The sequence below is a fragment of the Erinaceus europaeus genome, chromosome 16 (genome assembly GCF_950295315.1).
Source record: "Erinaceus europaeus chromosome 16, mEriEur2.1, whole genome shotgun sequence".
Classification (NCBI taxonomy): domain Eukaryota; kingdom Metazoa; phylum Chordata; class Mammalia; order Eulipotyphla; family Erinaceidae; genus Erinaceus; species Erinaceus europaeus.
In genome coordinates this window covers 48435555-48506079 of record NC_080177.1, presented here as the reverse complement: position 1 = coordinate 48506079, position 70525 = coordinate 48435555, and the positions used below count along the sequence as shown (strand labels likewise).

The 70525-nt window shown below is 45.6% G+C and overlaps 2 protein-coding genes across 4 annotated transcripts; both read left to right on the top strand.

The window, feature by feature from the left end:
* The first annotated feature begins 4988 nt into the window (after positions 1-4988).
* Positions 4989-21785, top strand: DISP2 (dispatched RND transporter family member 2). Of its 2 annotated transcripts, XM_007538062.3 has the most exons (8): positions 4989-5247; positions 12583-12909; positions 14371-14400; positions 14519-14642; positions 14816-14931; positions 15552-15679; positions 16007-16104; positions 17588-21785. In XM_007538062.3, exons 1-8 carry the CDS (start codon positions 5141-5143, stop codon positions 20876-20878), a joined length of 4221 nt encoding a protein of 1406 aa, XP_007538124.1. In that variant the 5' UTR covers positions 4989-5140; the 3' UTR covers positions 20879-21785. The 2 variants fall into 2 exon arrangements, with proteins under 2 accessions (XP_007538124.1, XP_016050244.1); XM_016194758.2 differs by lacking the exon at positions 14371-14400.
* An 11666-nt stretch (positions 21786-33451) lies between these two features.
* On the top strand, positions 33452-69540 carry KNSTRN (kinetochore localized astrin (SPAG5) binding protein). 2 transcript variants are annotated; one of them, XM_060175097.1, is made up of 10 exons: positions 33454-33617; positions 43757-44039; positions 44127-44218; positions 48180-48312; positions 54934-54981; positions 59424-59529; positions 59678-59771; positions 61707-61768; positions 67836-67910; positions 68489-69540. In XM_060175097.1, exons 3-10 carry the CDS (start codon positions 44152-44154, stop codon positions 68618-68620), a joined length of 717 nt encoding a protein of 238 aa, XP_060031080.1. In that variant the 5' UTR covers positions 33454-33617; positions 43757-44039; positions 44127-44151; the 3' UTR covers positions 68621-69540. The 2 variants fall into 2 exon arrangements, with proteins under 2 accessions (XP_060031081.1, XP_060031080.1); XM_060175098.1 differs by lacking the exon at positions 54934-54981 and having other exon boundaries at positions 33452-33617.
* Positions 69541-70525: the final 985 nt, after the last annotated feature.

Sequence of the window (70525 nt, the reverse complement as noted above, 5' to 3'; positions counted from 1 at the left end):
AAAAGACACAAAGAAGTGGAAAGATATTCCATGTTCATGGGTTGGAAGAATTAACATCATCAAAATGAATATATTACCCAGAGCCATCTACAAATTTAATGCTATCCCCATCAAGATCCCAAGCACATTTTTTAGGAGAATAGAACAAATGCTACAAATGATTATCTGGAACCAGAAAAGACCTAGAATTGCCAAAACAATCTTGAGAAAAAAGAACAGAACCGGAGGCATCACACTCCCAGATCTCAAACTATATTATAGGGCCATTATCATCAAAACTGCTTGGTACTGGAACATGAACAGACACACTGACCAGTGGAATAGAATTGAGAGCCCAGAAATGATGCCCCACGCGTATGGACATCTAATCTTTGACAAAGGGTCCCAGACTATTACATGGGGAAAGCAGAGTCTCTTCAACAAATGGTGTTGGAAACAATGGGTTGAAACATGCAGAAGAATGAAACTGAATCACTGTATTTCACCAAATACAAAAGTAAATTCCAAGTGGATCAAGGACTTGGATGTTAGACCAGAAACTATCAGATACTTAAAGGAAAATATTGGCAGAACTCTTTTCCACATAAATTTTAAAGACATTTTCAATGAAACGAATCCAATTACAAGGAAGACTAAGGCAAGTATAAACCTATGGGACTACATCAAATTAAACAGCTTCTTCACAGCAAAAGAAACCACTACCCAAATCAAGAGACCCCTCACAGAATGGGAGAAGATCTTTACATGCCATACATCAGATAAGAGTTTAATAACCAACATATATAAAGAGCTTGCCAGACTCAACAACAAGACAACAAATAACCCCATCCAAAAATGGGGGGAGGAATTGGACAGAATATTCACCACAGAAGAGATCCAAAAGGCCGAGAAACACATGAAAAAATGCTCCAAGTCTCTGATTGTCAGAGAAATGCAAATCAAGACAACAATGAGATATCACTTCACTCCTGTGAGAATGTCATACATCAGAAAAGGTAACAGCAGCAAATGCTGGAGAGGGTATGTGTGGGGTCAAAGGAACCCTCCTGCACTGCTGGTGGGAATGTCAATTGGTCCAACCTCTGTGGAGAACAGTCTGGAGAACTCTCAGAAGGCTAGAAATGGACCTACCCTATGACCCTGCAATTCCCCTCCTGGGGATATATCCTAAGGAATCCAACACATCCATCCAAAAAGATCTGTGTACACATATGTTCTTGGCAGCACAATTTGTAATAGCCAAAACCTGGAAGCAACCCAGGTGTCCAACAACAGATGAGTGGCTGAGCAAGTTGTGGTATATATACACAATGGAATACTACTCAGCTGTAAAAAATGGTGACTTCACCGTTTTCAGCCGATCTTGGATGGACCTTGAAAAAATCATGTTGAGTGAAATAAGTCAGAAACAGAAGGATGAATATGGGATGATCTCACTCTCAGGCCGAAGTTGAAAAACAAGATTAGAAAAGAAAACACAAGTTGAACCTGAAATGGAATTGGAGTATTACACCAAAGTAAAAGACTCTGGGGTGGGTGGGTGGGTGGGTGGGGAGAAAAAAAAAACAATTGTGTAAGCAAGTGTCTTAGAAGAAACCATGGGCTTTGCTGGCCTAGGCGCAGGATTCAAAGTTCTTCTGTTATATAACCCTAGGCAAATATGCCTCCTCTCCACTCATATCAAACTCTTTAAATTTTATTTCTCTAATTGATCATTTATTTGTTTATTCATGAGATGAGAGAGAGCTAGAGGACCACAGTATCACTTTGGCGCATGTGATGCCAGGGACTGAATTCAGAATCCCTTGATTGAGAATCCAACACCTATCCACTGAGTCATCTTGGAGTAAACCTGGCACCTTGGGAGCCTCAGGCATAAAATTCTTTTTCCCAACCACTATCATCAGGCTCAGGAAGCACTGGCTTCTGGCTAACATTGTTCACATAGCTTTCCACAGGAAAGGATCACGCTCTCCAGCCATGGAGACTCCCCTTCAGGTCATTGCAGGCACCTCCTGGCCATAGTCCAAGCATTCCTGAGTTGTGAGAAGTCACATTCAGGGCCTTTAGGCACCCTTTCCCACATCGCTGTGAAAGCAGAAGAAAAAAAGGGAGAACAGGGAACTTGAGCAGTTTACCCTGTTGACCTGGTACCAGGTGGAAACTGGAAACTTCTTTTCCTGATAAACAGTGTTGTATGCTTTACATTGGGTTCTAGTTCTCCCCCGCCAAGAAAATTGGATCAGTCCAGTTAGTTTTGCGGGCCGCTTGGCCCCGCCCCTAGGAACCCTGCCAGAGTTCCAGGGTTCCAGAGTTCCAGAGTTGGAGAGTTGCAGAGAGAGAGTGCTTGCACCGCGGCAAAGAGGCAGCAGAGTTCTGTTTGGTGATTAGTTTGGTTTAGTTTATGAATCGTTGTTCCTGAATAAAGAAATACAGCTTCCCTGCCCAGCCGTATGTCTCTGGTTGTCTCTGTTACCTGCCCGTGAAGCTAGCCCGGCCAGCTAGAGCCCTATGAATTTTTAACAACAAAACAGTTCCCTAGATGTCAGATTCTGCTTGTAAAAGAGCCCATCTCCCTTCACATCCACTGTGGCACTCAAGAGACCTGCTGGCCTCAGAGTTCTTCAATGGTGAGAAAGGGGCAACTTCTGTGGCAGAACAGTGGATATAATATCAGTCTCTCAAGCATGAGGTCCTGAGTTCAGTCCCTGACATCACATGTGCCAGAATGATGCTCTTGGTCTCTCACACTTACTAATAAATAAAACGTATTTTTAAAGCTGGGGAGACAACCTAATAGTTATGCGAAAGACTTTGTTGCCTGAAGCTTTCAGGTCCCAGGTTCAATCCCTAGCACTACCATAAGCCAGAAGTGAACAGCACAGTGTTCTATCTCTCATTAAAATAAAATAAATGTCAAACAATGTTTTTTTAAAAAGGGGGGAGGAAAATAAGGGGTTGGGGAGATAACATAATGTTTATGTAAAAATACTTTCATACCTGAGACTTTGAGATTCCAGGTTTAACCTCCAGCACCACCATAAGCCAGAACTGAGCAGTGGAAACAAAAGAAGAAAGTGGCCCAATCTCTCAAATCCTCAGTCTCCTGTAAAGTCAAGTGCCAGCATGGAGTACTTCCCTCCTTCTTGCTGGGAGATGATGCCTAGCAAGAAAAATTAGTATGTGGACACTGACCATAAAGCCTGACTCCTGAGAAGCCTGTGGCACCAGTACCAACTGCAAGAAATCTAATGTATTCATTTCTTCATTTACTGATGTCATCACCAGGGCTTCACCATTCCAGGCCATTGAAACAATGACTAAGAGACAGAGTGTGTTTGGGGGTGAGGGGAGGTAGAACTGAAGATTCCCCAAGTGTTGTGGGGTCCAGACTTTAACCTGGATTGTGTATAAGTGTGGTGAGGACTGGGCTCAAACACAGGTCCTATGCATGGCAAAGCAGGCTGCCTTCAAGGTGTTATCTCCCTACCCCTTAATTTTTTAACAAAGTACTGCTCAGTTTATGGTGGCATGGGGGATTGAATGCTGAGCCTTGACATAAAAGTCTGTCACATTACCACTGAGCTATCTTCCTTTATCCCACCCCCTATACACCAGCTGCAGGATCCTTAAAGAGCTGGATCCTCCACTTAATAATAGCCCTTTGGTTAATATCACACCATCTCATCATCTGAGGCCAAAGTTAGGGAGAACCCTTGGATTCCCACACAAATATGATGGGCTTATCTCTCTAATGGATCCTTCTCTGCACCACCACTGGTCACTTCTATCAGGAACGTCATCACAAGCCCTCTTGTGGGCCTTCCTTGCCCTCACCATATAGCAGCTATGGTAAGGACTGCTCTGAAGGGAGGCTGGGGTATCTCACCCTGCCTCTCAGGAAGACTGGTCCTAAAATGAGTGCAGACTACAATATTTCCATCTGTGATCATGAGCTGTGAGCTCAGATCAATATGGACTCAGAGGCTATACAGGCTCTGGTGTTAAATATAAACATACATATGGGCCCTGGGTCAGGTGGATAGAGGCAAATAGTTAATTCTATCCACAGAATATTTTCAAGAATGGGAGCTACTCTCTGTCCTAATCCAACGTTATAGCTCTTTTCTCTACTCTGACACCATTTTCTCAGACAATGTTTTTATCCAACTTCATGCTAGCTATCAAACACAAGCAAAAACTCCCATAGATGTGGGCCCGTATAAACATGCCTAAAATGGACTTCCTAGCTTTCTTCCATCCTAAGATCCCTAATCTTCTCTGTTCCTACTTTTTGGTTCCTGTTCATTAAAGACTTTGTCTCACTTTATTTCCTGCCACCTTCCAAACACTAAGCTGCAGACGCTATCATGATTCCACCTTGACTTCTCTGGGCAGACGAACCCCACCAATGTGTCCTGGAACCTCGCCTCTCCAGAGCTCTAGCCCACTAGGGAAAGATAGAGACAGGCTGGGGGTATGTATGGATCAACCTGCCAACACCCAGGTCCAGTAGAGAAGCAATTACAGAATCCAGAACTCCTATCTTCTGCACCCCAAAAAACAAATTTGATCCATATTCCCAGTGGGAGAGAAGTGATAGGAGGAAGAGGATAAGAGGGCTCTGAACTCCAGCTTCATCAGGTTGCAGAGAAAGAGGATGAAAAGGGGAGCGATATTTCAATGTAGTAATAGGGTTATGTGTGGCTTGGAAGAGAGGACTGGACCTGGAAGAAAAATGGGGCAATTATGTACAAATGTAGACAGATAGCTGTAGACATGATGGTTAAGCCATGTCTGCAGCCTTGGGAGAACCGTGGTGGACTGCAATGGAGGGATCGGAGATTCAGAAATCTGGTGTTGGGAACGGTGTGGAATTGTACCCCTGTTGACAAGTAATTTTGTAAACCAATATTGAATTACTAAAAAATAATAATAATAATAATAATAATAATAATAATAATAATAATAATAATAAATAAAGAGCTGGAGCCTCCAGGGCGGTGCCTTGAGAAGGGTCTGCTCCGCCCACCACAGCCGCGCCCATTGGCTGGGCTCCTCACAGCCTGCTCTGCTGGCTCATGCGCAGAGCTCCCACCACTTCAGCACCAGGGCCCGGACAGCGGTGCCGCCCACGGGCATGGACAACACCCGCAGCAGCGGCGGGCCGGCTCCCAGCCAGGGTAGGGAAGGAGAGCAGAGGCCGGAGAGGGAGCCTTCGGCCCCAGACAGGAGCTCTCCAGACAGGTAAGGCGAACCGCCCGGCAGACCCAGCTCCTAGACCCTCCCAGCACCCTCAGCCAGGGCGCCCCAGGAGCAGCCCAGTCTCCCCATTCATTCTCAGCTCCTCCCTGGGCCCTCCGGGGCTGCGCGCTCTGGGCTCTCCGGCCACGCCCCATGCTGCCCCCAGGGTGCTTCTCCAGCAGCGCCCTGGCACCTTCGACCATCCCACCCACTGCTCCCCCCCCAAGGCCCTTGTCCCACCCCGCCCCGCCCTCCAGGGAGTCTTACAGGTTGGGCGGCGACCTGCTTCCAGGCCCCCTCTACCCTTCCCAAAACCCTGATCTTGCAGCGAACCTCGAGGGGTCCCAGCCTCTCCACGTGCCCCGGGGTGCTCCTCCTGAGCGCGTGCCCTGGGGTGGAGTGGACAAGCCTAGAGCAGCCACGTAGAAACTGCCTTTGTCCAGCCCGTCGCCTGACTGCCTCCTGGGGCGCACATGTGGGCTCAGTGTCCCCACTTGTGGCAACCACCTGCCACCTGCGCCATCTGGGAATGTCCGGTATACAGGCTGGACAGGACGGGACAGGACAGGACAGGACAGGACAGGAGGAACACCTTCCTGCTGAAAGCCAGCGCTCTCTCTCTCTCCACTGTGGGGGGAGGGGGGAATAGCGCAGCTAGGTAGCTGCAATATGGCGCAATTCCTGTGCCCTGCCTGGCTCACCACCTCTAGATTCCCTCCCCTGACATGATAAAGCCCTGTTTACCCCTGCTTGGACTGAAGAAGTGGTGGGGGCAGGGTGGACACAGTGCTGCAGACTGCCCCTGGTTAAAGGCCAAGGCATGGGAGAAGTCCCCACAAGTGGAAAAGCCTATTTCCTTCCCTTTATGATGAACTCATGAGAGCCATCTTTCAATCTGAAAGGGACTGAGCTTTCTTCAAAGGGCTGAGACAAAGAAGAATGTTTTTGCTCTCTGGCCCAGGAAGTGGACACAGCAGGGACAGTAACAGTGACAGGACAGGAAGAAGTCAGAAGCATCCTTAGAAAAGGCTGGAGAGTCAGTTACTGCTTTGTATGTTTTACTTAGGATCATCTCTGCCTGGTCTGCTCACTTTCACCATATGTGGGGGGTTACTCTTAGGCATGGACCACTTGCTCTTTTCCGGGTACACCTGGGTCGCTCTCTGCTCTCTTTCCAGAAGCCCTGGCAAAGGAACTCTGTTCAGTCCAGTCCAAAGAATATAGATAAGCTCTTTCTGAGTTCAGCAGCACTTTGGGAGGTAGACATACCATGAATAAAATAATAAAATAGTACACACACACTGTGTGTGTGTGTGTGTGTGTGTGTGTGTGTGTGTGTGTGTGTGTTAAATTGCCTTTTCACTTTCCTAGTGGCATGAAAGGCCATCTGTTCTGGCCACTCTGTGATCACAAGGCTGTCCATGTGCTGGGAGGTTGGCTGTCCATGTGCTTGGGTTGTGGCTAATACATGTGTAAACTGGTCCCCAAATGAGCCTGTTCCTGAAGCCCTGCCAGTGCTGTCTTTGGCCTCTAATGAAACCTGCATCACCACTTTCCAGTTAGTTGGTTAACAGGCCTACAAGCACCTGCAGGTGGTCCAAGAAGCTACTCATCCCGGGCTGAGCTGAGAAACTGGAACCAAGAGCATGAGAATTAAGGCCCTCCAAGGCCAGGTGGAGCTCTTAGGACCAAGAGGTCTCCAGGGAGCCCTGGGAGGGAAAGGCAGGGAACTGAGTGCACAGCAGTTTGAGAGAGGAATGTTTCAGATCCTGCCACACTGATGCACATAATCAAGAATGGCAAAACTTGAGAACAGCTGACCCTTGGGTCAAGCAGTTCCCCAGTCAAAGCAAATGAATGGGAAACAAACTAGGGGGTTTGGGGGACAAAGCAGGTGGATCACCTGGTAGAGTGTACATGTGATCATTCACAATGACCTGGGTTCAATCCCTGGGTCATCACATGGAAGCATTTGAAGCAGAGGAAGCGTCACAAGAGGTAGAATGGTGCTATAATGTGTCTCCTTCTATCTCTCTTTTTTTTTTAAGATTTACTTATTTATTTATGAGAAAGATAGGTGGAGAGAGAAAGAATCAGATATCACTCTGGTAATGTGCTGCTAGGGATTGAATTCAGACTTCATGCTTGAGATTCCAATGTTTTATTCACTGTGCCACCTCTCAGACCACTGTCTCCTTCTATCTCTGTCTCTCCCCCTCAAAAACAAATAAGTGGGGAGTTGGGCAGTAGCGCATCAGATTAAGCACATGTGGCGTGAAGTGCAAGGACCGCATAAGAATCCCGACTTAGCCCCTGGCTCCCCACCTGCAGGGGAGTTGCTTCACAAGCGGTGAAGCAGGTCTGCCAGGTTTCTATCTTTCTCTCCCCTTCTCTCTCTTTCCCTCCTCTCTACATTTCTCTCTATCTACAACAATGACATCAATAACAACAATAAAAAAACAAGAGCAACAAAAGGGAAAATAAATATGAAAAATAAGTAAATAAGTGAAGCTGGCACTGGCATCTGCCTTGAAGCAGAGCGAGTTTAGGAGTAAGTGAGTTCCTGAGGTCTGGCAGACTGGCTAAGGCAGAGTGCTTCGGTGACACTCCCATAAGAACCCTCTGGAATTCAGGCTTCTTTCAGTGAAAAGAAATTGGTATTATTTCCAAGTGGAAAGCTGGCTTCTAAGATAAGTCCAGTGCTGCCTTCTCAGAACACGGACTACTTGGGGCAGGTAGCCTCCTCACCCTCCTCACCTTCCTGGCCCTGCAAGACAGGCTGTACCCTAAAGAGGACCATCAAGGCAACTGGGTCATCACCATACTTTCAAAATCAGAATCCAATCCAAGCACAGTGTCAGAAAAAAAAAAAGAGAGAGAGAGAGAGAGACGTGTAGAATAAAAATCTCAAAGAAGCGGCCTGGGAAGGGGCACAATGGCTAGAGTGTTAGACTCTCAGGCATGTTGTCTTAAGTTCAATTCCTAGCATTACATGTACCAGAATGAGAGAGGTTCTCCCTCTCTCATAAATAAATAAATAAATAATTTTTAAAAATTTTAAAAGTAGGGGCCAGGCGGTGGCGCACCTGGTTAAGTGCACATGCTGCAGTGCGTAAGGACCTGTGTTCAAGCCCCTGGTCCCCACCTACAAGGGGAAAGCTTCACAAGTGGTGGCAGGGTTGCAGGTGTCTCTGTCTCTCTCCATCTCTATCTCCCCTGCCCCTCAATTTCTCTCTGTCTTTGTCCAATAATAAATAAATAAAGTTAAAAAATCTTAAAAGTAGATATTCACACTTGCATGCATAAGCCCAAGTCACTTGTCCAACTTCCCTTCCACCCACGGTCTAGGCCCTCTCAATCTTTGCTGTTTTGTTTTGTGTGGTTCCATTAACAGGACTCAGGAACTTATTCATGCACTACATTTTCTTTAAAGATAAGAGACACAGGGAGTCGGGCAGTAGCGCAGCGGGTTAAGCGCAGGTGGTGCAAAGCACAAGGACCGCCATAAGGATCCCAGTTCGAACCCCGGCTCCCCACCTGCAGGGGAGTCGCTTCACAGGCAGTGAAGCAGGTCTGCAGGTGTCTGTCTTTCTCTCCCCCCTCTGTCTTCCCCTCCTCTCTCCATTTCTCTCTGTCCTATCCAACAACAACAACAACAATAATAACTACAACAATAAAACAACAAGGGCAACAAAAGGGAATAAATAAAATAAATATTTTATTTTATTTTATTTTATTTAAGAAAGGATTAATTAACAAAAACATAGGGTAGGAGGGGTACAACTCCACACAATTCCCACCGCCCATTCTCTATATCCCACCCCCTCCCCAGTAGCTTTCCCATTCTCTATCCCTCTGGGAGCATGGACCCAGGGTCATTGTGGGATGCAGAAGGTAGAGGGTCTGGCTTCTGTAATTGCTTCCCCGCTGAACATGGGCGTTGACTGGTCGGTCCATACTCAAAATAAATATTTAAAAAAAAAAAAAAGATAAGAGACACCATAGCACTGCTCCACCATCCATGAAGTTCCCACTGTGCTATCCACAGTGCTCCTATGTAGTGCTGGGGCTCATACCCAGGGCCTTGGACATAATGACTTGTCCTTTACCAGTTAAGCTAGTTCCCAGCCCCCATGAGATCTTATTTTCTTTCTTTTCTTTATTCCATAAGATCTTTTTTTGCTGTTGTCACCACTTCAGACTGACTTTTTTTCAACTAGAAAGATAAAGACAGAGATAGATAGTTTTACTGACTGACAGATTTAAAAAAAAAAAACAAAAACACCACAGGGACAGGGGTAGATAACATAATGGTTATGTGAAGAGACTCTCATGCCTGAGCTCTTAAGTCCCAGGTTCAATCCCCTGCACCACCATAAGCCAGAGCTGAGCAATGCTCTCGTCTTTCCCTCTGTATCTTTCCCCTTCTCTCTCTCTCCCCTCTCTCTCCATCTCTCTCAAAAATAAAAATAAATAAAATATTTTTAAAAGAATGTTTAAAAAAAAAGAATAAAAACACCACAGCACCAAAGTTTCCTTCAGTGCAGTAGAGGGTCAGGCTCAAACCTGGTTTGGGCCCATGATAAAACAAGCTCACCTATCGAAGTGAGATATTTTGCTCCTCCCCCCACCACCCATAAGCTGTTTATGCGCTAGGACAGTGATGTCATCAACTGTGGTCATCTGAGGTCTTGCTCTAAAACAACTAGAGTCATATTTTTGTTTTCCTAAAGGTTGGATGGAACTATCTATCAGTGATTGAACAAGATCAAATGTAGCTGAGGTAGCTGTTGAATAATCTAAAGAAAAGTATCATAATTATATATGTAGTGAGATTCTCAAGGTGTGAGAAGAAGTACTAAAATGGAAACAGATTATTGGAGGCCTAAAGGGGTCAGGTCGTAAACATAAATGTACTTTTTTTTTACCATGCAGGTTATTTCTAGGGTTGGTGCCTACAAAACTCCACTGCTCTAGGAGGCCATTATTAATTTTTTAAATCATTTTACTGATTTAGGTTATTTTAATGGTTTACAGTGCAGTTGTTGGGGAATAGCTACAGTTCCTCTTCTCCCTGCAGTAGCTGAATACAGAGCACTCTCAGCTCCAACGTGGGTCCTTTTCCACTATCATGCACCATGACCCCAAGGCCATTATATTTTTTTAAATAGAAAACAAGAGATACTGCGAGGTGAAACACCTACAGCTCCATGCTCATGAAGCTTCTCTCTTGTAGGTAGGGACTGGGACTTGAACCTGGTCCTCGAGTGTGATAATGTGTGCACTCCACTGGCACACATCCCTGTGGCACTGCATGGGGGAAAGGCCAGGAGAGCAAGTGTCTTTACAGGCAAAGCTTATCCACTAGGTAACTCATGTCACAATCATATCAGCTACTTCTTGTACCAAACCCAAGAGGCATGACCCCCACACCCTCACTCTGCATATAACATACTAAGTATAAGATATGTTACCCTAGGGCCCCAGACCTAAAGGGTGACTTAGCCAGGAAGCTGTTCCACACTGCCAGCACCCTCTAATTTAACCTCCACATGAACCCCATTCCCTCCAGCTCACTGTACCTGCTGGGGTGGGGGAGGCGAGGAAGAGCTCCCTGTCCTGTCCAGTTGCTCCATGGCAGTGTCCCCTCACCATCTTCACAGGCATTCTGGTCCACAATCCCTTCAGTGGTGCAAGAGGCAGAACCAGAAGCCAAGGCAGCTAGCCAGAAGCCTGGCTTTTTCTCAGGAGCCATGCCAGCTCAGATGGGCAACTGAACCTAATGGACAGGGGTGAGGAGATAAGGCTGCCCAGCCCAAGGTCCCTCAGCCTCCCACCTCCCCATCCCCTAGTCAGGGCCCTCAGACATTCTTCTCCTTCCTGTATCTGGCAATTCTGTCATTAGAGTGGGGAGTCTGTCTATCTACCACTCACACCCTCCCCCCAGAAATCCAGAGTGAGGTTGAGCTCACTCTTTGAGTGAGACTTCTCAAAGTCTACCCTTGTCCTTTCTATTTATTTTTTAATTATTTTTTTAAATTAACTAACAAGAGAGAAGCATAGAGAGAACCAGAGCATCTTTGGCACATGCTATGTTAGAGACCGAACTCAACCTCAAGCTTGAAAGCCCAGAACCTTATCCACTGTGCCACTTTCCTGGATTGTTTTCTCATAATTCTCAAAGAGAACTGGTTGTTAATTCCTCCCAACAAGTTCCTTGGAGTGGGTCAGGGGTGGAAGGGTGTCCCCCAACTCTCTCCCCTCTGTGCACACCCTCACAAAGCAGGCAGGCCCTCTGCCTTGTGGTTCAAGGGCAGTGGGAAGGCTACAAGGGCTCTGCAAACTCCCCAGGGCCTATTCCCAGCCCTATCCAAGTTGGATTGTCCTCTGTGCTGTCCTCTCTCCCAGTGCACTGTCCTCTCCCTATGTCCAATCTCCTATAGTGCGCTGAGCCTCACCTTTTAAGTTCGTAAAACAAAGGAAATGCTTCCATCATTTCTCTTCTTCTCCTTCTTTTTTTTATTTGTTTAATAAGAAAGGGAGACAGAGAGGGAGAGATAGGAGGTGGCACAGTGAACAAAACATTGGACTCTCAAGCAGGAGGTCCTGAATTCAATCCCCAGCAACACATGTACCAGAGTGATACCTAGTTCTTTCTCTCTCCCTATATTTCTCATTAATAAATAAATAAAATCTTTAAAAAAATTCAGTCCCCAGCAGCACATGTACCAGAGTGATGTTTGGTTCTTTCTCTCTCTCCTCCTATCATTTCTCATGAATAAATAAATAAAGTATAAAAGAGAGACAGAGCCCACATGTAAAAGCATACTGGACACATCTAGAAGCAGTTGATGATGGCTCCTGAGAGCAGGAACAGATGAATAAAGAAACAGTGGACCCAAGAGGTAGACTAGGGGTGCAGATGTGAGCTCCCATATACATCTACCCTGGGACTTCTTATTTATTTATTTTCCCTTTTGTTGCCCTTGTTTTTTATTGTTGTTGTTGTTGTTATTGATGTTGGATAGGACAAAGAGAAATGAAGAGAGATGGGAAAGACAGAGAGGGAGAGAAGAAGACAGACACCTACAGACCTGCTTCACCTCCTGTGAAGTGGCTCCCCTGAAGGTGGGGAGCTGGGGGCTCGAACTGGGATCCTTATGCCTGTCCTTGCACTTTGTGCCACGTGCACTTAACTCACTGCACTACCGCCCAACTCCCCTACCCTGGAATTCTAATGAAGCCTCCCCAAGGTTCCCACTCCTTGTTCTGCCTTATTGAGCAGTGCTAGTGTGACAGCTACCCCCACTTCATCTCCCCTGTGTCCTCTCTCCCCAGGCCCCCCAGCAAGGCTGTGGCCCCACAGGCCAGCCTGGACAGGAATGGTTCCCTCCACAGCAATGGTGAAGAGCCATGCAGTGCCACGGGGACCCCACCAGCAGCCAACACCTTCCAGTCTGTGGGTGTGTCCAGCCCCTTGGCCCCTGTCCACTTCACCTATCCCCGAGCACCACATGAATACCGAGGGGGCAGTTCCTTGCCAGGGCTGGGGGACCGGGCAGCTCTCTGCTCCCACAGCTCCAGCATCAGCCCCTCCCCAGTCCCCTCACAACGCGATGGAGCCTGGAAGTCGCCAGCTGTGCAACACCATGTGGTCAGCATCAGGTAAGAAGTGCTCCAGCAACCTACCTCTGGAAGATGGGTAGGGCTCAAAGGGGAGCAAGCAGCCAGAGAGGTGGTGCAGTGGCTAGAACACTAGACTTAAAAGCAAGGGAGCATGAGATCCAGAGTTTGATCCACAGCACTGCATGTGTCAAAGTGATACTCTCACTACCGAATACATGCTCTTCCCCTCCCCCAACTTACCCCTCCCCATTGACAAATAGGAAGGAAGGAAGGAAGGAAGGAAGGAAGGAAGGAAGGAAGGAAGGGAACCACTTGGACTAGCAGGTGTCTCGCCCAGCAGAGCTCACATTACCACGAGTGAAGAACCAGGTTCAGGCCCCTGGCACATGGAAGTGCCAGCAGGCATGATGAATCATGAGTGGTTGAGTGCTACTACTGTATGTCCTCTCTCTCACCTTCTATCTAGAGGAAAGAAAAACTGACCAGCAGGGGCAATGGAGCTAGGCAGGCACCAAGCCCCAGCAAAGGCCCTGGTGGCAAAAAAAAAAAAACAGAAAGTGGTACAGTGGACTTGGAAGTGTAAAGTCCTAAGTTTGATCCTTGGCATTGTCATGTTCCAGAGTGATGCTCTGGTGTGCACACTCTCTCATGTTAATAAATTAACCTTACTTTATTTTATGTTATTTTAATGATAGATATATAGAAAAATGATAGAGAGAGAGATAGCGTACATGGCTCAGTTCTTGCTTATAGTGGTGTTGGGGATTGACCCTGGGACCTTGGAGTCTCAGGCATGAAAGTACTTTGCATAACTATTATGCTATCTCCCCAGCTCTTTTTTTTTTTAAGTGAGTTATGCCCAAAACTCTAGACTTCTTGGTTAAGAGGAAGCCCAAGGCACTGCCTGCCTCTGAAGGGTGAGAAAGTATTGGTTCAAGCTTAAAAGTAAAAAAAAAAACAAAAAAAACCTTGACCTAGGAGGTGGAGTGGTGGATAAAGTGTCAGATTCAGACTTTCAAGCATGAAGTTCTGAGTTTGACCCCTGGCATCACATGTGTCAGATACTCTGGTTCTCTCTTGCTCCATCTATCCCTAATATATATATCCAGGATTATTATTGGGATTCTGTGCCTACACTAGGACTTCATTGCTCCCAGGGGCCCTTTTTATCTTTTTTTTTCCTTGACAGAGGGTGAGAGAGACAAAGAAATATATAGAGGATGAGAGAGAGAGAGGAAGAGAGAGAAAGAGGCACCTGCAGCATCACTCCACCACTCATGAAACTTCCCCCTGAAGTTGGGGACCAGGGGTTTAATCTCAGATCTTCTTGCATGGTGGCATATGCACTCAACAGGGTGTGTCACTGTCCAGCCCCTATTAATAAATCTTAAAAAAAAACAAAACAGACAGAGTCTAAGAGAATCAATTCCACCTTCTTCCGATGCCAAACCCATCCCACTCCTGGGGACTCTGACAAGTGTCTCATATTCTCTTTCCCAGGCAGGAACGGGCCTTTCGGGTGCCAAAGAGGTAGGTATGCCCTGCATCCCAAAGTCAAGCACCCTGTCTAGTGGCTGCTCTGCTGGCTCCCTTCACTCCCTGCTGCCACCCCAGCCCCACATCAGGCGGCTTCTTTTCCTCTCCCCAGCTACTCTCAGCTGATCGCCGAGTGGCCAGTGGCCATGCTGCTGCTGTGCCTGGCCGTCATCCTTCTCTGTGGCCTGGCTGGGCTGCTGGGGGGCCTGCTGCCTGACTTCTCCACGCCCTTACTGGTGAGGGGTAGTGGGGAGGGTGGGGGTCAAAACTGAAGTGGCCCAACTGGGAGGGGGTGGTGATGGTGGGCCCATGACCTCTGGAGAGAGGAGGTAGATGGCACAGAGGCAGGCCCAAGAAGGAAAAGTGAAAAGGGCCAAATGGGGCTCCTCCTACTCTTGCCTCTCTGCAGGGGTTCGAGCCTCGGGACACAGACCTTGGGCGAAGACTGATGGTCTGGAGGGCCCTGCAGACCCTCACAGGCCCTGGAAAGCTGTTGACCCTATCCCCAGATCTGGAGCTCAACAGGTAATCAGATCCCATCTCGACACTTATGGAAGAATGGGAAGAATATGGCTTCTTGTGAGGGTCTGGGGTTAAGAGGCTGCTCAGAGGGGTTTACCAGGGCCCCCTGGAACATGAATGCCTCCTCTGAGTGAGCCCACCTCCTGACTTATTTTCCCCCAGGGGCTAGGAAGATAGAATAGTGGTTATGCAAAAAAAAAAAAAAAAAATTAAGCAAAAATGCTTGAGGCACCACAGGTCCCAAGTTCAATCTGCAGCACCACCATAAGTCAGAGTTGAGCAATGTTAAGACAAAACAAAACAAACTATTATCTATTTATTTATTTATTTATTTAGGGGGTGCAGCCAGAGAATTACTCTGGCTCACATTATGGCAGGAATCAAACTTGGGCCTCATCCACTTGGGCCTCATCTTTCCAAGCCCAATGCTTCATCCACTGCACCATGTCCCAGGCCACTCTTTAGAAACAAAATTATCAATGAGAGAGGAGAGCAAGAACAGGAGAATCACTTGGCATAGGTAATGTCAGGGATTGAACTCAGGACCACACTCCTGATAGTCCAACCCCTTACCCACTGTACCATCTCCCAAGCCACTGAGACAGCCTCTTTCTCTACCTTAGTTCAAGCTCTCATGTCCCCCTGAGCCCCACACCCTGGAGCAGTGCCCAAGAGGGGGTGGCCCAGCCCCGGAGAATGGTGGAGCCCCCAGAAGACAGAGGGCAGGAGAGCTTCTTCTGTGGCCCCCCTGGTAAGCCACTGCCTGTGGGGCCTGGTGTGAATAGCAATCCCTGTGCCCCTAGTGAAGCAGCAAGACCTGAAGAAGGAGGTCCAGGGAGTTGGACAGACAGAAAGGATGTGACTGGCTGGTTATGTTCCAGCCTAGGGAGCTGGATGGCAGTGGGAGTGTGGGACAGATCTCTAGTGCTCAGGGACAGCCTTTGGGGGGTGGGGGAAAGGCAGGACACATATGATACAGCTTCCCAAGACACTAAGCCTCACAGAGGCCTGGGTTAGCATCTTCCCTTTGGTGGGTCCAAATCCCAGGGTAGAAGGGCTAATTTTGGGTGTGTTGCAGAAAAGAGCTACGCCCAGCTGGTGTTCATGTCAACCTCGGCCGGCAGTCTATGGAACCTGCACGCCATCCACTCTATGTGCCGCATGGAGCAGGACCAGGTGAACTGGCAGAGGGGTGCTGGGGTCAGGGGAGAGCCAGGGACCCACCGCGGAGAGCCAAGGGCCAGCTGCAGGAACCCAGGAATGCAGTGGGCCTGGACTTCCAGGGTGGACTGGGGGGAGTGCTCTCTGTGGAGGGAAGGGTCCCAATACTGCAGAGGAAGCCTGGGGTGAGGTGGGGTGGGGAAGAAGAGTCAACTGTTTTCTCTCCTTTTTAAAAAAATTTTAATTCCTTTACTAATAAGAAAGAGAGAGAGAGAGAACCAGAGCATCACTCTGGCACATGAGATGCTGGGGATCAAACTGAGGAGCTAATGTCTGAGAGTCCAGTGCCTTATCCACTGTGTCATCTCCTAAACCAGCAGTCAGCTATTCCTAGAAGAGCCAAGACACAGGTACTGGATGAAGAGTCATGCAGGCCAGGGGCTGTTAGGAGTAGTAAGCCCAGTCTATGCACCCATCCACCATCAATCCAAGCAACTCCAATGCAGCCATGCTAATTGGAGACATACTATGGCATCTAAAGAAAGGTTTACTGTCAGAATGAGGCTAGACACCACCAAGTAGATCCAGCCACTTTACTGAACACAAAAGCATTTAAAGTACTGAAGTATCTCTGTTTTTGTTTTGTGTTGTTTTTTCCACCAGGGTTACCTATCACTGGGGCTCAGTGCCTGTATGGTTCCACTGTTCCTAGTAGTTTTATTGTTTGTTTTGTTTTATAGAGGGTGATAGATTGAGGAAGAAGGAGGCAGAGAGAGAAGGAGGGACATCTGCATCACTGTTCCACCACTCCTGAAGTCCCCTCTGCAGATGGAGGCTAAGGACTTGAACCTAGGTCCTCACATATAGCACACTCCTGAGTGTGCTACCACCTGACCCCTCAACTCCCTGTTTCTATCTGATTGAAAGGAAAAGGAGTGAAGTCTGCAGGGAATGGTGGGATTGTGCAGGTGCAAAGACCCAACAAAATCTTGGCAGCAAAAATAAAATAAAATAAAAATGGGGAGAGTTACAATGACACCCTTCTCATAGAGATAAGACAAACAATGCAGAATTTGAAGGGAAAAAAAAACATCATGCTGGTGATAGTCAACACTTCATAAATGGCACCACAATCTCAGATTCAAGACTGGGCAGCCAATTGGGGGCAAGACCAGGTGATTCCTGTGTCAGCACTGTCTTTGCCACCCCACTGTGCAAAGATGTCCAGCAGTGCCCTCAGCCTGGGAATGGCTGGTTTACTGTCACCTCTACTCCTGCTCCTGGTCTGTGTGTGTAGCCAAAGCTCTCTGATGGGTCAGCATATAGCTACTGGCACCTGTGCCAGGAGTCAAATGCAGTCCTGATACCAACCATTTCTGTCTGGCTGTCAATACCATCCATCTCTATGCTGCCACACAAGGGGAGGCGAGGGTCTGGGCAGGCTGTAGCCAGGGCCCTTGGGCAGCCATTGAATTCTCCCTTACTGTGTGCCCCCCAGATCCGCTCCCATGCCCACTTTGAGGCTCTATGCCAGCGCACGACTGCCAATGAGTGCTGCCCCAGCTGGTCCCTTGGCAACTATGTGGCAGTGCTGTCCAACCGCTCCTCCTGCCTGGACACCACCCCGGCTGACGCAGCCCGCACGCTGGCCCTGCTGCGCACCTGCGCCCTCCACTACCACCAAGGCACCCTGGTGCCGGCTTGCCTGGGCCCTGGGCACGACAAGCCCCTGCTTTGCGCCCAGGTGCCTGCCAAGTGCTCCCGGACCAGTGCTGTCTACCAGCTCCTGCACTTCCTGCTGGACAGGGACTTTCTGAGCCCCCAGACAGCTGACTATCAGGTGCCCTCTCTCAAGTACAGCTTGCTCTTTCTGCCCACCCCCAAGGGTACCTCCATGATGGGCATCTACCTGGACCGCCTGGCCACACCCTGGGGGCTGTCTGACAACTACACATCCATCACAGGCATGGATCTGGGCCTCAAGCAGGAGCTGCTCAGGCACTACCTGGCCCAGGACACGGTGTACCCCCTGCTGGCCCTGGCCGCCCTTTTCCTCAGCCTGGCACTCTACCTGCGCTCGCTCTTCCTCATGCTCATGGTGCTGCTGGGCGTGCTGGGCTCGCTGCTGGTGGCCTTCTTCCTCTACCGCGTGGCTTTCCGCGTGGCTTACTTCCCCTTCGTCAACCTGGCAGCCCTGGTCCTGCTCAGCAGCGTCTGTGCCAACCACTCCCTTGTCTTCTTCGACCTCTGGCGCCTGAGCAAGAACCAGCTGCCATCGGGAGGGCTGGAGCCGCGTGTGGCCCGCACCATGCACCACTTCGGCTACCTGCTGCTGGTCTCAGGCCTCACGACGGGCGCCGCCTTCTACGCCAGCTACCTGAGCCACCTGCCTGCCGTGCGCTGCTTCGCCCTGTACATGGGCACCGCTGTGCTGTCACACCTGGCTCTAGCCCTGGCCTGGCTGCCCGCCTCTGCTGTGCTGCATGAGCGCTACTTGGCGCGGGGAGCCTGCGGGGGCTGCGCAGGGCCGCAGGGCTCTGCCGGTGGCGGTTCTCCCCGGGTTCTGGGCCCCTGCGGGTGCTGCTGCGCGCCCCGGCGGCTGGCGCTGGCACTGGCCCGACGGCTCCGGGCTCTCCGCAGGGCAGCCACCAGCACGTCGCGCCTGCTCTTCCAGCGCCTGCTGCCCTGCGGCGTCATCAAGTTCCGCTACATCTGGATCTGCTGGTTCACCGCGCTGGCGGCTGGGGGCGCCTACATCGCTGGTGTCAGCCCCCGCCTGCGCCTGCCCACCCTGCCGCCGCCTCGCGGCCAAGTCTTCCGACCCAGCCACCCGTTCGAGCGCTTCGACGCCGAGTACCGCCAGCAATTCCTGTTCGAGCGCCTGCGCCAGGGAGAGGGCAGCCACATGCCAGTAGTGCTGGTGTGGGGCGTCCTGCCCGTGGACACGGGAGACCCTCTGGACCCGCGCAGCAACACCTCCCTGGTGAGCGACCCCACCTTCTCGGCCAGCGGGCCGGAGGCGCAGCGCTGGCTGCTGGCGTTGTGCCGCGGGGCGCGCAACCAGAGCTTTTTCGGGGCCCAGCCGGAAGGTGGGCCCACGCTCTGCCTAGTGGAGGCGCTGCAGCGCTGGATGCACAGCCCCAGCTGTGCACGCCTGGGGCCTGGCATCTGCTGTGGCCATCCGGACTTCCCCTGGGCTCCCCAGCTCTTCCTGCACTGCCTGAAAATGATGGCTCTGGAGCAGGGCCCCCGCGGTACTCGGGACTTGGGGGCCCGCTTCAGTCCCCAGGGTGAACTGGCCGCCCTGGTGCTGCAGTTCCAGACCAGCTTCCTGTACAGTGCCGACTACAACCAGGCGCACCGCTTCCACTCGGAGCTCAGCGGCTGGCTGGTAGGTGAGTTGGGCCGGGCGCCGCCAGGCCTGCGCAGGGGCTGGCTCACCAGCGAGCTGGGGCTGTACAGCCTGCAGCACAGCCTGAGCACTGAGCCCGCCGTGGTGCTGGGCCTGGCGCTAGCCCTGGCCTTCACCACCCTGCTGCTAGGCACCTGGAACGTCCCTCTCAGCCTATTCTCCGTGGCTGCTGTGGCCGGCACAGTGCTGCTGACTGTGGGCCTCCTGGTTCTGCTGGAGTGGCAGCTCAACACTGCCGAGGTCCTCTTCCTCTCTGCCTCCGTGGGGCTCTCCGTGGATTTCACTGTCAACTACTGCATCTCCTACCACCTGTGCCCACACCCCGACCGCCTGAGCCGCGTGGCCTTCTCACTGCGCCAGACCAGCTGTGCCACGGCGGTGGGGGCAGCCACACTGTTCGCAGCGGGGGTGCTCATGCTTCCCGCCACTGTGCTCCTCTACCGCAAGCTGGGCATAGTCCTCATGATGGTCAAGTGCGTCAGTTGCGGCTTTGCCAGCTTCTTCTTTCAGTCGCTCTGCTGCTTCTTTGGGCCTGAGAAGAACTGTGGGCAGATCCTCTGGCCCTGCGCACACCTGCCCTGGGACACTGGGGACCCAGGTGCGGAGAAGGCAGGTCGTGGAGCAGGGCCGGCTGGAGAGCCTCCCAGGGCCTGCTCAGAGCAGTATGAGCTCCAGCCTCTGGCCCGGCGCCGGAGCCCCAGCTTCGACAACAGTACGGCTACCAGCAAGTTGTCCCACCGCCCCTCCGTGCTCTCCGAGGACCTGCAGCTGCAGGACGGCCCTTGCTGCAACCGGCCCCCTGTAGCCCCCGTCTCACCTCGGGAGCTGTTCCTGCACCACCAGGCTGTCTTCAGTCAATGCCCAGCTCTGCAGACATCATCCCCCTACAAGCAGGCTGGCCTCCAGCCCCAGGCCAAGCAGCAACCCCAAGGGCAGAGGGCTGAGCCTGGGCATGTCTCTCCAGAAGCCCAGGTCCCTTCACCCAAGCCCAGGGCTGCAGAGCCCCCAGATTGCCTCAGCTCCTCAGCCAGCACCCTGGAGGGCCTCAGTGTCTCTGACGAGACCTGCCTGAGCACCTCAGAACCCAGTGCCCGAGTGGCCGACTCCATAGGTGCCTCCCCAGAGGATCTGGATGAAACCGAGCGTCCAGTGCCTAAGCGTGGCCAGCTGAATGCCAAGCGGGACACCCTGTGGCTGGCCCTGAAGGAGCCAGCCTATGACCCAATATTACCTGCCTCCCACCAGAGCAGCTTGTCCTGGAAGGGTCATGAGGGACCTGGGGATGGCAGCCCTGTGGTGCTGCCCAACAGCCAGCCTGGCCTGCCTGATGTGTGGGTGCGCAGGCCTAGCACCCACACATCAGGCTACAGCAGCTGAAGGCAGTGTGGAAGCCTGCCAGGAATGACAGCACTGGGCTGACAGCTACCAGCTGCCTGCCAACTGTTCCAGACAGTGGGGAGGGTCTTTGGAGGGAAATGCCCAGCTGTCCTTGAGATCATATGAGGGCAGTGCCCACCAGAACACACCCTCTGGAAAGGGTAGGGTGGATGTGCTGCTTCAGATATCAGGGAGACTGGTCCTTGTTCCAAGTGACCAGGAATTCAGTGGGACTAAGGAACCTGGTCTTTGGGGCCCCAACAATGTTTGGGAACTCCAGATGTCTCCCAGACTTCACACCTTTATTAGGTTTTTTATCAGGACAATTCTTTGTCTTGGGGAGAGTTTTCTGGACCAAATCTGGGTTCCCTGGCCACACACACACACACACAGTCTCCCAGATTGACCAGGGACTCAAGGCCATGCTGGGAGTGAACCTGAAGGAGGATGATCAGCCTCAGGGTGCTGCCCCCTGGTGACAAACAGCAAGAAACTTCCCAGGGCATGGCAAGCACGGGTCTCCTTGCTTCTTACCACCTTACTATGGGGTCACCTGCACTTTGTGGGTTCTTTTGGCCCCAGTTTACAAGAAGTTGAGACTAGGAGCTATAGTATACCAGAATTGTATATGAGAGGCTCAGGGGTCCCCGGTTCAATCCCTGGCACCAACATATGCCAGAACTAAATGGTACCTTGGTGTCTCTCTTTATCTCTCTCCCTCATAAAAATTAATACTCTTTTAAAGGATTTACTTGTTTATTAGTGAGGGAGGAGAGAGAACCAGAACATCACTGGCACATGCAATGCCAGGGTTCCAACTGAGGACCTCCCACTAGAGAGTCCAACCCTTTATCTACTGTGTCTCCTCCCAGGCTACCAAAAAAAATTAATAAACTTTAAAAAATGATGTCAATACAAAAGAATCTGAGTCTGAGTACAGGCTAAGTAATTTAGCCTAAGTCACACAGCTAGTTCACGGCAAAGCAGAGCTCCTTACACTTCCATGTCACTCACACTCCCCTGGGCTACTTGGCTTGAGGACACTTATAGCATTCTTGCCCTTTCATTCCACACCCTCCTGGAAAATGGGGCTCCTGGCTGATCTGAGGTCCAGGCACACAGCATGAGAGATGCTTATTTCCAGGTTACTGCATACAGAAGGAAAACCCCTTCCAGAAGAAGTGTTAAAGACCTTGAAGGCCAAGCAGAGTTCAGTTAAGCAGGGACCCAGACCTTATAATAAAGGTCTGTGCTTTGGGGATGTATAAGTCCTAACCAGTTCCCTAGGTCACTTTAAAAATTTTTTAATATTTATTTATTCCCTTTTGTTGCCCTTGTTGTTTTGTTATTGTAGTTATTATTGATGTCATTCTTGCTGGACAGAGAGAAATGGAGAGAGGAGAGGAAGACAGAGAGGGGGGAGAGAAAGATAGACACCTGCAGACCTGCTTCACTACTTGTGAAGTAACTCTCCTGCAGGTGGGGTCTAGGTCACCTTTCTAAGGACAAGCCTCTCACAGACCAAAGATTGACTCTCCTTCAAAAGTTTATCTTTCCAGAAAGTTCTATTCCACAGGAGAGCATGAATGAGCATGTTTGCTCAATATTTTTGATATCTGATCCATCATGGAGACAGAAGCCCAGGAGGAAAAGCAAACTTCTGCTCCCAAGGAGCCTCACTGGGTCACTGATGGCACCAAACCTGTCACCATTGGGATGCTGGAGGTCCATTACCAAGAAGGCTTCCCAGAGGAGAAGTGACTTAAACTGGAATTCTGGAGTTCAAGTATCCTGGACTATGAAGACCCTTCCCGAATCATCATTTATTCTAGCAGTTTTCAAACTTTGTAGCCTCAGGAACTTTTCTCCACAGAATCTTTGTGTAGAGACTCAGTCTATAAAATGTAAAAACTGGTTCCTTTGCAGGGTGCATGGGGCAGGGTGGGGGGGGGTGTAGAAACAGTTGCATGCGGGTACAGAGCCTGCTCAACTTGCCCTGCTTCTGCAGTCTCTCCAGGACCCTGCCAAATGCCTCCAGCTCCAGGCAGCTCCACTGAATGGTTAAAATAAATGTCTCAAAAAGAAGAGAATTTTCTAGAACCCAGCAAACAGTCTGGGGCAGGCTGGACTAGAAGCAAATCAGGGGAAAGTTCTATTGTGCTTTGGTTTTGCCCCTGAGCTGTTAAGACCTACCTCCCACCCCAGTCAACCCATGAGACATGGAAACTATGGAAAGGCAGAAGACAGGGGTCAGGCGTACTAAAAATGTTGGATTCCTTTGCAAGATAAGTCCATCCAGCCCACTGGACTCCTGAGGCTGGAGGGGAGGTGTATGCTGGGACTTCACCTGGACCTGTATGCCCAGGGGGCAGTGGAGAACCACTGAGATGTCATCATGTGGAGGGATTGATGGACAGATGGCAGGAATAAGGGACTTGGAGACTTCTTATTCTTCTAGGCTTCATCACTGTACAGGGAGGAAAATGAGAGTAATTGAAGGGTGGACTGGACTGGTCTGTACATCACTGGGCCCAGGGTGGACTGGACTGATCTGTACATCACTGGGCCAGAGGACCAGAAGGGCCCACTAGGAATCTAAAACACCTGCAGAGGCTTTGCTTTTCCTAACATCTGGTGCATCCCAGCTGAACAAGACCTCGCAGGAAAGACTGTGAAGCCAAAGTCTTCCTCCTCTCCCCACCCCCACCCCCGGCATGTGGCAGGACCCATTGGCAGATAAGCAGCCTTAGGGAAGAGGGTGCCTTGGTTAACAAGCTTCCACCTGAGCCTTTGATAATTTGTATGGACAGTGGCCAGCTGTTTACCACCACCACCCCATGCCAGGAGGCAAAAATCTCTTGCAGGAAGAACATTCAGCCCCTCACCACTACTCACAGGGGCAGCTGTTAACTCCAGTATGAATCATTACCCAGTTCACAGGGAAGAAGAGGAACCAAAGAAAGTCAGATGAGCTATGTAAGTAGTCATCCACGACTAGCTGGAAGGACCTTGATCAACTGACATTAAAAAAAAAATTATCTATTTCTTTTTTCTCTCTCTCTCTGTATTTTATTATCATTATTATTATTATTATTATTATTATTATTATTATTATTATTATTATTAGTGATTTACTAGTGATAGACAAGATTGTGGGATAAGAGGAGTACAATTCCACACAATTCCCACCACCAGAGTTTCATATCCCATCCCCTCCATTAGAAGTTTCGTTATTCTTTATCCCTCTGGGAATATGGGTCAAAGATCTTTACGGGAAGCAGAAGGTAAAAGGTCTGACTTCTGTGATTCATTCTCCACTAGATATGGGTATTAACAGGTCAATCCATACCCCCCAGCCTGTTTCTATTTTTTCCTATAGGGTAGGGCTTTGGAGAGGTGGGGGTTCCAGGACATATTGGTGAGGTTGTCTGCCCAGGGAAGTTAGGTTGGCATCATGGTAGTATCTGCAACCTGGTGGCTATGAAATGGGAATCATGATAGTCATCTTGCTTTCCTTTATTAAGTGGCTGTTAAAATGAGGCAGTCTGCCCCCAAGCTACTTTGCTTTGATGCTTGAAATAATAGTAAAAAGCCATTTTGAGTTTTGCTACCTAAAATGTGGTCACTATCATAAATACCTCAGAAATGCTGTTTCTGGGTCTGAGCTAATGAAACAGCTTGTACTTAAACAAGTCCCTCCACCCTGCTCCAATCCCATGCATATTTTCTATCTATTTGTTATAGGAGAACCAGAGCATCATTCTGGCACATGCAGTGCCGTGGATCAAATTCAGGACCTCACATTTGAAGAGTCCTATATCCTATCTACTGTACCACTTTTCAGGCTGCTAGAAACGTCTTTTTTTCTTCTCTTTTTGCCACTAGGACATCATGCCTGCAGAAATCCACCACTCCTGGCAAACTGTTTTTGTTTGTTGTTTGGTGTTTCATTTTGTTTTCTCTTCTTTCAATCACAAACAGAAATAGAGGAAGAGGGAGAGAAGCACCCCAGCTGCTTGTGAAGCTTTCCCTGTGAATGGTGGTATCATGTGGCAGCCGGGGTTCAAACTGGGTCCTTACGCAAATGTACTCTACAGGATGAGTCATCTCCCCACCACCACCACCAACAGTAACTTCTTCACCTCCAATTTATTAAAATCCAAATTCACTCACCCCTGCTGCTGCTGTGTCTGTGTGCTGCTGAATGCCATGTGAGCAGGCCAGGTTTGAGCCTGACCCCCTTCTACACTGGAGGAAACTTTGGTGTTCTCTCTCTCTCTCTCTCTCTTTCTCTGTCTCTCTTAAAAATTTATTAGTGGGGGCCAGATGGTGGCATACCTAGTTGAGCACGTATGTTACAATGTGCAAGGACCCAGTTTCGAGGCCCCAGTCCCCTGCAAGAGGAAAGCTTTGTAAGTGGTGAAGCAGGGCTGCAAGTGCCTCTCTGCCTCTTTCCCTCTCTATCTTTTCCCCTCTATCCAATAAATGGATTTTTTTTTAAGTGTAGTTTTTTTTTAAAAAAGGATTTATTTGTGAGAAAGATAAGAGGAGAGAAAGAGAAACAGACATCGATCTGGTACATGTACTGCCAGAAATTGGACTCACAGCCTCATGCTTGAGAGTCCACTATTATTTCTCCTCCTCTTTTTTTTTTTAAGTATTTATTTATTCCCTTTTGTTGCCCTTGTTTTTTATTGTTGTAGTTATTATTGTTGTTGTTATTGATGTTGTCATTGTTGGATAGGACAAAGAGAAATGGAGAGAGGAGGGGAAGACTTAGAGGGGGAGAGAAAGATAGACACCTGCAGACCTGCTTCACCGCTTGTAAAGCTACTCCCCTGCTGGTGGGGAGCTGGGGGCTTAAACTGGGATCCTTACACTAGTCCTTGCACTTTGCACCATCAGCACTCAACCCGCTGCACTACCACCCGACTCCCAATGAATAAATATTTTTAATTATTTTTTATTTATGTTTATTTGACAGAGACAGCCAGAAATTGAGAAGGAAGAGGGCGATAGAGAGGGAGAGACCTGCAGCAATGCTTCAGCACTTGTGAAGCTTTCCCCCTGCAGGTGAAGGCTAGGGGCTCGAACTTGTGTCCTTGTGCATTGTAACGTGCACTCAACCAGGTGTGCCACCACCCAGCCCCAATAAACATTTTTAAATACAGGGACTATTTGATAATACTGTCCTTGGGGAAACCAAAAGGTTTTGAGGAAACCAAACCTGGAGAATGCCTATGAGACATACTGAATGAAGGTGGTAACCTCATGGCACAGTTCTATGCCTTCTCTGATGAAGAACTGAAATTCTATGGGCTGGGTGGTGGCACAACAGAGCGCACACATTACTATGTGTAATGACATGGGATCAGGGGCCCCCAACTGCAAGGGGTAAGTTTTGTGAACAGTGGAGCACTGCTACAGGTGTCTCTCCTTTCTTCTGTTTTCCTCCCCTCAAAGAGGTCCCACCTGTAGGGGGAAAGCTTCGTGAGTGGTGGAGCAGAGCTGCTATTGACTTTGTCTCCCTATCTCCCACTTCCCTCTTAATTTTTGTCTGTATCCAGTAAATAAATAAAATATTTGGAAAAAAAAAACTTTTTTAAAAAATTTTTTATATTTATTCCCTTTTGTTGCCCTTGTTGTTTTATTGTTGTAGTTACTGATGTCTTCGTTGTTGGATAGGACAGAGAGAAATGTAGAGCAGAGGGGAAGACAGAGAGGGGAGAGAAAGACAGACACCTGCAGACCTGCTTCACCACCTGTGAAGCGACTCCCCTGCAGGTGGGGAGCTGGGGCTCGAACTGGGATCCTTATGCTGGTCCTTGCGCTTTGGGCCACCTGCGCTTAACTCACTGCGCTACCACCCGACTCCCCAAAAAAAACTTTAAGAAGGAAAAAACTCCCCCTAAGGAATGAGGGATCCATGCAGATGCATGTTTGAATTTTTAAAGCTCTTTTTTTTTTTTTTGGTCAAATTTGGCAAATGAGTTTTATAGAGGGAACTGGTTTTGCAGATAGGATATATAGTGGACAGCTTCCCCCAAATGGAATCATTTGTTAACTGTTTATTTATTTTGACCAGAGCATAGCCCAGCTCTGGTTTATGGTGGTGTTGAGGACTGAACCTGGAATCTTTGGTGCCTCAGGCATGAAAGTCTTTTGCATAACCCATTCTGCTATCTCCGCTCAAAAATGAAAGGACTTAAATCTGCAGATCCATGATTTGAACAGAAATACACTGAAAATACATGCTCTTGGGTTCACAGATGTAGCTCAGTGTCAGAGCACAGGCTTGTAAGCCTGAGGTCCCAGAGGTCCCTGGTTTAATCCCCAGTACCACCTAATACCAGAACTGAATGTCTATCCTCTCTTTCTCTCTCTCTCTCCCTCTCCCTCTCCCTCTCCCTCTCTCTCTCTCTCCTTCCATCCTCTCCCTCTCCCTCTCAATCTCTTGTTCTGTCTCTCTCTCATAAAAATAAATACATAGGAGTCAGGCGATAGTGCAGCGGGTTAAGCACAGGTGGCGCAAAGTGCAAGGACCAGTATAAGGATCCTGGTTTGAGCCCCCGGCTCCCCACCTGCAGGAGAGTCTCTTCACAGGCAATGAAGCAGGACTGCAGGTGTCTATCTCTCTCCCCTCTCTGTCTTCCCCTCCTCTCTCCATTTCTCTCTGTCCTATCCAACAATGACGACACCAATAAAAACAACAATAATAACTACAACAACAAGGGCAACAAAAGGGAATAAATAAATCAATATTTAAAAAATAAATAAACAAATACATATGTGAAAAAATGCATATTCTTTTAGCCAAGAGGGAGTGATAGGAACCAGGTTTACCATCTTCAAATAATCAACCAAACAGAAAGCATACACACAGCAACATTTTGCCAGATTCTGACAGACAGGCAGCAAGGCACAGTGACTTATGAGTGACAAGATTAGTCTGATGCTCCTCCCAGTCTACTGCCTGTGAGTCCTACAGGACAGATGGCAGGCAGGGTGAGCCACAAAGTGACACAGACTCCCAGAGCTGAGCACATGGTTCCAAATTTGGGCAAACCAAGGCTTCTGGGTTTTTAAAAATATTTATTTATTTCATTTGATAGAAAAGAAAGAAATTGAGGGGAAGGGGAGATGAAGAAAAAGAAAGAGAGAAACCTGCAGCACTGTTTCATCACCCATGAAGCTCCCCCCTTCCCGCCCCCCACAGGTGGGAACCAAGAGCTTGTACTCGGGTCCTTGCCCTTAGTAACATGCTTAACCAGGTACACCATTGTTCCCTAAACCAAGTCTTCTGGAGAGAGAGAGAAAGAGAATATATATTGTGGAGATCTACAAAGGGACCCCCTCTGGCATTTAGCAGAGCACTGCTCATTGTGTAGATATGAACAAATACCTTGAACCCAAGGGTGGAGCCACCAAAAAAAAAAAAAAATCAGTGGGAACAATACTACACAGGGCTAGAATTGCACCATTCCTGACAGTGAGTCCAGGAGACAGCACAATACCGGCTAGAGTTGGCAGAAAAGTCTAGATCTCATAGTAGGTACTCACTGGCCCTGGTCTACACACTGCTTGTTCCCACATGACAAATCATGAAAGCAAGACCCAACTATTTTCTTTGGTTTGTTTTTGTTTTGCTGCTAGGGCTCAACTGGGGCTTCACACAGGATTCCACTGCTCCTGGTGACTTCTTCCTTTCTTTCTCTCCTTTCTTTCTTTCTTTCTTTCTTTCTTTCTTTCTCTCTTTCCTTCCTTCTTTCCTTTCTTTCCTTTTTTCTCTCTCTCTCTTTCTTTATTTTTTAAAAAGATATACTTATTGGGGGCCTGGCAGTGCTTCACTGGTTAAGGACACACATAACAGTGCTCAAGGTCCCAGTGTTCAAGTCCCTGTTCCCTACCTGCAGGGAGAAAACTTCTCAAGTGGTGAAGTATGTCTGCAGGTGTCTCTCTGTCTCTTTCTCTCTCTATCTCCCCATCCCCTCTAAATTTCTCTCTGTTTATACCTATAATTAAAGAAAAAAATTAAAAGATGAATTTGTTTATCAATGAAAAATAAAAGAGGGAGAGAGAACCAGAGCATCACTCTGGTACTTAGGCTGTCGGATTGAACTCAGGACCTCATGCTTGGTGGTCCAATGCTTTAGCCATTGCACCATCTCCCAGGTCATAATTTTTTTTCCAGATAGAGGGTGACAGATAGACGGGGAGCAAGAGATACAGAGAGAAGGAGAAGAGAAGCACCACAGCACTGCTCTGCTGTTCATGCAGCTCTCCCTTTGCCTGGTGCTCCCATTCATAGCTGGGGGCTCAAAGCTCAGTGTTAGTACTTGGTAAAATGTCTGGTCAACTAAGTGAGCTAGCTCCTGGCTCCTGAACTGCTTCTAAATAACACAACATCAGGGGTCGGGTGGTAGCGCAACGAGTTAAGCGCACATGGCGCAAAGCGCAAGGACCAGCATAAAGATCCGAGTTCAGCCCCCAGCTCCCCACCTGCAGGGGAGTTTTTTCACATGCAGTGAAGCAGGTCTGTGGGTCTTTCTCTCCCCCTCTCTGTCTTCCCCTCCTCTCTCTATTTCTCTCTGTCCTATCCAACAACGACATCAATAACAACAACAATAATAACCAAAACAATGATAAAAAAAAAAAGGGCAACAAAAGGGAAAAAAATAACACACCATCACCCTAGAATACAACACAAGAGGGAGTTGGGCAGTAGCGCAGCAGGTTGAGCATATGTGGCGAAAAGCCAAGGACCAGCATAAGGATCCCAGTTCGAGCCCCCGGCTCCCCACCTGCATGGGCGTTGCTTCACAAGCAGTGAAGCAGGTCTGCAGGTGTCTATCTTTCTCTCTCCCTCTCTGTCTTCCCCTCCTCTCTCTATTTCTCTCTATCCTATCCAACAATGACGACATCAACAACAATAACTACAACAATAAAACAACAAGGGCAACAAAAGGGAATAAAAAAATTAAAAGAATACAACACAGGAGTATTTACAGAAATACAAAGGTCAGCAGCACCTAAAGTAGCATTTCTGGGGCTTAATTTTAAAAAAATCAGTAGCAACACAGTAATAGTAGGAGACTTCAACACCCCACTCTCTCAGCTTGACAGATCATCTAGTCAGAGAACTAATAAAGAAACAAGGGTTGAGGCCAGGTGTTGGCTCATCTGGTTCGGCACTCATATTACAGAAACAAAGGAATTAAATGAAGAGATAGATAAAAATATTTGGGACACAGATAAGGCAGTACTGAGAGGAAATTTCATAGCCACACAAGCACACATTAGGAAACAAGAAAAAATCTCAAGTAAATAGCCTAACTGCATACCTTAAAGACTTAGAAGAAGAGGAACAAAAGAACTCTAAAGCAACAAGATGAACTGAAATAACTAAAATTAGGGCAGAAATGAATAATATCAAAAATAAGAGAACCAAACAAAAGATCAACAAAGCTAAACGTTGGTTCTTCAAAAGTGAACAAAATTGATACAAAATTGATAATGCCTTAGCTAGACTCACTAAAAAAGAGGGGGGAGAAGACTCAAATAAATAGGATTGTAAGTGGAAAAGGAGATATCACAACAGATACTACAGAAATCCAAAGTGTCATTCAAGACTTCTTTTTTTCTTTTCTTTCCAGATCACTGATCAGCTCTGGTTTATGGTGGCTCAGGGGATTTAACCTGGGACTATGGAGCCTCAGGCATGAAAGTCTCTTTGCATAACCATTATGTTATCAACCCTTGCCTCATGTGAGACTTCTGGCAGTTAACCTGCTGTGCCACTGGCCTGGCTCCCTACAAGTGAGAATTCTATGAAGAGCTATATGACACCAAGCTAGAGAACCTGGAATAAGTGGACAAATTCCCAGATATCTATAAAGTTACAAAATTAAACAACTAGATAATATAAGCATGGCAATTACATCCATAGAAATTTAAACAGTTTTCAAGAACCTTCCCAAGAATAAAAGTCCTGGACCAGATGGTTTTACAAATTAATTGTACAAAACCTTCAAGGAAGAGTTAATACCTCTACTTTTAAAGCTCTTCCAAAAGACTGAGGACATAGGAAAATTTCCTTCCACCTTCTATGAAGCCAGCATCACCACCCTGATACCAAAAGCAGAGACAAAACAAAACAAAAAAATAAATAAATAAGACTACAGACCAATATCTCTGATGAACATAGATGCTAAAATAATGAATAAAATTCTAACCAACCAGATACAACAGTATATTAAAAAGATCATCATTATCAAGTAAGGTTTATCTCAGGGATGCAAGGCTGGTTTAATATATGTAAGTCAATCAACATGATCCACCACATCAATCAAAGCAATATCAAAAACCACATGATTATATCAACAGATTCTGAGAAAGCCCTTGACAAAATCCAGCATCCCTTCATGATCAGAATGCTACAAAAAATGGAAATAGATAGAAAAATTCCTTAACATAGTGGAGCCCATATATAGCAAACCTACAGCCAACATCATACGCTAAGGTGAAAAACTAGAAGCATTTCCCCTCAGATCAGGTACTAGACAGGGCTGCCCACTATCACCACTATTACTCAATATAGTGTTGGAAATTCTTGCCATAGCAATCAGGCAAGAGCAAGGGATTAAAGGGATACAGATTAGAAGAGAAGAAGTCAAGCTGCCAATGATATGATAGTATGATATTTGCAGGTGATATGATAGCATAGAAAAACCTAAAGAATCCAGGCATGCATATTTTATGCTCTGATAGGCTGAGCTAGCCACTATCCCCCACTAGCCCTCCACTGAGGCCATTTAATGTGATTTTAAATATTACTTATTTACTTTACTGAGAGTGAGAGCAGACCTCTGCTGAGCTCTAACATAAGGTGGACCCAACAGTATACATACATACTTACTTACTTACTTACTTACTTACTTTATTTATTTATTTATTTATTTTGTCATCTCTGGGCCTTCACCATTCTGGGCTGAGTTTTACAGATAGAGAACCAGAGAAGGAGGAAGAGAAGGAGGAGGAGGAGAGAGGGAGAGAGGCCACAGCACCAAAGCTTCCTCCTTTGTGGAAAAGGTCAACCCAAACCTGGGCTACATGCCTAGCAAATTAAAATAATTTTGTGAATGATTCTAATCATAAGCAAAAGAACTTGAAGATGCTACTTGGACCTTATCGCCCTTCCCCAAGTCTCTATGACCTACCATTGTCTCTCCCTACCATGCAACTTTTTTTTTTTCTCAGCTAGCTTATGCCCATCAGTTCACATGTCCACTAATCTCTGCATCTACAAAAAAGCCCCACCTTGACCCCACAACTCACAATGTTACCACTGAACCCCCAACCCCCCAAACTCTATGCTCTACACTATCCAGTCTGCCCTCTCTCCTTCCAATATGGCTTCCACTCCCGTTTTCCACCAGATTTCCTCTTATTATACTGAACAAAGATTTCCCCCTCGCTAAATCCAATGGATTCTCTTCAGTTCTCATCTTGTTTGCACTGGAAGATTTCACCTACCTCCAGCTGTTTACCACTTCCTCCTACTTGGCTGGGATAGCACCATTTTTTGTTTTCTTCTCACCTCCCTAGCACCTCTTTATTGGGTTTTCATGGCTGCCTGTCCTTGGCCTTGAGGTTCTCTGTACAGTTCCTTCCTGGGTCATCTCATTCACTAGTATGGCTTTAGATACAGCTTTAACTTTTTAATCTCTATTTATTGGATAGACACAAGAAGAAATTGAGAGGGAAGGGGGTGATAGAGAGGTAGAGAGACAGACACCTGCAGCCCTGTTTCATCACTCGTGAAACTTTCCCTCTGCAGGTGAGGACTGGGGACTTGAACCTGGATCCTTGAGCACTGTGACATGCATGCTTAACCAGATGCGCCACCACCCAGCCCCACTGTATCACTCTTAAACTGTAACACTCAAAGCTGTAACATTTGGAGCAGTTCAGCAGATATTTTTCCATAACAATAGCACAATGGATATGCAAACAGACTCTCATGCCTGAGGCTCCAAAGTCCCAGGTTCAATCCCCTGCACCACCATGAGCCAGAACTGAGCAGTGCTCTGGTAATTAATTAAATTAGCAAATATCATAGTACTTGAGGTTTCACTCTCTTGTTCCCCTTTGCAGACATGAAAACTCGAGCAACTTCTAAGAGCCTACTTACTACCTGTTAAATCCAGAGAAGTTGATGCTCCCAAATTTCTTCATCCAGAATGTTCAGAGTCATGTCACAAAAATCACCAAAGCAAGACGAGAGAATGGGTAAGAGGCAGATCATTACAATCTAACTAGAATATCTTGCTAGAAACTGGCCAGTACCAAGAATTAGGAAATCAGGTTGTTATCAGATTCCCAGGCAGAGAGATGGGACACACCTAGGCTTTAATGCAGGAAGAGGTGTTTATGATGCTGGCAGACCCAGTTGGACTCAAAAAGCCTGGGCTCCGAGTGCAATGGCTCTTGCCTTTTTATACAGTTGGAAACTATCCTGTAGTTGGGAAAGCATGGCAACAAGTTTCATAGGTTACTTTTTTCTTTTCTGTACAGAGTATGACTCCTTTGGGTGATCAGCAGACTGTTGGACAAAGTCTAAGGCTGCTGACCAAGGTCCCTCTGATGTCAGTAGTAGAAAGCCCTGTTTATGCTGGGAGGAGGGGGAAGATTGTCACCAACTGCATTTTGCTTATTCAGCTTGAGAAGTTAAGTTAAGCAGGTCTGCAAGTATCTTATCTTTCTAGCCCTCCCCCTGTCTTCCCCTCCTTTCTCCATTTCTCTCTGTCCTATCCAACAATAATAACAGCAATAATAACTACAACAATAAAACAACAAGGGCAACAAAAGGGAATAAATAAATAAATAAGTATTTTAAAAATCTAAAAAAAAAGATATTTAAAAAGTAATAATAAAAATAAAACATTGGCTGGGAATTTAGCTCATACTTTGAATGACTCACATGACTGAAACCCTGGATTTCACCCTTCCAATGCTTCCCCCACCTAAAAATTAAGGGGGACAGAGAGATTTATCAACTAGGTTATTTAAAGCCAAACTGATGTACTTATAATCAGGAAGTGAACATCAGTGATTGATTGGCCCTCAGCCCTTGAAATTTTGAGTAGATGTTATATGGTTAAGTTACTTGCACAAAAAGAGGCTTGGGGGGGAGGAGGAGGTTGGTTTTTTTTTTTTCCTTTTACTTTATTTTACTTTTTTTTTATTTGCTTTTTTTTTATTTGTTACCAGGGTTATCACTGGTGTTCAGTGCCTGCATGACTCTACCAATCTCAGCAGCCATTTTCTTTCTATTGTGATAGAGGGTGATAGAGATAATGAGGGAGAAGGAGGGAAGGAGACAGAAGGAGAGACACCTGCAGCACTGTTTGTGAAGCTTCCTGGCTGCAGCAGAGTACAAGGGGGTTGAAATAGGGTCCTCATTCATGGTGAGGTGTGCAAGCAGGACTGGGTAAACCACCCCTGACACAAAAATACATATTTTTTAAGACAAAGGAACAAAGGTATTGTTACCAACCTGATGTGAGTTCTAGAAAGCCAACAGAATTTTTTTTTTCTTTATTGGGGGGATTAATGATTTACAGTTGACAGAAAAACAGTAGTTGGTACATTTGTAACCTTTCTCAGTTTTCCACATAACATTTTAACCACTCCCCCAGGTCTTCCTCCACTATCATGTTCCAGGATCTAAACATTTCCCCACACCCCAGAGTCCTTTACTTTGATGCAATACACCAAATCCCACAAGACATTTTAAAAGGGTAGAACTTTATTTAGAGGAACTATGTGATGGCACTCTTGGTAGAGTGAACATATTATGTGCAATGACACAAGTTCAAGTCTTCACAAGTGGTTGAGCAGTGTTACAGGTGCCCCACCCCCTTATCAAAAACAGAAAAAGGAAAAATGACAGCTGGGAGTGGTAGAGTTGTGCAGGCACTGAGTCCTTGTGTTAACCCTAGTAGCAAATAAATAATAAATTAGAGTGTGGCCTGGGATGTGGCGCAGTGGATAAAGCACTGGACTCTCAAGCATGAGGTCCTGAGTTCAGTCCCTGACAGCACATGTACCAGAGTGATGTCTGGTTCTTTCCCTCTCCTCCTATCTTTCTCATTAACAAATAAAATCTTTTTTCTTTTCTTTTTCTTTCTTTCTTTTTTTTTAACCAGAGCACTGCTCAGCTCAGATTTATGGTGGTGCAGTAGATTAAACCTGGAATTTCAGAGTCTCAGGCATGAAAGCCTCTTTGTATAACCATTATCTACCCCACCCAATAAACAAAATCCTTTAAAAATTTAATTAATTAGAGAAGAGACACACAGACACAATGTGGGCTTAACTCAGTGAGAAAAAGTCCAGCTATGGTGCTTGCTTCAGGGACAAGGGTCATCATTCATGTTTTGGGAAAACAAATATTTGCTGAGTAAAATGTAATGTGAGCACCTAACCAGTTGCACCACTACCTGGCTCCTGCTGAGCAAGAATGTAAGAATGATTGCATTAAGGTCTTCTTTTTTTTTTTTTCTTTTTTTTCTTTTATTTTCTTTTATTATTTTTTTTAAATTTATTTCTTTATTGGAGAATTAATGTTTTACATTCAACAGTAAATACAATAGTTTGTACATGCATAACATTCCCCAGTTTCCCATTTAACAATACAACCCCCACTATGGACCTGTATTCTCCCCACCCACCCACCCCAGAGTCTTTTACTTTGGTGCAATATGCCAATTCCATTTTAGGTTCTACTTGTGTTTTCTTTTCTGATCTTGTTTTTCAACTTCTGCCTGAGAGTGAGATCATCCCATATTCATCCTTCTGTTTCTGACCTATTTCACTCAATATGATTTTTTTCTTTTTTTTTTAATTTTTTATTTAAGAAAGGATTAATGAACAAAAACATAAGGTAGGAGGGGTACAACTCCACACAATTCCCACCACCCAATCTCCATCACCCACCCCCTCCCATGATAGCTTTCCCATTCTCTGTCCCTCTGGGAGCATGGACCCAGGGTCATTGTGGGTTGCAGAAGGTGGAAGGTCTGGCTTCTGTAATTGCTTCCCCATTGAACATGGGCGTTGACTGGTCGGTCCATACTCCCAGTCTGCCTCTCTCTTTCCCTAGTAAGGTGTGTCTCTGGGGAAGCTGAGCTCCAGGACACATTGGTGGGGTCTTCAATCCAGGGAAGCCTGGCCAGCATCCTGGTGGCATCTGGAACCTGGTGACTGAAAAGAGAGTTAACATACGAAGCCAAACAATTTGTTGAGCACAACATGATTTTTTCAAGGTCCATCCAAGATTGGCTGAAAATGGTGCAGTCACCATTTTTAAAAATTGAGTAGTATTCCATTGTGTATATATACCACAACTTGCTCAGCCACTCATCTGTTGTTGGACACCTGGGTTGTTTCCAAGTTTTGGCTATTACAAATTGTGCTGCCAAAAACATATGTGTACACAGATCTTTTTGGATGGATGTGTTGGGTTCCTTAGGATATATCCCCAGGAGAGGAATTGCAGGATCATAGGGTAGGTCCATTTCTAGCCTTCTGAGAGTTCTCCAGACTATTCTCCACAGAGGTTGGACCAATTTGCATTCCCACCAGCAGTGTAGGAGGGTTCCTTTGACCCCACACATACCCTCTCCAGCATTTGCTGCTGTTACCTTTTCTGATGTATGACATTCTCACAGGAGTGAAGTGATATCTCATTGTTGTCTTGATTTGCATTTCTCTGACAATCAGAGACTTGGAGCATTTTTTTTAATAAAATATTTTATTTATTTATTTATTTTTTAATTTTATTTTTTTTTATTAAAGAAAGGATTAATTAACAAAACCATAGGGTAGGAGGGGTACAACTCCACACAATTCCCACCGCCCAATCTCCATATCCCACCCCCTCCCCCGATAGCTTTCCCATTCTCTATCCCTCTGGGAGCATGGACCCAGGGTCATTGAGGGTTGCAGAAGGTAGAAGGTCTGGCTTCTGTAATTGCTTCCTCGCTGAACATGAGCGTTGACTGGTCGGTCCATACTCCCAGTCTGCCTCTCTCTTTCCCTAGTAGGATGGGTCTCTGGGGAAGCTGAGCTCCAGGACACATTGGTGGTGTCTTCAATCCAGGGAAGTCTGGCCGGCATCCTGATGACACCTGGAACCTGGTGACTGAAAAGAGAGTTAACATACAAAGCCAAACAAATTGTTGAGCAATCATGGACCCAAAGCTTGGAAAAGTGGAGAGGAAGTATTAGGGAGGTACTCACTGCAAACTCTAGTATACTTCTGCTTTCTTACTTTGGTGCCATACTCCAAACTCAGTCAATTTCTGCTTTGCGTTTCTACTTCTTTTTTTTTTTTACATGCATAGCACTCCCCAGATTCCCATTTAGCCATACAACCCCCACTATTTCATTCATCATTTTTCATGGACCTGTATTCTCCCCACCCACCCACCCACCCCAGAGTCTTTTACTTTGGTGTAATACTCCAATTCCATTTCAGGTTCAACTTGTGTTTTCTTTTCTAATCTTGTTTTTCAACTTCGGCCTGAGAGTGAGATCATCCCATATTCATCCTTCTGTTTCTGACTTATTTCACTCAACATGATTTTTTCAAGGTCCATCCAAGATCGGCTGAAAACGGTGAAGTCACCATTTTTTACAGCTGAGTAGTATTCCATTGTGTATATATACCACAACTTGCTCAGCCACTCATCTGTTGTTGGACACCTGGGTTGCTTCCAGGTTTTGGCTATTACAAATTGTGCTGCCAAGAACATATGTGTACACAGATCTTTTTGGATGGATGTGTTGGGTTCCTTAGGATATATCCCCAGGAGGGGAATTGCAGGGTCATAGGGTAGGTCCATTACTAGCCTTCTGAGAGTTCTCCAGACTGTTCTCCACAGAGGTTGGACCAATTGACATTCCCACCAGCAGTGCAGGAGGGTTCCTTTGACCCCACACCCTCTCCAGCATTTGCTGCTGTTACCTTTTCTGATGTGTGACATTCTCACAGGAGTGAAGTGATATCTCATTGTTGTCTTGATTTGCATTTCTCTGACAATCAGAGACTTGGAGCATTTTTTCATGTGTTTCTCATCCTTTTGGATCTCTTCTGTGGTGAATATTCTGTCCAAGTCCTCCCCCCATTTTTGGATGGGGTTATTTGTTGTCTTGTTGTTGAGTCTGGCAAGCTCTTTATATATGTTGGTTATTAAACTCTTATCTGATGTATGGCATGTAAAGATCTTCTCCCATTCTGTGAGGGGTCTCTTGGTTTGGGTAGTGGTTTCTTTTGCTGTGAAGAAGATTTTTAATTTGATGTAGTCCCATAGGTTTATACTTGCCTTAGTCTTCCTTGTAATTGGATTCGTTTCATTGAAAATGTCTTTAAAATTTATGTGGAAAAGAGTTCTGCCAATATTTTCCTCTAAGTATCTGATAGTTTCTGGTCTAACATCCAAGTCCTTGCTCCACTTGGAATTTACTTTTGTATCTGGTGAAATACAGTGATTCAGTTTCATTCTTCTGCATGTTTCAACCCATTGTTTCCAACAACATTTGTTGAAGAGACTCCCCTGTACCCATTTAATAGTCTGGGCCCCTTTGTCAAAGATTAGATGGCCATAGGTGTGGGGGCTCACTTCTGGGCTCTCAATTCTATTCCACTGGTCAGTGTGTCTATCCATGTTCCAGTACCAAGCAGTTTTGATGACAATGGCCCTATAATATAGTTTGAGATCTGGGAGTGTGATGCCTCCGGTTCTCTTCTTTTTTCTCAAGATTGTTTTGGCAATTCTAGGTCTTTTCTGGTTCCAGATAAACATTTGTAGCATTTGTTCTATTCTCCTAAAAAATGTGCTTGGGATCTTGATGGGGATAGCATTAAATTTGTAGATGGCTCTGGGTAATATATTCATTTTGATGATGTTAATTCTTCCAACCCATGAACATGGAATATCTTTCCACTTCTTTGTGTCTTTTTCAATTTCTTTGAGTAGTGACTCATAATTTTCAGTATACAAGTCTTTCACTTCCTTGGTTAGGTTTACTCCTAGATATTTTATTGTTTTTGTTGCTATAGTAAAAGGAACTGATTTCTGGATTTCAATTTCTTCTAACTTAGTGTTTGCATAGAGGAATGCCACTGACTTTTGAATGTTAATTTTGTAGCCTGACACCTTACTGTATTGCCTGATGATTTCCAAAAGCTTCTTGCTGGATTCCTTAGGTTTTTACATATATACTATCATGTCATCTGCAAGTGAGGAGAGTTTGACTTCTTCTCTTCCAATCTGTATCCCTTGAATTCCTTGCTCCTGCCTGATTGCTATGGCAAGAACTTCCAACACTATGTTGAATAGTAATGGTGATAGTGGGCAGCCCTGTCTAGTACCTGATCTGAGGGGAAATGCTTCCAGTTTTTCACCATTGGGTATGATGTTGGCTGTAGGTTTGCTATATATAGACTCCACTCTCTTGAGGAATTTTCCATCTATTCCCATTTTTTGTAGTGTTTTGATCATAAAGGGATGTTGTATTTTGTCAAAGGCTTTCTCTGCATCTATTGATATGACCATGTGGTTTTGGTACTGCTTTTGTTGATGTGGTGGATCACATTGATTGATTTACGGATATTAAACCAACTTTGCATGTCTGGGATAAACCCCATTTGGTCATGATGAACAATCTTTTTGATATACTGCTGTATCCGGTTGGCTAGAATTTTGTTTAATATTTTTGCATCTATGTTCATCAGAGATAGTGGTCTGTAGTTTTATTTTTTGGTTGTGCCCCTGACTGCTTTTGGTATCAGGGTGATGTTGGCTACATAGAAGCTTGCAGGGAGTATTCCAGTGTCTTCAATCTTCTGGAAGATTTTTAAAAGTAGAGGTATTAGTTCTTCTTTGAAGGTTTTGTAGAATTCATTTGTAAAACCATCTGGTCCAGGACTTTTATTTTTGGGAAGATTTTTGATAACTGTTTCAGTTTCATTAGCTGTGATGGGCCTGTTCATGTTTTCCACTTCCTCTTTACTTAGTTTTGGAAGTTGGTAGGTATCTAGGAAATCGTCCATTTTTTCCAGGTTCTCTAGCTTGGTGGCATATAATTGTTCATAGAAGCCTCACATGATATGTTGAATTTCTGCAGTGTTTGTTGTGATATCTCCTCTTTCATTTACTATCCGATTTATTTGAGTCTTCTCCCTTTTTTGTTTTGTGAGTCTGGCTAAAGGTTGGTCGATTTTGTTTACTCTTTCGAAGAACCAACATTTACTTTCGTTGATCTTTTGTATGGTTTTCCTATTCTCAATGTTATTGATTTCTGCCCTAACTTTAGTGATTTCTGATCTTCTCATTGCTTTAGGGTTCCTTTGTTGTTCTTCTTCTAGGTCTTTAAGATGTGCAATCAGGCTGTTTATTTGTGCTTTTTCTTATTTCCTAATGTGTGCTTGTATAGCTATGAACTTCCCTCTTAGGACTGCTTTAGCTGTGTCCCAAATATTTTGATAGCTTGTGTCTTCATTTTCATTGAACTCTCGAAACATTTTGATTTCTTCCTTGATTTCCTCTTTGACCCAGAAGTTGTAAAGAATTGTACTGTTGGGCTTCCACATTTTGGGACTGTTACTAATCTTTTGTTGATTGTTAAGTGTTAGTTTAATTCCACTGTGGTCTGAGAAGATGCTTGGGATGATTTCAATGCTCTTGAATTGGTTGATGCTGTCTTTGTGGCCTAACATATGGTCTATCCTTGAGAATGCCCCATGTGGATTTGAGTAAAATGTGTATTCCAGTTTCTTGGGATGAATGACTCTGAAAATGTCCAATAGTTCTAGTTTATCTATCTCTTCATTTAGCTCCCTTATGTCTTTATTGATTTTCTTCCTGGATGATCTGTCAAGTTGAGAGAGTGGGGTGTTGAAGTCCCTTACTATGATTGTGTTACTGTTAATATATTGCTGTAGCTCTTTCAGTAGAAGTTTGATATATTTAGATGGCTTCTCATTGGGTGCAAAGATGTTAATAATTGTTAAGTCCTCTTGATTGACTGATCCTTTGAGCATTAAGTAGTGTCCATTCCTATCTTTTTTAATCTTATCTATTTTTAAAGTCTATCATGTCACATATGAGAATAGCTGTTCCTGCCCTTTTTTGTGGGCCATTGGCTTGTATGATAGTTTTCCATCCTTTCACTTTAAGTCTGTGTTTGTCTTGTTGAGTTAGGTGGGTTTCCTGTAGACAGCATATTGTTGGGTTGTGTTTTCTGATCCATCTTCCTACTCTGTGTCTTTTAATAGGTGAATTCAGGCCATTGACATTTATTGATATCAAAGATTGAAGATATTTTAACGCCATTCTTGTAGAGTTTTAGAGTGTTTTGATATATGTATGTCCTATTTGTGGTGGTCTGATTGTTTATAGGAGACCTTTCAGAACTTCTTTCAGGGCAGGCTTGGTGATGGTTGCTTCCTTCAACTGTTGTTTGTCTGAGAAGGTTTTGATGCTTCCATATAGTCTGAATGACAGTCTAACAGGATATAGTATTCTTGGCTGAAAGTCTTTCTCATTGAGCACTCGATAGATATCTTGCCATTCTCTTCTGGCCTATAGTGTTTGTATGGAGAAGTCTGCTGCTAATCTTATGGGTTTTCCTTTGTAGGTGACTCTTTGTTTTTCTCTTGCAGCCTTCAGGATCCTTTCTTTATCCTTATTCCTTTCCATTCTAAGTATGTCTTGGTGTCTTTAGGTCTGGGTTAATTCTGTTTGGGACCCTCTGTGCTTCTTGAATCTTTATGTCTTTGATGTTGTCTAGACTAGAGAAATTTTCATCTATTATGGCCTGGAAAATGCTTTCTTCCTCTCCTTCTCTTTCTTCCTCTGGTATGCCAATAATGCGTATATTGATTCTTTTGAAGTCATCCCATAGGACTCTGTTGTTGTTTCAGCATCTCTTAATCTCTTTTTGAGATCTCTTACTTCTTTTTTAGTTGTCTCTAATTCATCCTCGATCTTGCTAATTCTGTCTTCAGCCTCATAGATTCTATTCTCTCTGCCCTCTACTGCTTTCTGGAGTTCATCTATTTTGTTGCCCTGCTCTGATACTGTTTTATCTTGTTCAGCTAGTTGCATTCTTAGCTCAGCGATTTCAGCTTTCAGCTCTCTAATAACCATGAGATAATTAGTATTTTCTTCCATATTCTCATTTGTTGTTCCTGTATTTCTGATTATAATTTTTTCAAATTCTTTACTCACTCCTGTTATTATTTCCTTAGCTAATATTTGGATGTTGAACTCGTTATTTTGTGCTTCACCCTCTGGAGGTCTTTTAGCTGGGCTCTTTGTCCTGGTTCGATTCTCTGATATTTCTTCTTGTAGTTTTAACCATTTTATATACTATGTTATGAGTTCCCTTTATCAGTACTTTTCAAATTATTGATCACTATTGCCTGGATTGACTTGTGTCTAAGTACATTAAATAAAGGGTTCACAGTGGCGGAAGTTAACAGTTGTTTCAATAGTATTTAAATCTCTGAGTTGGAGCTTAGTGGTTTAAAAGCCTCTTTTTTTTTTCTTCCCTGTAGGCTATGGGAGCCTGAGGGCTTTTAAACTATCAGTAGGCTTCAGCTTAATCACTGACTCCTAACCAAGAGATAAAGCAGGGTGTGGCAGATGTGGCAGAGATAATCCAGTGGTTATGCAAAGAGACTTTCACAGTCCCTCAGCTATGCCACCAAGGTATAGGTCTTCTCCTAAGTTTCCTGGTTAGATCTCTGTCTCCTGGTGTCCCTCCCTGTTGCTGCTCCAGATTCTGAGGGTAGTAACAATGGAGACTCAGAGTTGCACTTGGTGAGTCTCTGGGGAGTCCTCTCCTCCCTTAAGCTGTCCTCTTGTTGGTGGAGCAGACTGGAGGTGGTGTCTCAACTGATAAACTGCTGGACTGTTAGCAGTCAATCTCTCCTTGGGCTCCTCTCTCCTCTCTGTCACCAGCCACACATGTTTGTACTCACGGGTGATTTACTGGGTTCCTGTGGTCATTCTAGTCCTGTCTTGTTTCGGTCCTGGGTGGTCTCCTTTGGTATTCCTAGTTGATCCGGGAGAGGAGAGGAGAGGAGAGGAGAGGAGAGGAGAGGAGAGGAGAGGAGAGGAGAGGAGAGGAGAGGAGAGGAGAGGGGGGGAGGGGAGGGGAGGGGAGAGAGGAGAGGAGAGGAGAGGAGAGGGGGGGAGGGGAGGGGAGGGGAGGGGAGAGAGGAGAGGAGAGGAGAGGAGAGGAGAGGAGAGGAGAGGAGAGGAGAGGAGAGGAGAGGAGAGGAGAGGAGAGGAGAGGAGAGGAGAGGAGAGGAGAGGAGAGGAGAGGAGAGGAGAGGAGAGGAGAGGAGAGGAAGCGATCTGGTAGCTCCCCGCATTAAGGTCTTCTGACCCATGTCTTACTCCCTAGTAAGACCCATGTCTTACTCGCAGTTCGGCACCTCTGCTTAAAATCTGTGTAAGTGCTAAAGAGCTGAGACTTCAGGTAGATGCCACAGAGACTTCTACTTTATTTTGTTATTCATTTTAATAAATAGTTGATTTAACATCTTCCTTTTCCCCTGTTATATTTAAATATTTCTAACACATGCCTCTCAGCTCTCAGCTAGTTCAGTCCACAGACCCTCTTCAAACCTCACCTACCAGCTTCCACACTGTCACGCACTTTTCTTTTTCCAGTAAGCAGTGCCATTACAGGCTACCCCTCAAAATCACAGGCCAAATAAAGAGGATTATGACATAAACTCTAAAGGTGCCCGCGTGTGTGTCCCAAGCCCTGAAAGTGACGCGAACTGTTGCCTCTTTGCAGACGCGCAGAGGACTCCTCCCTTTTTTAGACAGCCTCCCGGGGGCTAAGCGTGATCAGAGGGCCACGGAGCTCGCCTGCCTGTCCGTGCAGCATGGCGGCCTCCACAGCCCCGGCGTGCACCTTCCGTACAACATGGCCGCCCGAGAGCTACCTTCCGCCCAAGCACCGGAAGTTCCCATTTGAAACCGTGGCGGCGAAGTGGACTGACTGGGTGGCAGTTACTACCCGCAGCCCTTTGAAACCAAGCGACCGAGGACCTCAGTCAGGAGCTGCGGAGCCCTGGGTTCGGCTCTCCCGGGGGCAGGCCCGGGCTGGAGGAAAGGGGCAGGGGGGCGGGGGCGGCACCGGGTAACTTCCCTCCCCCTCGCAGGATAGAGCCGAGCGCCCTGGCCCTGATGGCCGGAGCGGTGAAGACGGCTTGCAGCCTGCAGCCCCAGGCGGCGCCGGCAGGCCTGCCCGCAGGTGAGTGCTCCCTCCCCGCCCTCCTGGTGTGTGGTTCCTGGGTGGCCCGCGAGGGGAGGGAGTTGACAGCCTGCAGACTCCAGGACCTGGCTTTGTAGGTTTATGATCCGAGTGAGAGGAAGGGCCAATCTAGTTTTCTTTTCCTTTCTTTTTTGAAACTTTATTTATGAGGGAGACAACCAGATCATCACTCTAGCACATGCGATGCCTTAGATCAAACTCGGGATCTCACGTTTGAGAGTCTGACGCCTTGTCCACTGCATCACTTCCAGGACCTGGAAAGGCCTCTATATAGACTGGCCTAGGCCCCCTCACTCCTAGTCTGACCTTCCTACAAATGCATTTCACCAATTTAGATTCAGGCTGCAGGTTGGATAATTAACATCAAGCAAGAAGTCCTTGTTTAACCCAGAACCTTTTTTTTTTTTTTTGTCATTAGAAACTTTGACTTTATTTATTTACTTATTTTATATTACAGAATTACATGTCAACAGGGTGAATCCATACTATTCCCAGGACCAGAGTTCTGAATCTTCAGTCTCCCCACTGCAGCCCACCACAGTTCCCCTTAGGTTGTAGACATAGGCCAAACATCTCTACATCTATCTGACCACATCTGTACATAATTGGCTTTTTTTTTTTTCCTGATTCAATCCTCTCTTCCCCTCCAAACCACTCATGACAACATAACTACCTCCATATGTCCCTCTCCTTTTCCTCCTCTCTCTCTCTGGGTGCTGATGATTCTGGAGTTCAGAGTCCTCTTATCTTCATCCTATCACTTCTCCCCTGCTGGGAGTATGGATCAAAGTTCTTTATGGGGAGCAGAAGTTAGGAGTTCTGGCTTCTGTAATTGCTTCTCCACTGAGCATGGGCATTGACAGGTCAATCCACACCCCCAGCCTGTTTCTTTTCTTTTCTTTTTTTTTTTATTAATTAATTTATTTTTAAAAAGGAGACATTAACAAAACCGTACGATAGGAGGGCTACAACTCCACATAGTTCCCACCACCAGATCTCTGTATCCCGTCCCCTCCCCTGATAGCTTTCCCATTCTTTATCTCTCTGGGAGTATGGACCCAGGGTCATTGTGGGTTGCAGAAGGTAGAAGGTCTGGCTTCTGTAATTGCTTTCCTGCTGAACATGGGCGTTGACTGGTCGATCCATATTCCCAGTCTGCCTCTCTCTTTCCCTAGTAGGGTGGGGCTCGGGGGAAACTGAGCTCTAGGACACACTGGTGGGGTTGTCTACACGTCCAGGGAAGTCTGGTTGGCATCATGCTGGCATCTGGAACCTGGTGGCTGAAAAAAGAGTTAACATGCAAAGCCAGACAAATTGTTGAACAATTGTAGACCTAAAGGCTGGAATAATGCAGATGAAGTGTTATATAATAATGCAGACTCTTGTGTACTTTTGCTTTCAGGTATATATTTTGCCCTAGTTTATAGATATGTGTGAGCATGTGCTCTATCTCATGGGACCTGGTCTATATCTAAGTTTTGGGACTTTGTTAGGAAGGGGAATGGAATTAGAGAATACTGTGAAAGGGAAGGTCTCACCAGAGTAATGAAGCTGAAGGGTTGTCATTCCACACCTGAAGTCTCCAGACACAGTCTGAAGTGAAGCATGCTGAGGTGGCACTCGCTGCATTGATTAGGTTGCGATCAGCAGATGCAGTATTATTTGGTATGAATTGAGAGAAGCATACAGGAAAGTGGGTTCCAGGACTGGGGGAAATATAGGCTCTATAGTGGAAATGTGAGGTTCCTGCTGTCTGAAGACAATAGATAGTTATTGTTATCATCACATTATTTGGTAATTTGGTTAACTTTGAAAAGTCCCTATGTTAGGATTTGCTGTATAATACCCAGCATCTTGTATATAGCTGTGTCACCAGTTGCTTCCCCAGCCTGTTTCTATCTTTCCCTAGTGGACCAGAGCTCTGGAAATGTGAGGGTCCAGGACACATGGTGAGATCATCTGCCCAGAGAAGTCGGAATGGAGTCATAATAGCATCTGGTGTCTGGAAGGTGGCATGACCTAAGTTGAGACAAAATAGTTAATAAATAGGAACCAAAAAGTAGGATTAGAGCAGATGACATGAGGGATTTTAGAGTAGAAGAAATCTAGGAAATCCATTTTAGCCATGTTCCTGGGGGCACACAACTATGGTGGTTTTACTTTAGTTTGGTAGCTAGCCTGAGGTTGGATAAGAATATTGTCTGAGAGAATGATGTCAGAGTAGAGAAAAGGGGCTAGAAAGTTGGATTAGGACAGGGAGTAGCTCCCAACCTTGAAAAAATTTTCTGTGGCTAAAATTAACTATTTACCTTCATTCACCTGCTCCAGGGCATTATATATATATATATATATGTCACCAGAGCCTGTGTAACCTCTAAGTCCCTATTGGTCTGAGCTTATAGCTCATGGTCACAGCTGGGAACACTGCAGGCTGCATTTATTTCACAACCAGTCTTTTTCAGGTGGCAGGGCAGGATACCACCAGCCTCCCTTCAGAGACTGGGGCTATCTCAACCAACATTACTTTATGGTGAGAACAAGTGCTGGGATAGCCTGAGGGTACTTCTTCCCGAGCTAGTGCTCTCTGGGTTGGAGAGAACCCAACTGGAGCCGATCTAGGCTGCTGTGTGGGAGAGGGATCAGGAACTCGTGCTGCACTAACTTCACAGGAGATACACTCTGGAACTCTTGGAGCCGGAAAGCAATTTCCAAGTGTCTTTAATCAGAAGAGCAGCTGTTTTTATACTCTCCAAGTAGGGTGGAAACAGGATGTGATATAGAGAGGGTGGAGCGAAAAGTGACTGGTGAAAATCAGAGTGTGACAAGGAGAGGATCAGGGTGTGACAAGGAGAGGGGGTGGAGCAGGTGAGAATTCTACCACTAAACCACCAATGCCCTGGAGGGAGTGTGGTGCTTTATGTAAATGTAAAAGTGATTTATGTAAATAGACCAAAGCTTTGAATGGGATTAAATCTATCCCTATATAGGCATATGGTTAAGCAGAAGCCAGGAGGAGCTGGCATACTATCCAACAAACAAGGTCCTGGGAGGGTCCACAAGATGCCGTTCCTTATGGAAGCGACCAGTGGTGGTAGAAAGAGGGACCCTTTAGAAGTCAAGGCCCATCATATGTGTATGGGAATCCAAGGATTCCCTAACTAGGACCCCAGATGATGAGGTGGTGTAATATTGACCAAACAGACAATTATTAATAGGGCCAGTCTATTGCCCTTATCCCACTTTTGTAGTCCTCTATTTATCTGATGATCTTAGCTTTTCTCTCAGTTGGTTAGGCATTGAGTATCATTTGTTGAGCCCAGTGAGCCAGCACCATTTTCTATCAGGACTTGGATTTGTTGTCCAGAAGGAAGAGTGTCTCCAGACAACCTCAGTCTTTAGGGAACAGCAGTGGGATTCACCAGTGCCTGGATCATGGGTCTCTCATGTAGTCTATGCTTGTTAAATGTTTGCCAAGTGTTGGACCAAGGTTGATACAGTGGGAGAGCTTTGGACTTGCAAGCATGAGGTCCCAAGTCCCATCCCTGATACCATATATGCCAGAATGGTTTGTCCCTCTCTCTCTCTTTCTAGCTCATGATATATATATATATATATATATATATATATATATATATATATAGAGAGAGAGAGAGAGAGAGAGAGAGAGAGAGAGAGGAGTTGTGTGTGGGGAGGAGGGGAGAAAGTACGGTGGTGCCTGGGAGAAGGTGGCAGTGAATAAAATATTGGGAGTCTTGAACATGAGGTCTGGGGGTGGGGAATAGCACAATGGATATGCAAACAGACTCTCATGCCTGAGGCTCCAAAGTCCCAGGCAATCTCCTGCACCACCATGAGCCAGAACTGAGCAGTGCTCTGGTAATTAATTAAATTAGCAAATATCATAGTACTTGAGGTTTCACTCTCTTGTTTCCCTTTGCAGACATGAAAACTCGAGCAACTTCTAAGAGCCTACTACCTGTTAAATCCAGAGAAGTTGATGCTCCCAAATTTCTTCATCCAGAATGTTCAGAGAGTCATGTCACAAAAATCACCAAAGCAAGACGAGAGAATGGGTAAGAGGCAGATTATTACAATCTAACTAGAATATCTTGCTAGAAACTGGCCAGTACCAAGAATTAGGAAATCAGGTTGTTATCAGATTCCCAGGCAGAGAGATGGGACACACCTAGGCTTTAATGCAGGAAGAGGTGTTTATGATGCTGGCAGACCCAGTTGGACTCAAAAAGCCTGGGCTCCGAGTGCAATGGCTCTTGCCTTTTTATACAGTTGGAAACTATCCTGTAGTTGGGAAAGCATGGCAACAAGTTTCATAGGTTACTTTTTTCTTTTCTGTACAGAGTATGACTCCTTTGGGTGATCAGCAGACTGTTGGACAAAGTCTAAGGCTGCTGACCAAGGTCCCTCTGATGTCAGTAGTAGAAAGCCCTGTTTATGCTGGGAGGAGGGGGAAGATTGTCACCAACTGCATTTTGCTTATTCAGCTTGAGAAGTTAAGTTAAGCAGGTCTGCAAGTATCTTATCTTTCTAGCCCTCCCCCTGTCTTCCCCTCCTTTCTCCATTTCTCTCTGTCCTATCCAACAATAATAACAGCAATAATAACTACAACAATAAAACAACAAGGGCAACAAAAGGGAATGAATAAATAAATAAATAAATAAGTATTTTAAAAATCTAAAAAAAAAGATATTTAAAAAGTAATAATAAAAATAAAACATTGGCTGGGAATTTAGCTCATACTTTGAATGACTCACATGACTGAAACCCTGGATTTCACCCTTCCAATGCTTCCCCCACCTAAAAATTAAGGGGGACAGAGAGATTTATCAACTAGGTTATTTAAAGCCAAACTGATGTACTTATAATCAGGAAGTGAACATCAGTGATTGATTGGCCCTCAGCCCTTGAAATTTTGAGTAGATGTTATATGGTTAAGTTACTTGCACAAAAAGAGGCTTGGGGGGGAGGAGGAGGTTGGTTTTTTTTTTTTCCTTTTACTTTATTTTACTTTTTTTTTATTTGCTTTTTTTTTATTTGTTACCAGGGTTATCACTGGTGTTCAGTGCCTGCATGACTCTACCAATCTCAGCAGCCATTTTCTTTCTATTGTGATAGAGGGTGATAGAGATAATGAGGGAGAAGGAGGGAAGGAGACAGAAGGAGAGACACCTGCAGCACTGTTTGTGAAGCTTCCTGGCTGCAGCAGAGTACAAGGGGGTTGAAATAGGGTCCTCATTCATGGTGAGGTGTGCAAGCAGGACTGGGTAAACCACCCCTGACACAAAAATACATATTTTTTAAGACAAAGGAACAAAGGTATTGTTACCAACCTGATGTGAGTTCTAGAAAGCCAACAGAATTTTTTTTTTCTTTATTGGGGGGATTAATGATTTACAGTTGACAGAAAAACAGTAGTTGGTACATTTGTAACCTTTCTCAGTTTTCCACATAACATTTTAACCACTCCCCCAGGTCTTCCTCCACTATCATGTTCCAGGATCTAAACATTTCCCCACACCCCAGAGTCCTTTACTTTGATGCAATACACCAAATCCCACAAGACATTTTAAAAGGGTAGAACTTTATTTAGAGGAACTATGTGATGGCACTCTTGGTAGAGTGAACATATTATGTGCAATGACACAAGTTCAAGTCTTCACAAGTGGTTGAGCAGTGTTACAGGTGCCCCACCCCCTTATCAAAAACAGAAAAAGGAAAAATGACAGCTGGGAGTGGTAGAGTTGTGCAGGCACTGAGTCCTTGTGTTAACCCTAGTAGCAAATAAATAATAAATTAGAGTGTGGCCTGGGATGTGGCGCAGTGGATAAAGCACTGGACTCTCAAGCATGAGGTCCTGAGTTCAGTCCCTGACAGCACATGTACCAGAGTGATGTCTGGTTCTTTCCCTCTCCTCCTATCTTTCTCATTAATAAATCTTTTTTCTTTTCTTTTTCTTTCTTTCTTTTTTTTTAACCAGAGCACTGCTCAGCTCAGATTTATGGTGGTGCAGTGGATTAAACCTGGAATTTCAGAGTCTCAGGCATGAAAGCCTCTTTGTATAACCATTATCTACCCCACCCAATAAACAAAATCCTTTAAAAATTTAATTAATTAGAGAAGAGACACAGAGACACAATGTGGGCTTAACTCAGTGAGAAAAAGTCCAGCTATGGTGCTTGCTTCAGGGACAGGGATCATCATCCATGTTTTGGGAAAACAAATATTTGCTGATGATTGCATTAAGGTCTTCTGACCCATGTCTTACTCCCTAGTCACAGTTTGGCACCTCTGCTTAAAATCTGTGTAAGTGCTAAAGAGCTGAAACTGCAGGTAGATGCCACAGAGACTTCTACTTTATTTTTTTATTCATATTAATAAATAGAAGCAACATTTACTTTTGTTGTTCTTTTGTATGGTTTTCTTATTTTCAGTGTTACTTATTTCTGCCGTAACTTTAGTGATTTCTGTCCTTCTGATTGCTTTAGGGTTCCTTTGTTCTTCTTCTAGTTCTTTAAGATGTGCGATCAGGTTGTTTATTTGTGCTTTTTCGTATTTCCTAATGTGTGCTTGCATGGCTATGAACTTCCCTCTCAGTATTGCCTTAGCTATGTCCCAAATATTTTGAAAGCTTTTGTCTTCTTTTTCATTGAACTCTCAAGACATTTTGACTTCTTCCTTTATTTCCTCTTTGACCCAGTAGTTGTTAAGTAGTGTACTGTTGAGCTTCCACATTTTGGTACTCTTACTAATCTTTTATTGATAGTTAAGTGTTAGTTTAATTCCACTGTGGTCTGAGAAGATGCTTGGGATGATTTCAGTGCTCTTGAATTGGCTGATGCTGTCTTTGTGGCCTAACATATGGTCTATCCTTGAGAATGACCCATGTGGACTTGAGTAAAATGTATATCCCAGTTTCTTGGGATAAATGACTCTGAAAATGTCCAATAGTTCTAGTTTATCTCTCTCCTCATTTATCTCCTTCATGTCTTTATTGATTTTCTGCCTGGATGATCTGTCAAGTTGAGAGAGTAGGGTGTTCAAATCCCCTACTATGACTGTGTTGCTGTTAATGTATTGCTGTAGCTCTTTCAGTAGATGTTTGATGTTTTTAGATGGCTTCTCATTGGGTGCAAAGATGTTAATAATTGTTAAGTCCTCTTGATTGACTGATCCTCTGAACATTAAGTAGTGTCCATCCCTATCTTTTTAAAGTTTATTTATTTTAAAGTGTATCATCTCAGATATTAGAATAGCTGTTCCTGCTCTTTTTTGTGGGCCATTGGTTTGTATGGTAGTTTTCCATCCTTTCACTTTGAGTCTGTTTGTCTTGTTGAGTTAGGTGGGTTTCCTGTAGACAGCATATTGTTGGGTTGTGTTTTCTGATCCATCTTCCTACTCTGTGTCTTTTGATAGGTGAATTCAGGCCATTGACATTTATTGATATCAAAGATTGAAGATATTTTAATGCCATTCTTGTAGAGTTTTAGAGTGTTTTGATATATGTCCTATTTGTGGTGGTCTGATTGTTTATAGGAGACCTTTCAGAACTTCTTTCAGGGCAGGCTTGGTGACAGTTGATTCTTTTAACTGTTGCTTGTCTGAGAAGGTTTTTATGCCTCCATCTAGTCTGAATGGCAGTCTAGCAGGATACAGTAGTATTGGTTGAAAGTCCTTCTCATTAAGCACTCGATAGATATCTTGCCATTCTCTTCTGGCCTGTAGTGTTTGTGTAGAGAAGTCTGGTGCTAATCTTATGGGTTTTCCTCTCTAGGTGAATCTTTGTTTTTCTCTTGCAGCCTTCAGGATCCCTTCTTTATCCTTACTCCTTTCCATTCTAAATAGGATGTGTCTTGGTGTCTTTAAGTCTGGGTTAATTCTTTTTGGGACCCTCCGGGCTTCTTGAATCTTTGTCTTTCATGTTGTCTAGACTAGAGTAGTTCTCAGTTGTTTTGTGCTAAAGAATGCTTTCTTCCCCTCCCTCTTTCTTCCTCTGGTAAGCCAATAATGCATATATTGTTTCTTTTGAAGTCTCTGTTGTTGTTTTCAGTATCTCCTAATCTCTTTGAGATCTCTTACTTCTTTTTTAGTTGTCTCTAATTCATCCTCGATCTTGCTAATTCTGTCTTCAGCCTCATTGATTCTATTCGCTCTCCCCTCTACTGTCTTCTGGAGTTCATCTGTTATGTTATCCTGTTCTTATGCTGTTTTAGCTTCTTCAGCTAGTTGTGTTCTTAGCTCAGCTATTTCAGCTTTCTGCTCTCCAATAATATTGAGATAATTAGTGTTTTCTTCTAGAGTGTCATTTGTTGTTTCTGCATTTCTGATGACAATTCTTTCAACCTCTTTACTCACTCCTATGATTATTTATTTAACTTTTATTTAAAAAAAATAAATAATGGGAGAGGGTTGGGCTGTGGCACACTGTGTTAAGTACCATAGTACTAAGTGCAAGAATACTGCTTCAAGCCCCCAGCTCCCCACCTGCAGAGGGGTTGCTTCACAAGAGGTGAAGCAGGTCTACAGATTTCTCTCTGTTCTCTCCCTCTCTGTCTCCCCTCCTCTCTCATTTTCTCTCTTGTCCTATCCAATAAAATGAAAGATAACCTCCAGGAGCAGTGGATTTGTAGTGCAGGCACTGAGCTTCAGTCTCCACCTGCAGGGGGAAAGTTTTTGTGAGTAATGAAGCAATGTTGTAAGAGTCTCTCTTGTCTCTCTCCCTCTCTATCATCCCCTTTCCTCTTGATTTCTGGCTGTTTCTAGCCAATAAAGACAATGAAAATATATATTAAAAAGAAAAATTGATAATTAGGGGCCTGGTGATGGTACACCCAGTAGAACACACATTACCATTCATAAGGACCCAGGTACAAGCCTCCCAGCCCCCTTACCTGCAGGGTGGAAGCTTCATGAATGGTGCAGCAGTACCACAATGTGGGTGTGTGTCTGTAACCCTCTTAAAAAATGGCTGGGGAGTCCGGCGGTAGCACAGCAGGTGCAGGTTAAGCGCACATGGCACAAAGCTCAAGGACTGGTGTAAGGATCCTGATTCGAGCCCCGGCTCCCCACCTGCAGGGGTGTCACTTCACAAGTGGTGAAGCAGGTCTGCAGGTGTCCTCCTCTGTATTCCCCGCCTCTCTCCATTTCTGTCCTATGCAACAATGATAGCAATAACAACAACAATGATAAACAAGAGCAACAAAAGGGGAAAAAATAGCCTCCAGGAGCAGTGGATTCGTAGTACAGCCACTGAGCTCCATCGATAACCCTGGAATCAGAAAAAAAAAAAAAAGGCTGCTAGGAATGGTGGAGTTGGTACAGATACCAAGCACCATGGATAACCCTGGTAGCAAAAAGAATTTAAAAAAAAAATGACCAGACAGAGAGAAATTGAGAGGGATGGGGAGATAGAAAGACAGACACCTGCAGACCTGCTTCACCACTCAAAGCTTTCCCCCTGCAAGTGGGAAGCAGGGACTCAAATCCAGTTCCTTGCACATGGTGTTATATGAACTTAATTGTGTGTGCTTCTGCTCGGCTAAAATAAAATGTTAAAAAGAGCAAGGATTAAAAAAAATTTTAAGTAGGGAGTCAGGCAGTAGCGCAGCGGGTTAAGCGCACGTGGTGCAAAGAGTTAATGGACAGGCTTAAGGATCCCAGTTTGAGCTCCCAGCTCCCCACCTGCAGTGGAGACGCTTCACAGGCAGTGAAGCAGGTCTGCAGGTGTTTATCTTTCACTGCTCCTCTCTGTCTTTCCCTTCTCTCTCCATTTCTCTCTGTCCTATCCAACAATGATGACATCAATAACAATAACAACAATAACTACAACAAGGGCAACAAAAGGGAATAAATAAATAAAATAAATATTTAAAATAATAATAGTAAAATATAAAAAACAAGGATTTGGGAGATGACCATAGAACCCTGAGCAACATGCTTTCTGTCAGGAACACTGCTGAGCTCTCACATGTTAAAACTCTCCAGCTACTCAGCTCCTAGGAGATATGGCAAAGATTCTGTCCTAGTGAGTTCCCTCTCACCTCTGCTCTGAGCTCCAAGTATGCAGAGGGCTGTATCTCAGTCAAACCTCAAGCCAGTGGCAAGCAAGGGGGGCTAGTATGCCTGGTGGCAGGTCTGACACTAACACTCCTAGTTAGTGTAGTGTGCATGTGTGTCCCTCTGCCTCATGCTCAGATCCCATGAGAGAGAAATTGGCACAAGATTACCATGCCATTTGGAGCAGATGCTGGCCTGTGGGGTTGCTGAGGTGGGCGAGAAAGGAGCTCATATCCTATGAATAAGCCTGCCCATAGTGACATGAAAGTGTGTGGTCCCACAGAGTTTCTCTAGCTCATGCTGTTTCTGGTTCTTAACTTAGAAAACTGGTGTCTTTCGGGTGGTGAAATAACTCATTTAGATGTTTTGTTGCTTTGCCATTGCACAACCCAAGTTTGAGCCCTGCTTCCATCACATTGAAGGAAACTTTGGTACTGCAGTCTCTTTACTCTCTTTCTCTGTCTATAGCAAAAAAAAAAAAAAAGAGAGAGAGAGAGAGAAGAGAAGGAGGAAGGAAGGAAGGAAAAAGAAAGCAAACTGGGGTTTTTGATCCACCCTTGTCTGTCACACCTGTCTTCATAGTACTATGACTCTCAGGTGCATGTCTGGTTTTATTTCTCCAGGCAACTGAAGGCTGCAGACCCCACCATCAGAAAGAACATCAAAAAAAGGTGAGCAAGGGCTGGGGAGACAGCATAATGCCTGAGGCTCTGAGGTCCTAGGCTCAATCTCTAGCACTACCATAAACCAGAGCTGAGCAGTGCTCTGGTAAAGGAAGGAAGGAAGGAAGGGAAGAAGAGAAAAAGGACAGAAGATCGGGTACAGAGGAAAAGGGAATCCTGGTCACTGTTTTTGAACCGGGATCCTTATGCCGGTCCTTGTACTTTGCACCATGTGCACTTAACCTGCTGCACTACTTCCGGACTCCCTTGCCCATTTTTCTATATTCCTGCCTTCTCTTCCTTTCTAAGTTACACCTGCACCTATTACTACATCCATGTGCCCTTTTTTCCTCTTTTCTCTCTGGGTCCTGATGGAATTGGAATTCAGAGCCCTCTCACTTTCCCTTATCATACCCCCTCTGTAAGTATAACCAAAGTTCTTTATGGGGTGCAGAAGGTGGGAGATGTGGTTTCTGTAATTGCTTCTCCACTGGACATGGTTGTTAGCAGGTCGATCCACATACTCAGCCTATTTCTATCTTTTTAAAAATTTTTTAGATATTTATTTATTCCCTTTTATTGCCCTTGTTGTTTTATTGTAGTTATTATTGATGTCGTTGTTGTTAGACAGGACAGAGAGAAATGGAGAGAGATGGGGAAGACAGAGAGGGAGAGAGAAAGAGAGACACCTGCAGACTGCTTCACCACTTGTGAAGCGGTTCCCCTGCAGGTGGGGAGCCGGGGTTCGAACCGCGATCCTTATGCCCGTCCTTGTGCTTTGCGCCACCTGCACTTAACCCGCTGCGCTACAGCCCGACTCCCTGGGTATCATTTTTAAAAGGAGTACCCTGAGCAGAGGTAGCCCTGGGCCGGGGTTGTACCTGTCCAGGGGGGCCCAGTCGGCTCCTTTGCATAGAGCACCACTGCATTCTATGGAGACTCTTCTCCCAGCAAAAATCTGTAATATTATTTTGTGTGTGTGTTTTCTTTGAAAGACTTATGAAAGAGGGAGGGAGGAAGGGAGGGAGAGAGAGAGAGAACATCAAAGCATCACTGTGGCACTTGCAATGCCAGAAATCAATCAAACTTGGGACCTCATGCTTGAGAGTCCAACACTTATTCACTGAACTATCTCTTGGGTTGCTAAAATATTCTAAGTGAATAAAACAGTGACCCCAGAGGCAGTGAAGCAGCACAGACTCCTGGCACTCTCTGTACCAGAGTGAGTCTGTGATTCTCTCTCATTAATAAATAGATCAAACTAATAGCCCATTGATAAGCTGTCCTTATGTATCCCAGGGGAAACTCTCCCCCCAAGATCATAGTTCTCCCAACCTAATGACCTCTTTGTGTAATCACTCATGGAGGGTGAGAGTGTGGGGTTGGAGGGAAGGCTCTCTACCCTGCTGACACTTGATGCCAGGGTATCCACTGTACCATCTTCTGGCTGCTGGCATAATGTTCTCTCTTTTTAAAATATTTATTCCCTTTTGTTGCCATTGTTGTTTTATTGTTGTAGTTATTATTGTTGTTGATGTCATTGTTGTTGTATAGGACAGAGAGAAATAGAGAGAGGAGGGGGAAAACAGATGGGGAGAGAAAGATAGACACTGTAGACCTGCTTCACCAATTGTGAAGTGACTCCCCTGCAGGTGGGGATCCTTGTTCCAGTCCTTTCGCTTTGTGCCACCTACGCTTAACCCGCTGCACAACTGCCTGACTCCCTTTGGCATAATTGTTGTTGTAATGATGTCGTTGTTGTTGGGTAGGACAGAGAGAAATGGAGAGAGGAGGGGAAGACAGAGGGGGAGAGAAAGATAGTCACCTGTACACCTGCTTCACCACTTGTGAAGCAACTCCCCTGAAGGTAGGGAGCCGGGGGCTCGAACCAGGATCTTTACGTCAGTCCTTGCACTTTGTGCCACGTGTGCTTAAGCTGCTGCACTACCGCTCAACTCCCTGGCATAATGTTTTTAAGCTTCATCCATGACGTAGCTTGTATCAGTATGTCCTTCCTCTTTGTGACTGAATAATATTCTTCAGCATTGATAGATATTTTTATTCTGTCCATTTTGGGGGTTATTTGGAACAATTTGGGGGAAATATAGGCTCTATAGTGGAAATGTGAGGTTCCTGCTGTCTTAGGGTTCAAGAAGACAATGGATAGTTATTGCTATCATCACATTATTTGGTAATTGGGTTAACTTTGAGAAGTCCCTTTGTTAGGGTTTGTTGTATAATACCCAGCATCTTGTATATAGCTGTGCCACCAGTTGCTTCTGTTCTACCTGGTCTAGGCTTTTGAGAGAGTCCACATATCAAAGACTCAGCCTATGTATTAAAAAGACTCAGTCTGTGTTTTTAAAAATTCAAGACATACAATTTTCCCCTCTCATATTAATTAGTGATTTATATGACTACACTTTAATAGGAGTGTACATAAACACCATTCCCACCACCAAAAGACTATGTCCCATTCCACCCTCCCCCTCACCACGGGGATTTTACTTCAGTGCCCTACTCTTGATTTAGTCAGATCCTGCTTTTAGTTTCTCTTTCTGTTCTTCTTTCTCAACTTCTGTTGATGAGTGGGATCATCCCATACTCATCTTTATCTTTCTGACTTAGCTCACTTAACATAATTCCTTCTAGCTCCGTCCAAGATGGGTCAGAGAAGGTGGGTTCATTGTTCTTTATAGCTGCGTAGTATTCCATTGTGTATATATACCACAGCTTTCTCAAGCACTCATCTGTTGTTGGGCACCTGGGTTGCTTCCAGATTTTAGCTATTACGAATTGAACATAGGAGTACACATATCTTTTTGATTGGGCATTATGGAATCCTTGGGGTATATCCCCAGGAGAGGAATTACTGGGTCATATGGAAGGTCCATGTCTAGCCTTGTGAGAGTTCTCCAGACTGCTCTCCAGAGACGTTGGACAAATTTACATTCCCACCGGCAGTGTAGAAGGGTTCCTCTTACCCCACAGCCTCTCCAGCATTTGTAGCTGCTGTCCTTTTTGATGTATGCTATTCTCACAGGAGTGAGGTGGTATCTCAATGTTGCCTTTATTTGCATTTCTCTGACAATCAGCAACCTGAAGCAGTTTTTCATATGTTTGTTAGCCTTTTGGATCTCCTCTGAAGCGAATGTTTTATTCATATCCTCTGCCCATTTTTGGATGGGGTATTTGCTTTTTTGGTGCTAAGTTTGCTGAGCTCTTTGTATATTTTGGTTATTAGTCTCTTGTCTGATGTATGGCATGTGAAGATCTTCTCCCATTCTGTGAAGTGTCTCTTTGTGTGATAGTTTATTTGGCTGTGCAGAAGCTTTTCAGTTTGATGTAGTCCCATTGGTTTGTTTCTGCTTTTAGTCTTCCTTGCAATTGGGTTTGTTTCATCAAAGATATCCTTGAGGTGTAGGTGGGAAAGTGTTCCACCAGTGTTTTCCTCTAAGTATTTGATAGTTTCTGGTCTAACATCCAGGTCCTTGATCCATTTGGAGTTGATTTTTGTTTCTGGTGAGATAAGGTGGTTTAGTTTCATTCTTCTGCATGTTTTAACCCAGTTTTCCCAGCACCATTTATTGAAGAGAGCCTCCTTTCTCCATTTAATACTTTGGGCCCCCTTATCAAAGATTAGATGTCCATAGGTGTGGGGGAAGGTTCAATATTTTTAAGTAATTTTGCTAAAACTATTTGAAAGAACCAGAGCATCACTTTGGCACATATGATGCTGGGGATTAAACTCTAGATTTCATGCTTGAGCATCTAATACCTGTTCCACTGAGCCACCTTCTGGGCTACTTTTACTTGTCAATAAGACAGAACCAGAGCCCCACTCTGGCCCATGTGATGCCATGAATAAACTCAAGACCTCATGCATATGTGTCCAATATCTTATCCACTCTACCACCTCTTGGGCCACAAAGAGGTTTAATATTGATGATGATAATGGTTATTTCTGTATTATTCTCTTAGTAGCTTACTAAGAAGTATGCATTGTTTTTCCTATCATTCTTCAAGCAATATATTTTTGGAGGGACTGCCAGGGGCCCACCCCAGGGTCTCATCCATATGAAACATGTACTCTGCCACTCAGTAATACTGTTATATGTGGGTATTATTAATTTTTCATAGAATGAGAGACAGAGGGGGAGAGACATTTGCAGCACTGCTCATGAAGCTTCTTCCCTGAAGGGTGGGGACCAGGGCTTGAAACCCAGGTCCTCACACAGTAATATGTTCACTCTGCTAGGTGTGCTACCACCCGGCCCCTCGCAGGCATTATTTTAATTTTAGACCTGAACAAACAAGCCTCAGAGGTTGTGCATCTCACTAACGATTATATACCACTACATAGTGAAACTAAGAATTAAACCCTACATGTGACTCCACAGTCCACACTGTTAGCTTCTCCACTCCTTCATGAAAATGTGATTATGTTCCAGCTACAAACCCATGAATAAGCAGAAGTCAGAGGAGGAACTCAAGGATAAGAACCAGCTCTTAGAGGCAGTCAACAAGCAGCTGCACCAGAAGCTGACTGAGATTCAGGTGAGGGGCCCACCAGACACCCCCAGCTGCCCTGAGCAAGGAGCAAGCCAGGAGTGCCTAGGGGCCTTGGGGCAGAGGGACTTTGTCATGCCAGGGATGGCAGCAGTGGCACAGGCTTGAGGAGTCTATGCATGCCACACCACAACAGGGAGAACTCAAGGATCTGACACAGAGGGTGGAGCTGCTGGAGAAGTTCCAGGACAACTGTCGGGCCATTCTGGAGACCAAGGACCTCAGCCCAGGTAAGAGCACAGCTGCCTTCAGAGGGAGTACTGTGCACACCCCTCCCCCAAGGAGACCCAGGACTGAACAGCAGCCTGGTATCCCCTGGCCCAGCCTCTATAGCTCCTAAGGTAATGCACTGAAGTTTGGGGGAGTTGAATCCTCCCCCCAACAGCTGTTATGGCTGGGGCTTGGTGCCTGCATAAGGATTCCTACAAGGCTCCACCACTCCTGAAGCTTCCCCACTGCAGATGGGGACCAGGCCTTGAAACTTGGTCCTGCTGAATGTTACCAAATAGTAACAGTCTCTACTCACTACACTGGCCCCCAGTGGAAGCTTTTTCATGTCAGAAATTGCAGGTTTCTTAAAGGTCAGCTTGCCTCTATAGTGGAGAGGGGTAGGAATGACAAGAATTGATGTGATACCAAAAGGTCAGAACAGTTAGTCTCCATGATGCGGGCATGTTAATTATCCAAAGGTATTAAGAAAAACATAGTGGCTAAACCAGTAGGGTGAGATGAAACAGAGAGAGATAAAGCTTGATGTAAATCATAGGTATCAAAGGCAAACAAGGAAATAGATGTGGGGGTCTCACTGCCAAGTTACTGGCAAGGGTGTATGATAGAGTGTGTTCTCCTATATGATCTAAAGGTGAACTTATAGTGAACTTGTGAACTTTGAATGACGATAGTGAACTTTGAGTGAACCCTCAAGCAGGCAGCCATTTGGCCTGCTAGCAGGGGGAACTAAGTATGAGAGGTTTGTAGGTTTTCTGTGAGCTTCAGAGGCTAACAAGGGGAAACTGAGTCATGGAAGACTTCCCTCTTAGCTCATCCCTATATGGGAGAGGCCAACAAGTGGGGTGTCTTTCCAGACCTCTCCCGAGGATGGGAGAGCTCCCCTAAGCTCTACCAAGCTTTCACATAGTTGTACAGAAAAGAAAGATGTGTTTAAAGAGCTTAAGAGCTTTGAACTGAGTGGAGAAAAAGTCTTAAGAATGCCTAGTGGGGCCAGCAGTGGCACACTTGGTTAAGTGCACACATTAGAGTGCACAAGGACCCAGGTTCAAGCCCCTGGTACCTACCTGCAGGGGGAAAGATTCATGAATGGTGAAGCAGTACTGCAGGTGTCTCTCTGTCTCTCTCCTTCTTTGTCTCCCTCCTCTTAATTTCTGTCTCTATCCAATAAATAAATAAAAATATTTTAAAAGTGAATTAAAAAAAATTTTTTTTTTAAATGCCCAATGAAGGGCCTAGGCATCTCTGAATTAAGCAATGCTGACTTTGAGTGCGAAGGAGTTATGCAAAAAAAAAAAAAAAAAGCTGATTTTGAATACTATTGTTTGGGGGTCGGAGTGCCTCACCCAGCTAAGCACACACATGTTGCCAGTAGTAAGGACCCAAGTTCAACTCCTGCCTGGTCTCCACCTTTGCCAGTAGTGCAGCAGTGCTGCAGATATCTCTCTCCCCCCACCCACCCCTCTCAACTTCTCTGTCTTATCAAAATAGTAGAAAGATTAAAAATTAAAATTGAATACTACTCATTTACCTGTGCATATTACAGCATATTTCTTACAGCCACCATAGAGCCTTTTCATATGGTTTTAATTTACTATGTGTATATACTGCTTTTACCAAAGATAATTCAGAGGCCTGAAAAGCTTTGAAAAAATAGTTTCATGTGTTGTAAACCAAACAAGGAAATCCTTTGATCATGTTTTCTGCTGAGCTAAGAAGGGAAATCCCAGAGAGAAAGGGGGGGGTGCAGCTCTAGAGGGCAGGTGTAGGGGAGCCAGCTGTGTGAAATCTCAGAATGGAGGAGCAGGTGCTCCCAGATGTTCTCCTCATGAATACTTCCATGCTGGTCCATTGCGGGGGGGGGGGGGGGGGGAAGGAAGCATCTCTTGTCTAAGATACATGGCCCTGGACAAGACTCACTTTACTGTTCCTTCCAGTTTTAGGCTGTGTGAGCCTGGTGACCCAGCAGGAACCCACCACAGATTACATGGATTCTATGGTGAGAACTGGGGAGTGAATAGGCGAGGGCCAAACAACAATGGGCTCTGCACTTATTGGAAGGTATTTGCTATATGTTTAAAGAAAGAAAGCAGCGGGTTAAGCTCATGTGGCATGAAGCGCAAGGACCAAATGGACTGGTGTAAGGATGCTGGTTCGAGCCCTCAGCTCTCCACCTGCAGGGGAGTCTCTTCACAAGTGGTGAAGCAGGTCTGCAGGTGTCTTTCTCTCCCCCCTCTCTGTCTTCTCCTCCTCTCTCCATTTCTCTCTGTCCTATGTAACAATGATGACATCAATAACAATAATAACTAAAACAACAATAAAAAAGGACAACAAAAGGCAAAATAAATAAATAAATAAATAAAAAGAGAAAGAAAGAAAAAAGCAAGAGTCCATCTTTGGTCATCCACTTTCTAGTGGAAGAGAGAGTGGTAGGTATCTACTCAAAATAGAAAATTTTACTTGGAAGGTGACTTTACATTTAGAAATGTAAGTGTATCCCAGACAGCTCTTGAGACAAGCCCATCCTGTTATTTGTTTTAAGGCTATATATATGACATACACACATAGGCAGGGGTAGATAGCATAATGGCTATGCAAAGAGACTCTCATGCCTGAGACTCCAAAGTTCCAGGTTCAATCCCCCACACCACCATAATAAGCCAGAGCTGAGCAGTGCTCTGGTAAAAAAATAAATAATAAAAAAAAAGACATACACACACACAGGTACATAACATGTGTAGTATGCTATTGCTTTAGGCCTGGGGACATATCACTATTATTCCTCCTCCTCTTTTTTAAAAATATTTATTTATTCCCTTTTGTTGCCCTTGTTGTTTTGTTGTTGTAGTTGTTATTATTGTTGTTATTGATGCCGTCATCATTGGATAGGACAGAGAGAAATGGAGAGAAGAGGGGAATACAGAGAAGGGTGTCGGTCTGCGCTGCGGAGAAGAGAGAGAGAGGAGGTCCGGAGCAAGTGGGGTACACAAATCTTTATTATTGGATCCGGGTGGGGGTGGCTCAGGCCACGTGGAGTCAGCCGACAATGGCCATCCCCACTACCTCACCACCAGGCAAAAGCGAAAGAGAGAGAGAGGGTGCTGAGGGAGAGAGAAAGAGAGCCTGGGGGGGAGTGTGAGAGCTTTTATTGGGCAACAACCAGGGGTGACGTGTGGGGACAGGATTGGTTGAAGGGGGCACTGCTAGGATTTTGCGGGGCGTGGTAAAACCTGGGGGCAGAGACTGCATCAGAATAATTCCTCAGCATCATCTCCTTTCCCTTTATATCTAAATGGACACAGTAAAGAAATATGGAATGGAGCAGGCTTAAATGTTTTTAAGGAATGTCATGCTCAGGTGGGAAGATGTAGGACGTTTCTGTGGAGGAGGGAAGGCTTAAATGGCTGCCAACCTTGTGAGATTTATGTGTCCCCCTGTGCTCAACCCCTCTTTAGAGAGAAGACTTACCTGGAGGGACTCATAGGTTAAGCGCAGCCTGCTCAACCATCTCCTCACAATATCTACATCTTTTTCTATCTTTCTATCTAGTCATCGCATAAGATGGTTCAAAGTCTGTAAAAGACTATCGATGACAGAGGAATAGTGGTGTAGGGGTGAGCAGAAACCTTTTGGGCATAAATCTAAATGATATAACAGAACAGGAAGGGACAAGTAGGGGAGTAGTAAAAGCCAGTGTGATGTCAAAGGAAGGATTGGTGTGTAAAGGAATGTTCCCTGTTTGGGGGGGTGGGGCAAGGGTACATAGTGAGGGGGAGGCGGGAGGGCATGACCCACCAAACAGAGGGGCTATTTGGCATTGTATAGTCCTCAAGGCAACAGTCTGTAAAGTCTATGAACTACTCAGGATCAGCCTATGAAAAACCAGCAGCATGAAGGGAAATAAGCTGCTTTAAAATTGTGTAAAGTGTCTATAGGGTATGCCAGCAAGTCCGATAGAAGTCTCAGTCCAAAGTAGATGGCATGGGGAAGAAATGGCAGGGGATGAAATGCTGCATGGTTTTATTTACCGCACGGAGACCTTGGAGAAGGCGCCATTTTCCTGAGCGCTTTTTAATCACAAAGACAGGAGTATTCCATGGGCTTCAAGAATGACAAATATGTCCCAAGGATAACTGCTCTCGGACGAGCTCCTTTAAAATTTCTAGTTTATCCCTAGGTAAAGGCAACTGTTCCACCCAGACAGGCTCATTAGAGAGCCAGTCTAAGCGGGGAGTTTGCTTACGAACAGTGGCAGTTAGTACTGGGGGTGCTGATTAGATCTGGTCTCGCAGGAGCGGGTGTTACACTCTGCAGAGGCATCTGTGGATATCCTAACATCAAGACATTCCAGAAGATCCCTGCCCAGTAGGTTGGTGCTAATATCAGCTACCAAAGGGCGGAAGTGTCCAGTAGAACCTTCCGGGTCTTCCCACATGAGCGAATCTTGTGTGCGAAATGATGGGGTCACCCCTCCTACTCCATGTATACTGGGTCCGGGGAGGAGTTCCCAATTTTGGGGAACCTCTGCTTGCCTTAAAATCGTCTTTTCTGCCCCCGTGTCAATCAAAAATTTAAAAGGAATATTGCCAATCTTTACTGTCATAGTAGAGTGACCTCGTTCTAAAACAGGAGTGGTCCACAAAATCTCAGGCCCAAAATTTGTACCATTCAAGGGCGTACCATCTTTATGAAATTTGGACCAACAATCTCTCTTCCAATGAAACCCTCTATGACATCTGGGACAAATTGTCCATGGCTTCTGGCTCCCTGACTGAAAGCGGGGTTGTCCTGACTGGAGGCAGGGTTGCTCTAACTGGAGGCGGGGTTGCCCTGACTGGAGGAGTGGTCGCAGCTTATCTGGACATTGGTTACGCCAATGCCCTTGGCGACTGCACTGAAAACAGGCCCTGTTTTGATTACATGGGGTAACTGCATAAACCTGTGTCGTAGCGGGTGCCCCATAAGAGCCTGATGTAAGTTCCTGTGTCGCTAAAATCCAGTTATCTGGGTGTAGGTGTTTAAGACTAAGGCATGCCTGACGGAATTGTGGTATCATGCCATCCCAGACAATAGAATGTAGGAGTAGAGAGCGGACTTCAGGATTATAAATCTTTCTCTCTAAGGTTGCCCTCAGCCTTGAGATGAAGTTCTCTAAGGATTCATCAGTGCCTTGGCGAAGAGAGTTAATGGGGATTGAAGACTCTACTGTGGTTGGGGTTACCCTTTCCCATGTTTGTGTTGCACAGATGCATACCTGTTCAAAATAACCAGTTGGAAACCTGGCTTCTGCCTGCTGAGTTCCAGATTCAAACACTCCTGCTCCAAACAAAGCATCAAAATTCCATTCTATCTGTTTGTTACTATTTTCCTGCAATTGTCTAGAGCATTCATCATGGAAGCATGCCTTCCATTGCAGGTAGAGGGGGTCTGGGAGTGCAGCACAAGCCAGGTCTTTCCAGTCCTGGGGGGTGTTAAGGTGCTGGTAAAAACTCCTTAAAATGGACTTGGTCCATGGAGCATGAATTCCATCCTCCTTAACGGCTTGTCTGAGTTCTTTGGAGGAGTTAGAGGAGTATGGATGCCACACCTGAGGGTTTTGTCTACTGGGGGCCACATTTACCAGGAAGGTGTGGACTTGGTTTGATGACATGGGGGAGAGAGCCACAGAAGCTGCTGTAATGGCCTCAGGGGAAACTGAACTCCTATCTATGGGATCGGAGCTCTCGGGGCGGACTGCAAATGGTTTAAGGTCCCTAAATGCTGAAAAGATGAGGTATCAGCAGGGGGAGGAGTCGAAGGTGAGGAAGCCACAGGGTCTCTTAATGATGAGGTATCAGCAGGGGGAGGAGTCGAAGAAATGGAAGCCTCAGGGAAAGCCAGAACCGGGGCAGCGGGAGGAGGGGTCAGAGAAGGGGAAGCCGGAACTGGGGCAACAGGAGGAGTGGTCAGAGAAGGGGAAGCCGGAACCCGGGCAACAGGAGGAGTGGTCAGAGAAGGGGAAGCCGGAACCCGGGCAACAGGAGGAGGGGTCAGAGAAGGGGAAGCTGCAGGGGAAGCCGGAACCGGAGCAACAGGAGTAGGGGTCAGAGAAGGAGAAGCTGCAGGGGAAGCCGGAACCGGGGCAGTGGGGTCAGCTGGGGGCGGGGTCAAAGGAGGAGCAGCCGAACATGTGTGCGTGTCTGTGGGAACGGGAGTTTTGGGGCTAACTGCTGATTGCTTAAGGCGTTTAAGTTTTGCGCACATATGCTTTAACTCTCGTATCTCAGCCTCAAGGTTGCTTAACCTCGTGGCAGAACACCTTGTACATATCTTGTAAGTAGCAAATATAGCCATGAAAACCCACGGTGTAGCGAAAATTAAAGCATCTCTGAGATTAAGAACCTGTCCCAGGAGAGAAGGATATAATGTCTGGGACACCTCCTTATAAAATGAAAAAAGGCCCATGGTGGGGGGAAACACGGGGCCACAGAGGCAGGCCACTTACCTGTGTCTGGGCTACTTTTGGGGACCTCAGGCCAGGCCACCCAGCGGGGCGGGACACATTGGGCACCAGGTGTCGGTCTGCGCTGTGGAGAAGAGAGAGAGAGGAGGTCCGGAGCAAGTGGGGTACACAAATCTTCATTATTGGATGGGGGGGGGGGGTGGCTCAGGCCACGTGGAGTCATCCGACAATGGCCGTCCCCACTACCTCACCACCGGGCGAGAGTGAGTGAGGGGGGGGGGCCCAGAGGGGGGAGGGAAGTGTGAGAGCTTTTATTGGGCAACAACCAGGGGTGACGTGTGGGGACAGGATTGGTTGAAGGGGGCACTGCTAGGATTTTTCGGGGCATGGTAAAACCTGGGGGCAGAGACTACATCAGAATAATTCCTCAGCATTAGAAGGGAAGAGAAAGACAGACACCTGCAGACCTGCTTCACCGCTTGTGCTTCACCACAGGTGGTGAACCGGGGGCTCAAACCAGGATCCTTATGCTGGTCCTTGCACTTTGCATCACCTGCGCTTAGCCTACTGTGCTACAATCCCGACTTATCACCCAACTCTCTATTCCTCCTCCTCTTAAGATACTTAACAAGGTGGACAGCAGCACACATACACACATACATGAGAACACTGGTTCAAGCCCATTGTCCCCACCTGTAAGGAGTGGACAATGTAGTACAAGCAGTGGAGCTGTGCTACAAGGGTCTCTCCCTCTCCCCCTAGCCCCATCAAAAAGTAAAAAAGCACTGGTGGGCAGGAAGCTATGGGGAGCAGTAGAGGCATTGTGCAGGCACAGGTCCCAGTAATAATCCTGGTTGCAAAAAAAAATTTTTTTTAGTCAAAAATAAAACACCTAGTGGGATGGAACCATCAAGAGCTTTTTGATTTCTCTCATCTACATTTCACCAATGTAGCCTCTCATTCCTTTGTTGAGAATGGTATGATGTGAAGGTCTAGTCTCAATTAAATTCCACTGTTTTTTGGTGTTTTGTTGTTGTTGTTTGTTTGCTTTTTGCCTCTGGGGTTATCCTTGGGGCTTAGTGCCAGCACTATGAATCCATTGCTCCTGGCAGCTATTTTTTTTTTTTTCCATTTTATTGGACAGGACAGTGATAAATTGAAAGAGGGGGAGATAAGGAGACAGAAAGAGAGACACTTGCAGACCTGCTTCACTGCTTGTGAAGTGTCCCCCGTGTGGTGGGCAGCCAAGGCTCTAACTCATCCTTACACGTGTCCTTGAGCTTAGTGCTATATGCACTTAACCAGGTGGCACCTCCTCCCAGCCCCCAGTTCCACTGTTCTTTCCCCTTCCCCCCAAAGTAGGAAGGTAACTGTTTGAAATTAAAGTCTTCACAACCTCTATGTTCTCTTCCTCCAGAAGATCAGCTGTTGTCTTGGACACCTTTCCCCAGCTGTTATCCCCCCTTCTGTGGCCCCCACAATGTCTTGCTCACACTGGCTTTGTGATGTCGAGCATGTGGAGATCGAGATCGGGGGGATTCTGTCTTGTGAAGACATTGATTATACAAAGGAAGTTTCCGTGTCTCAGTAAAGATGTGGGACTTATGTTGTGCTTTCCTCCTAGTTGCTGTTAGAAACTTTGCAAGATGAGCTGAAACTTTTTAATGAAACAGCCAAAAAGCAGATGGGAGAGTTACAGGTGAGGCAAACTTCACCCTGTGGGTCACTATCCCCCCTCCCCCCAACTCCATGTTGGATATTTTGGGATTGTTATAGTAGGGTTGTTATTTTTGCTCCAGGCCAACTATTTCACAGAAATAAAAAAAAGAGGGAGAAAGATCAAAGCACTGAAGTTTTCCCTATTACCATGGGAGCCTAGAGCTTGAGCCTAGGTCATGTACATGGCAGAGCAGGCACCCTCCCAGGTGAACTTGCTATTTGGTCCTGAGAAGTCTTGAGAGGAAGGGAAACTTGATCTCTAGAGATTTGGAAAGCCAGGTTCTTGGAATTTGGATTTGGGTGATACAGGTGAATCCTGGAATGTTACACTGAGTCCAGAAGATTTCAGTGTTCTCCTTAAATAGTAGAGATGGACTTTAAAAAAGGAAAAAAAAAAGCTCAGATAAGAGAAATTAAATCACCAAAATACAGTGTCTATGAGGACAGCTTCTCAATGAACCATAAGTATATTGTGCTGCTAGGATAGTGTCTTGCCTGTGAGCCACAGTTTTTATTGATGGTTTGTTTTCTTTTATATATGTGTATCTTTCACTGTAGGCCTTCAAAGTGAAGTTGAAGATGAAAGAAGAGGAGAGGGCTCGGTTACTGGAGCAGCAAGCTACCTATAATAGCCAAGTCAATGACTTTACAGCAGTCCTTGAAGAAATGGAGCAGCTATTGGAAATGTGATACAAATTGGGTGACCAAGTAACTTCTCTTTGGAGACCAGCTCTTTGAGGCAGCCCATTCAGATATCTGCTTTTCAGCAGTGAGCTTCTAGGACTCACCAAATCTGTAATACAAAGTTCCTGTAGTAAGCACAGCTTATGTTGGAGTGACAGGCCCCCCCCCCATATATATACACATACACAAACATGTCCTTTCCTTATCAAGTATCCCCAACCTCCTGGCTAGCCAGCATTTCCAACCTTCATTCAGTCATGATCTTTGTTCCTCACAGAGAGTGACCCAAAAGTTTGGGTCATCCTCTTCAACAAAAACCTGGCACCATTAAAATTGGACTAAACCAGTGACTACCAGAGACTCCAGGATTCCTTTCAAATATGCAGAAAGCAAGCTTTCATTGTACAGGGCTCCATAGGAGAGATTACTAAGGAATCAAGCTTACTTGGGGTAGGATCTGCCCCATACTGGCTGGGCTTAAGGAACTTATTTGGAGTCCCATGTACTCATCTCTAACTTGTATGATGAGACTTCTGGGCAAAAAGGAAGCAGCCAGATTGAGCGATAGAAGATCTCCCACTCGCTGACTTCTTGACTCTGAGCCACACAAGCAGTCCCTCTCTGCTGGGCATTAGGAAAAGACCCCACACTGCAACATTGTTTGAAGGCACCTGTCAACTAGTCCTAATTTTTTCAAATCAATGAGCTAAGCTTACATCATTTCAGAATTCTCTGAGAGGGACAGTCAAGGGGGTCTTTTAGGACTGCCTCTTGGTTGTGCACCTGACTCACGATCCTGATTCTCAAATAAACAACTTTCTTCATTAGATTATAGTCTGATTATTTCCAAATTGGTAGGTTCTGTACCTCATTGTAAATATGTTAAAGTTATTTGAAAGACTTAATAAACAGTATGAAGGGCTGAATGGTGGCTTACGTGACACACATTATCATATGTGATGATCCAGGGTCACGTCCCTGTTCCCCTCTAGGGAGGAAAGCTTTATGAGTGGTGGTGCAGTGCTGCAAGTGTCTTTCCTTCTCCCTACATCCCTCTCCTCTCTCTCATGCTCTATCCAAAAAGAAAAAAAAATGGTCCCCGTAAATATTCAAGTTGTATAGGCACTAAGCCCCAGAAATAATCCTAGTGGTCAATAAAAAGATGAAGGGGGAGTTGGGCGGTAGCGCAGCGGGTTAAGTGCACATGGCATACAGCACAACGACCAGTGTAAGGATCCTGGTTCGAGCACCCAGCTCCCCACCTGCAGGGGAGTCTCTCCTCTCTGTGTCTTCCCCTCCTCTCTCGATTTCTCTCTGTCATATCCAACAACGATGACATCAATAATAACTACAACAATAAAAAAACAAGGGCAACAAAAGGGAATAAATAAATAAAATTGTTTAAATATATTAAAAAAAATAAGATGAAGGGAACCAGGTAGTAGCATGCCAGGCTAAGCACACATAGTACAAAGTGCAAGGACCTACATAAGGATCCCAGTTCGAGCTCCTGACTCCCTACCTGTAGGGGGCCTTGAAAGTGGTTAGGCAGATCTGCAGAAGTCTATCAATCTCTCTCCCTCTCTATCCTCCCCTCAATTTCTGTCTTATCCAATGGAAAAAAAAAAAAAAAGGCCTCCAGGAGTAGTGGATTCGTAGTGCAGGCACTGAGCCCCAGAGTTTAAAAAAAAAGATGGAGAGTAATAGCTGCTGCATTTCTCTCCTCTCCTTTCCCTGGTCAACTAGGAATATCAAAGATAGCCTAAGACTGTAACAAAATAACTCTAGGACTAATTTGGGGACCCACTAAGTCACCACTGAGTGCAAACATGGCTTGTGGACAGAGAAGAGCATAAGGAGAGATTCCTGGGGCTAAAGCCCATATCTACTCCTGAGTGTCTGGTAACAGTC

What these genes read in the sequence shown, in the direction of transcription:
- DISP2 (XM_007538062.3), top strand. Translation starts at nt 5,141, where the DNA reads ATGGACAACACCCGCAGCAGCGGCGGGCCGGCTCCCAGCCAGGGTAGG. An exon ending in GACAGGAGCTCTCCAGACAG is followed by an intron (nt 5,248 to 12,582) that starts GTAAGGCGAACC and finishes CTCTCTCCCCAG; the next exon opens with GCCCCCCAGCAAGGCTGTGG. An exon ending in GCCGCATGGAGCAGGACCAG is followed by an intron (nt 16,105 to 17,587) that starts GTGAACTGGCAG and finishes TGTGCCCCCCAG; the next exon opens with ATCCGCTCCCATGCCCACTT.
- KNSTRN (XM_060175097.1), top strand. Translation starts at nt 44,152, where the DNA reads ATGGCCGGAGCGGTGAAGACGGCTTGCAGCCTGCAGCCCCAGGCGGCG. An exon ending in GCCGGCAGGCCTGCCCGCAG is followed by an intron (nt 44,219 to 48,179) that starts GTGAGTGCTCCC and finishes TTCCCTTTGCAG; the next exon opens with ACATGAAAACTCGAGCAACT. An exon ending in AGAAAGAACATCAAAAAAAG is followed by an intron (nt 54,982 to 59,423) that starts GTGAGCAAGGGC and finishes ATTATGTTCCAG; the next exon opens with CTACAAACCCATGAATAAGC.